Source organism: Perca flavescens, chromosome 15 (assembly GCF_004354835.1).
Source record: "Perca flavescens isolate YP-PL-M2 chromosome 15, PFLA_1.0, whole genome shotgun sequence".
Taxonomy (NCBI): domain Eukaryota; kingdom Metazoa; phylum Chordata; class Actinopteri; order Perciformes; family Percidae; genus Perca; species Perca flavescens.
Genome location: NC_041345.1, coordinates 28334709 through 28406797, shown reverse-complemented (window position 1 = coordinate 28406797; position 72089 = coordinate 28334709). Strand labels below are relative to the sequence as shown.

The window sequence follows — 72089 nt, the reverse complement described above, 5'->3', positions numbered from 1 at the left end:
CAAGCCAACAGAGAGTGCCTAGACTGACCCTGGCTGCAAAATAAATTTGCTGCCACTAGATTTCTAGGCTTATCTTAAAAACCTTGCCAAAGCTAAATTGCGAAGCTTTTACACTCGTATCCAATGGTGTGGGCGTGGCCATGTGTCAAATTACCATATAACGCCGAAAAACGGGTAGTCGTTTGTAATTCAAGTGTACATTGTCCAATCTGCCTCAAATTTGTAATGTCTAATTAGAGAAGAGTATACAAGTCAAACATGAGTTATAGTCATAACACCACCTACTGGCAACAGGTAGTAAGCCCTGAGGGAAATAATTGGTTTTTACTGAAATTTACACGATGTGGTTGACAAAAAAATACAGCAACATGACGTATAAATAGTGTGTGTTCTCTAGCGCCACATAGTGGACACAGGAAGTGGTGCACAATTAGTATGTCATTTCCAACGCTATGCACTATATGGAGGGAATTAAGTCTAAATCTTGTGTTCAGCAGTAATGGAAATACACGGCCGGTGTCGACTGGGAGCTGAGGGCACACCCGGAGTGCACGGTGCTTGCAGCTTTAATTTTAGTTTTAGCCTTTAGTCATAGCATAGAAAATGCTTTTGACGTGATGCCTTTTGGGAACGTGTTTGTTCAGTGTTCGTACAGTGTAATATACACAACTAAGTTATAAGCAAAAATGTAAGGAGCCTAGCTAGAAAGGATAGCTATATATTCACTAGTTAGAATGAAGCTCATATACGGTGTTACTTAATAAATAATTTAAGCCTTTTTGATGCTCCTTTCATTCCACTTCGCCCCATATCTATGCACTTATATTTAGCCCAAGACTCCCTATTATCCTGAGCCCATCCCCCTTTCCTGTTTTTTTCTCTCTCCAAATCCCTCCATCAGTTCATTACCCTGCTGGAGCCTCCGGAGCTCCCTCCCAGGCGGAGGTTGTTGTAGGCCAGATGGCTGTAAGGGTTGTAGCCCACAAACCCTGGGGTGGAAGGCATTTGCTGATGGAAGACAAATGAGACAAAACACGAATGAGAAATGGCTTACAAACAAGAGGAGGAAGAGGGATAAACATAAATAAGTGAAAAGGGGGAAAACATGGAAATATATGTGTCTTTTGCTTGTTTGTTTTCCATGATGTCATCATGCAAGGAAAAAAAAAGAAAAAAAGGCAATTGACCAACAGGCTAGCATTCAAAATGAATCCACAACATGTGAATGTTGCATGTAAATAAGGAATAACAAGCTCAGGCCACCCTCTATTAAATCGCAAGATGCATTTAATTAAAATTGAGTTGAATTAGCCATGTGACCATTTCAACTTTAAAACAGCACCGTGCCCACTGAATGTAAGGTAATGAAAAGCATCAAAACAAGCATGTTGGCTCTTTAACATGTGCTTAACTCTGACCTTTGATGCCAAAAAAGGTTAAGATCTTAAAGCAGATTTACTTCGTAAAAGAGGCACATTGACCCATTCTGAGCAAGACCTTAAATAAGTGGTGGTATGACAGGATAGAACAGAAGTGAGAGTGAGAGCGATGATGGAGAGCTGAACAACTTTGTGGCAACTCTGCGTGTTCCCGCAGAGAGAAAAAAAGAAAATTAAATGAAAGCAATATAAAAAAAATGTGGAGGGAGGGGGGAGTAAGACAGCAAGAAAGAAAGAAAAGGAAACCAAAAGAGTGGACAGAGCTAACATGGCCCTTTGGTCATTAAACAGTAAATGCTGAGACTGGAACTGAGACTTGGACACTTACTGTTGTCGGGGCAGGGGGAGGGGGAGGGGCGTAGGATGGTCGTTCTGTGCAAGAAAAAAAAAAATGTTAGTCAGCTGTTACCACAACCTGTGCAAAACAATGAGCAAATAATTTTTATTGGGTGGCTATGGTTTATTTACATTAGTCTAAATTATATTTATTTCATTTATAATACTGCTATACAGTGAACACTAAACTTAAAATTCAAATCATCTGTCAATGAGCCCCGACTCTAATTTTTCGACTCCCTTATTTTGTTTATGCCGCATCATTATTCACGGAACACAGGAAAACACAATGGCATTGTTGGTATTGTTGTTTCAAAAGGACCTAACTCCATTAGAAATATAGAGGGGCAATTGCAAAACTCTGGAGCAGGTTATGTTGGACATTAGAGATCAACCAGTGTTAAAGCACCGCCTACTGACCAATCAATACTCGACTGATAACGGCGTCACCGTTAACATTCTCTGATGGGTATTTTTTATGAAAGATATAGATTTTCCACGCAGGGAATTACGTGCTTCTTGAGCTGTGTGTTGCCAAGGCACACATTGGTTTGAATTATGTTTTTTTAATTAATTAATATATATATTTATTTTTTATTATTATTTGCTCTCACAAACACTTCCCACTGCCAGGGTTGCAACGACAGTTTAAGGAAAGCACAAGTGTAATTATGGTCAGATCTAGTGCCTGACTGATGGGGAAGTGAAATTGACAAGCGTTGTGATTTACGCATTGACAGCGTTGGCTATTTATTTTGCCAGCTCTCCTTCCTGTTTCAGGAAGCAGCGACTGTATTGCATTTTACCTGTTAAACCGTGTCTGTGTTCTTCATATTTATGTAGAATTATAGTGTGCTATTCTTAAGTAAAATAAGCGGCTCTAGTTTGCGATTGGTCGTGCTGCGCAACTCCCGCCTCTTTTACGTGAACGTGCGCGCCGCCGGATTTGGAAACCCTGGGTTGATTGAACTAGTTAACCACCGTCGTGACACAGGTTATGCGGGACCGCGGTTGTTAGGTTAGGTGAAGCCGGGTAACTGAAAGAAATCCAGGGCAGGTTGATCTTGATTTGTAGTACAGGACTCAAGGCCCGTATTTATCAAGATTCTCAAAGTGCCATTTCAGTCCTAAGTGCTGAGAATTCATGAAATTTACTCAAACTTTTCAAACTTTAGGGCGTTTTCACACATACCTCGTTTGGTCCGGACTTTCGGACTTTTTAGTTTGATCCGAACCAAAATTACAGGTGTGACCGCGGTCCAGATCAAAAGACCAAATTTTGGTCCGATAAAAAGAGGTGGTCTCGGTCCGGACCAAACTGAACCATGGTCCGGTTCATTTATAGTGTGAAAGCATTTTTTGGATGGTTCGGACTTTTGGACCAAATACAAGAAGCTCTGGCAGGCTCTCCTTGTGTTACAAGACCGGGGAAGCTCCTTTAAGGTGCTTAGTGAGAGAGCGTGACGGTGAATGCGTTCAGAGAAGATGTCGGCTATCAGAGCAGAGAATACATCAGCAGTTTATTTGTTAAGTGGTAAATGTACAGCGTAGGTTTCAGTTTGTCTCTGAATAAATGCTCCAGAAAGAAAGTTCCCGTGTCTTGCTTCTCAACATCACAACAAAACAAAAAGGGCCGCGGCAGTAGGGGGAGAGCAGCAAGCAGTAGGGGGAGAGCAGCAAGCAGTTGGGGGAGAGCAGCAGTCAGTAGGGGGAGAGCAGCAGTCAGTTGGAAAAACTCCGACACAGAGAGAGGATATGAGAGGATGAGGAAGCCCTTCAACAAACCAATCAGTTAGAAGTATCTGGAGACGTAGCTCACGTATGTGATGACGGCAGGACGTAGGTTTGTCACGTATAGATCTTTAGTGCGCTTGCAAAACTGCAGGTTGAAACCACAACTTACCGGATCAAATGTATACAATGTAACAAAAACATGAACCTTGGTCCGGACCTTGGTTTGGACTTTCATGTGTGAAAACGCCCTAAGTTGAAAAGCCAGTTATCAAATGTCTTAAAGCTAAGAATCACAGTTACTCTCCCAGTTATTTAAGACAGCTCGAGAGCTCTCTTGTGTGGTTAGGAGTTGCCACTAGGGGCCTGCGATGGCACGGAGGAGACAGAGCGCAGTGCGCAAATCTTTCAGGAGATGAAGAATGTTTTGGAAATGTTTGACGACGAGCAGTTAATCAAACTGTATCATTTGGACAGAGCAGGCATAAAATATATATAAATAATACTATTTAGGCAGGTCAGTTAACAGCACGCCGGTGTAAAATTTGTAATTAAGACATGAAGGAAAATGTTTTTCTTTCATTTCCAATGTGTGTATCATAATGTATTCTCTTGTAAATTCTTTACTGTCAAATGTGTGTCGAATGTAAACTCCTCTTAGGAGTTTCCCCATTAAAATGGGAATTTATCTGAGAATATTCCTAAATAAGGAAATATATTCAGTGATTGGTCCATGCCTACGCCGTCATCCAAAATCCCGTTTCCGGCACAGAAAAGTGTTGTGAATCAAACAACAATTCACTTAAATTACGACTGAGATGCTTGAAAACCAACTTTTAAGTGCAGCTTTGAGCCAAGAATATTTTTTTTATTCTTAAATCAATTCTATGCAGTGTTCTTGTGAGTAATTCTCAGAGGCTTGATAAACACAGGCCCAGAGTTTGCTGCTCTGATGCTTTCAGCGTCAGAGCTGCACCCTAGCGAAGTCAGCTACACCACATGTGACCTAGACACTGGCATACTTCCTCTACTGCCACCCAGTGCGATCGTCACTTCAGCCGATAGAGCTCCGCAGTTCGCCAAGACCTTACATATTTTTGACTGTCTTCACAATACAGGTAAGGGGTAAAACAAGACCATTGCTATAGGTTATTTTAAGAATTCAGACTGGAGCAGCTTCTATGCTGATTATTTATCAAAAATCTTGTTGTGTGCATATTTTGTGAAAGCACCAATAGTCAACCCTACAACATCGCCACAACATCGATATATTTGGTCAAAAACATTGTTATATTTGATTTTTCTCCATATCACCCACCTCTAGTAAGTCATGCTTAATATTGTACATCTTATAATTCTACATGAAAACAATACTGTTGTTTTTATATTTAAAATAATTATAGAGATACATAACCAAATAAACCTGATAAAATATTGAAATAAATTTAGATTTTGATGATACCTTCATAAATTGTGACATTTGTTTTTTGTAGAATCGTGTTAATTTTACACTACTGGCTCCCACCTAGGGTAAGGGCTATGATAGAAACCAAAGGGAATGTGTTTACTATTCACTGATGGTTACTTACACATCTATTATATATACTCACGCTCTGACTGAATAGGAACACCACCAATGAAGTGAACTTTGGTTTGTACTATTAACGTTAATAACATGCATACTTACTTGACATCGTGGCTGGATTGTTGGCTAAGTAGAGGAGGCTATTTCCATATTGGTTAACCTGGATAAGAAAAAACAAACTATTAGATGAACTACAACAACTAACGTTACGCTTTTGCAATTAGTCGTTTGGTAAACAAAGTTACCGGCTAAAGACAACAACAATGAATTATAACAATGGCTGACGGGACTTAAACAGCTAGCTAGCTAGGGTCGGCCTTCTAGCAAACCCGCTAACACAAAGAGACCATTTGCTTCATGATAATGTTGAGAATGGAATCCAATTAAATGGATTTCAAAGCAATTTGGACCCAAAACATCCGAATCACACGTCCGTGCTTACCGGTTGAACCTTCAGACGTGTGCAACCCTTGCTAAATGTTTGAACAAGCCTTGCCGTTGAAGCTAGCTAGGCTAACGAACAATATACACTCCCGCTAACGCTAGCTACATGGGGATAATTACCTACCAATTTTAGCTAAGGTTTCTAACGGTAAAACAAATATATCTTTAGTCGTTCTTACACTTAAGTTTCTAAATGCTAAAAATGTAAACATTTCAAGTAATTATATTGAAAACAACGTAAACATACTCACTCAATCGTCCTTTGTTCCCTCCGTTGGGCCGCTTGTTCCGCCTTTCACACACAAACCGGAAGTGTTGATTTTGTTCTGGTTGGGAAAGGATGTTTTCAGAATAAAAGTGGAGTTACTTCAATACACAGTATAAATAAGATGTTCTCAAACTTTTTTCAGTACCCCCTTTGAATTGTGTTTTTAAGCCATGTACCCCGTGACCAGGGCAAAAAAAAAATTACATTTACATTGCACAACATTTACATCTAGATATAAAGAGGAATAAATACAGTGTCGGCAACAACAACCTTTAAATGCTACATTTCAAATGTTCAGAATACATCACTTCATTCATTATTATAGTATAATTATTTTAGGGATTATGCATGACACATTTTTAAATGAGCATTTTGCAAATAGGTCACTCCAAAGTGCCCCCAGGGGTACACGTACCCCCATTTGAGAAACACTGCTATAAATCAATACCTCAATAAAATAATATTAGGTTATGAAATCAGCAATACTCTAGCAATAAGTGAAATAAGTACAATTGTCGCACAAAATCGGACTTCCAGTTCCAGTTTTCTTATTTGCTCTCACACGAAGCGGTACATTCTGTTCCTTTTTCACTTGTTATTATTACTCAATGTCCTTTGCTCGAGACTTATGGCCTTTAATAGTTTTGGTTAAGCTTAACCTTCTGTGCGTCAGAGTTTCCTTTGTTTGGGGAATGCATCGTTTCTGTTTGCAGCACGTTTGTGTATTTGGTTGTGTTGTGTGTATTTGCAACGCGTTTGCTAAATGCTGCGCATGTGTTGTCAAATTTATGAAGATCTTTTCTTAATTTGCTTGTGTTTTGTCTATTTGCATTTGTTTCATTAAGTTGCAGTGCGTTTGCCCCTGTCGGCCACCGTACATCAGACACTTTCTGCCTTTTTAGCAGAAGGTAAAATTAGTCATTCTCAACATTTGTTGTTTTCTGGTTTTAGAATGATGAAGAAGAACATTTAAATACAAAATAGGATGTAGGCTCTACAGGATGATACTTTTCTTTGGCAACTACTTTGTTTTATCTCATATAGCGTGAATAGCTTTTTGTGGAAATTCCTAATCTCATCATTACAGACTCCAAGATCCTGGACTCAGACTCTAGTCAAACTCAAAGTCTTTGTTCTATGGAGTCGTGACTCGACTCGGACTCGCACACAGATGACTTGGACTTATGATGGATTTATGATATCAGACCCTCTTACGTCTACTTTATGTGTAATAGCTCATCAAAATTTGATATAACATACTGATATATATTTAGTCTGTAACTGATGCAGGGGCATGGGACTCGACTCAGATTCAAACTCAGGTAATGGTGACTTGATTGGGACTCGACTACAACACTGCCATGTATGCAAAGTTTGGGAAGGAGATGTCAGAATCCATAACATAGAAACAAAAAGAATCTTTTGGTTGATAACGGCGTCACCGTTAACATTCTCTGATGGGTATTTTTATGAAAGATATAGATTTTCAGCCCAGGGAATTACGTAGCCAAAGGCTATTTTTCGGCTTCTTGAGCAGTGTGTTGCCAATGCACACATTGGATTGAATTATGTTTTTAGTTATTTTGTTATTTGCGCTCATGATCACTTCCCACTGCCAGGGTTGCAACTGGAATAATAGGCTAAAGCAACGACAGTTTATGGAAAGCACAAATGTAATTATGGTCAGATCTAGTGCCTGACTGATGGGGAAGTGAAATTGACGAGCGTTGTGATTTGCGCATTGACAGCGTCGGCTATTTATTTTGCCAGCTCTCCTTCCTGTTTTAGGAAACAGCGACTGTATTGCGTTTTACCTGTTAAACCGTGTCTGTGTTTTTCATATTTATGTGGAATTATAATTTGCTCTTCTTAAAGGAACACGCCGATTTATTGGGAATTTAGCTTACTCACCGTAACCCCCAGAGTAAGACAAGTCGATACATACCCTTCTCATCTCAGTGCGTGCTGTAAGGCTGTCTGACGGCTCCAGCGGCATCAGGCCAGCACAGAACATGCAGGTGAATGGTTCCAGTAATCCTACTGCTTAGAATAAGTGACAAAATAACGCCAACATGTTCCTACAAATCACAACATGTAAATAGGAACATGTTGGCGTTATTTTGTCACTTTTGTCACAATTCGGAGCAGTAGGCTAGTTGGAACCAGTTACCTGCAGGATCTGTGCTAGGCTAAGCTAATGCTGGAACCATCGGACAGCGTTACAGCACGCACGGAGATGAGAAGGGTATGTATGGACTTGTCTTACTCTGGGGGTTACGGCGAATAAGCTAAATTCCCAATAAGTCGGCGTGTTCCTTTAAGTAAAATATGCGGCTCAGGTAGATGTTTGCGATTGGTAGTGCTGCGCAAACCCCGCCTCTTTTATGTGAACGCACGCGCCGCCAGATTTGGAAACCCTGGGTTGATTGAACTAGTTAACCACCGTCACACAGGTTATGCGGGATTGCGGTTGTTAGGTTATGTGAAAGAAATCCAGGGCATGTTTCTCTTGATTTGTAGTACAGGACTTCGGGCACACAGATGATTTGGACTTATGATGGATTTATGATATCAGACCCTCTTACATCTACTTTATGTGTAATAGCTCATCAAAATTTGATATCAAATACTGATATACATTTAATCTGTAACTGTTTGATGTAGGGGCATGAGATTTAAACTCAGGTAATGATGACTCATTTTGGACTCGATTCCGACTCTTCTTTGAGGAGTCGGACTTGGACTCGGACACTGGGGACTCGACTACAACACTGCCATGTATGCAAAGTTTGGAAGGAGATGTCAGAATCCATAACATAGAAACAAAAAGAATCTTTAAAAAATTTAAACAATTCATCTGTAGACATTACAAATACGAAAACAAAGTTTTGGTTTCTTTATAATTAATTATTAATTAACTTTAGATTGGTTTTTAAAACTAAAATCATAACACAGGCAGGTGTTCATGTGGAGATTTTAGATCAAAGTGATCGAGGAGGCTGATTTTAGCCATTTTGAACTTGATCCCGGCACCCCAAAAATATAATTGTAAAAAAAGTCTGTTTGACGAGCTCCAGCGAGATCAGTTTTTGAGCCATGGCGAAACCGCGCATCCAGAAGAAGCATAGACAATTAAAGAAATGGACCAAGTGATCCCACAGATTTCAACAGTGACCAGTGAAGTAAATTAAAAGCACTTTTCCGGTGAGGGCTGAGCGTTACTGCGAAGCCTCCAACTGATCTTGAAGACGTAGATGTGACGTCTGAAAGTTGGAAGTCTTCTGGTAGCTGTTAAGGGTGGGGGAAAAAATCGATACAGCATAGTATCGCGATATTTTTCGTGGCAATACTGTATCGATACACAGATGCCAAGTATCGATCTTTTATGATATATGTGTTGGTCAGTTTGTCTGCTTGACAATCACATTTTGCACCAATAAAACTGAAGTGAGATGAACAAAGAGAGAAATGTATCTTTTTAGATACAACAGATGTTGACAAAATTGTCCTTTCGGGACATCATTTGAAATTGGGAAAAATCTGAAGTTGGAAAAAAGGTAATACTTTGCAATATATCGCAGAATATTGCAATATGTTTAAAATCGCAATAATATCGTATCGTGACGTAAGTATCGGGATGATATCGTATCGTGAGACCTCTGGTGATTCCCACCCCTAGTAGCTGTGCCAAGAGAAATCTCAATCACTCCCAATCTTGCAGAGAAGGAGAGCGTAGGTATTCACCTTATTTTTAACGGAAATACGGACGCAGCCAGTTGACGGAGTTTTGTGCGAGACTTCCGGCCAAGCACTTCCGCTCACTGGCTAGCTAGCTAAACTCACTTTTCACCGTAGCGGTTAATCCTTCGTTACAATTAAGTTAAGAAATCGTTATGGTTCTAGGAAGACCGGGATTGTTTGTGCAGTTAGAGGGTGACACAGACACAGACACACACACAGTAACACACACACACACACACACACACACACACACACACACACACACACACACACACACACACACACACACACACACACACTCAGCTCATTTCACTGTAATACTCGCTCCTCTTGACTCGAGCTCGACTCATCTGAGCTGCTGCTATTTAACACTGTGGAGACAGACAGATAGGTGGCCAGATGGGGGGATGGGGGGGGGGGGTCATGAATACGAGCTGCAGTAGCAGATAGATAGCAGATTACCACCGGTTACTCCCCATTCTCCACACTCGTTGCCTTTATTTTTCCCTCTCCTCCACAAAAGTTTATCTGGTCTCCCTAAATCCCTCCCTCCACCTTCTCCTTTATTTTGCATCTGCTGACTGCATCCAAAAGCAGAAAACTTTTAGGAACTCAAATGAAGGGTTTGTTTTGTGTCTGTCTGTCTGTCTGAACAGGTCGTCTTGTTGCACACTGCACAGCCATCATGTCCAATGAAAGCCTTACATGGCGTCAGTGTTCCATTAACATTACAAATGAATGCTCTACCTACGACTTCGGCAGTCCCTGGTAAAATTTTTTTTTTTGGGTGTTTCATTGAAATACATTTTTCATAAAAACATGCAATTTATTAATATTCTTTTGCCACTGTTTCTAGTGTATACATGGAGAGTAGTGTCGACGATAACCTGTATTTTAATTTGTATGCAGTGGGAATCTTAGATGAGTAATAAGGATATTTATCGACTGATGTACTATAACTCAAACAGCAACTTTGTCAGAGGTAAGGCAAGTGGTCCCAGTCTCACTCACACGGATGGTCACGTCACCATCATGGCAACAATGTCAAACTCATACCAGCCAGGACAGTGAATAGTCGGGATTTGGTTGAGTGATTAGTTCTCCCTCGCTGTGAGGGGGCAGCAAGCAGTTTGGCTGATGCAGAGCGAAGTGGGCGGGTTGGGGTGTATGGTTTGACCATATCCTGGATGTAAGCTGGGGCTGATCCGTTCGTGGCCCTGTATGTACTGTAAGTACTAGTGTCTCGAAGCGGATGCGGGCAGCCACTGGTAACCAGTGAAGAGAGCGGAGGAGCGGTGTAGTGTGAGAGAACTTGGGGAGGTTGCAGACAAGTCGAGCTGCTGCGTTCTGAATGAGCTGCAGGGGTCGGATGGCACATGCAGGCAGGCCAATCAGGAGGGAGTTGCAGTAGTCTAGACGTGAGATGACTAGAGCCTGAACCAGAACCTGAGCCGCCTTCTGCGTTAGAAGGGGACGTATCCTTCTGGTGTTATGCAGCATGTATCTACACGATCGGGTAGTTGCAGCGATGTTGGCAGTGAAGGAGAGTTGGTCGTCAAGTGTCACACCCAGGTTTCTAGCAGTCTGGGTGGGGACTACCACAGAGTTGTCGATTCTTATAGTCAGGTCCTGGGTAGGAGAGCCCTTCCCTGGAAGGAAAAGGAACTCAGTCTTGTCGAGGTTGAGTTTCAGATGGTTAGTGGACATCCAAGAAGAGATGTCAGTCAGACAGGCCGAGATACGTGCTGCTACTTGAGTGTCAGACTCAGGAAAGGAGAGAATTAGTCGGATGTCATCTGCGTAGCTGTGATAAGATGTAGAAATCCGAAAACTACGGCAGAAATACATGGAGCTTGCCTCCATTACAATCGAGTGGAGTTGCTACGCTGACTGCGGAAGCCGCGCTGCTTATCTCTATTTTTACAGAGAAAGGAGAAACAGAGCGACGGATGGGTCTGTCAGAGGTCCATGTGATAGTGCCTGACCAAGTAAACAAGCCTGAACACGATGAGAAGACAGGGCATTGGGCAACGTGCAACTCTTGAGGCAGGCTTTATGCTGCCCACACAATCAGAGAATGGTATTTTTTGTGCTTTTTTTTCCCATTGGCTGAACACATTTTTTTAATTAGTTTTTTGATTGAGTGGGCAAGACACATGTTTGGGTGGGCTGAGCCCATTTTTGAGATTCTTCAGGTTGAGCTTTCACATATCAAGCATTGATGCATGCCTTTAACCCGCTTTTGAAGTCAATTGTATAAATAAATAGTAAATGTAATGTAAAATGTAATAAGGCAAAGGCGAGACCCCTCTGAAGGCCAAGCAGGTCAGCGGCGAAGGTGAATCCTCTCTGAAGGCCTTCTGCGAAGGCAAATCCCCTCTGGCGGCCTGGTGGCGAAGGCAGAATCCTTCTGGTGGCCGAACAGGACAGGGAAGGTGGAGACCCTCTGGAGGTCTCACAGGACGGCGGAGATAGAGCCCCTCAGGCGGCCAAGCAGGACGTTGAGGACTCAGAGGCGGCCGACGGCGAAGGCGGAACCCCTCTGAAGGCCGACGGCGAAGGCGAATCCCCTCTGAAGGACGTCGGCAAGGGTGATATCCTTCTGGAGGCCGTCGGCGAAGGAGATATCCCTCTGGAGGCCAAACAGGACGGCTCAGGATGAACCCCTCAGGAGACCTGGCAGGCCGGTGAAGGCTAAAACCCTCTGAGGGCCGGGCAGGCGACAGGTCAGCTGGGCTGGAGCTGGGCAACGGGTCAGCTGGGCTGTGACCAGACAGCGGGTCAGCTGGGCTGGAGCCGGGCAACGGGTCAGCTGGGCTGGAGCCGGGCAACGGGTCAGCTGGGCTGTGACCAGACAGCGGGTCAGCTGGGCTGGAGTCTGCCAAACCGGCAACGGGAACAGAGGTCGACAGGGGCGCCAACAGGACACGAGGGGCAGGAGTCGGTCTGACCAACAAAGGCAAAGTCTCTGGAGAACAGGACAAGGGCATAGTCACAGGAGCGCCGAAGACCGACGATGTCTCAGGGGCAGTCTCTGGGGCGCCAGAGACCGGCAAAGTCCCGGGGGCGCAGAAAACCAACAAATTCACTGGTTCGCCTGTAAGCGAACACTCTGGGAGAGCGGTCGACGAGGACTCTGGGAGAGCTCAAGACTCTGAAGATTTAATTTTGTGTTTTTTTTTATTGGGGGGGGGAGGGCTCGAAGGGGGTCTCGCCCTGGGTGTAATTCAATGTAGAACTGCCACTGGTGGACTGACCACTGCCGCTGGAGCTGGGCAGTTGAACCTGTTGTAGAAGTGATTCAACTGGTTCGCCCTGTCCAGATCTCCCTCCACAGAGCTGCTACTCTTCCTCAGGCCAGTGATATTCTTCATTCCGTCCCAGACCAACTTCACGTTGTTTTCCTGAAATTTCCCTTCCACCTTTTTTCTGTATTCCTTCATAGAATCTTTCAGCTTGACTTTGAGTTCCCCCTGGATGCGCTTCAGCTCTGCCTGGTCCCCCTCTCTGAACGCCATCTTTTTCCTATTGAGAAGGGTCTTGACATTGCTGGTTATCCAAGGCTTGTTGTTTGTTGTAAAAGTAGTAGTAAAAGTAGAATGGGAACCAGAGTCTTTATCCATCAGTGCCCGGCTACGCCCTGCAACAGAACCATAAATCAGAGTGAATTATGATAATCAATGGTTCTGCGGAGAAGGGGCTCTTATCTAGAAGGAGTGGCCTAAACAATAATACAACCCACAGCTGTTCCCTTTACCTTTATAAGGAGTAGACCTAAAATCCTGACAGACTGAGCCTGCAGCCGTCCTTCAGAAGCATTCATTCAAGGTAAGCATAGCTTCATTAATGGAGATAAATATTGAGATAAATATTACCCTGTAAATTTCTTATGTACCAGAGTTTCTCTGGAACATGAACATTTTTTGCATCCAATAGCAGAAACTTTTATCAACACAGGGGCAGCGGTGGCCTAAAGGTTAGAGAAGCGAGCTTGTGACCGGGAGGTCGCCAATTCAATCCCCAGACCGACAGGATAAAATCTGGGTGGGGAAAGTGAAAGAGCAGAGCTTATCCCACCCTCATCACCACCACTGAGGTGCCCTTGAGCAAGGCCCTTAACCCCGAACCGCTCCAGTGGAGCTGCTCAGTGGCCAGCAGATCAGACTGTGGTTGTACTGGGCAGCTTCCAGGTATGAATGTGTAACTGTGTGAATGTGACAGGTCGTCGTTCCAAATGAGAATTTGTTCTCAATCGACTTACCTGGATAAATAAAGGTTAAATTAAAAAAACTGAAGGATTTGTTTTGTGTCTTTCTGTCTGAACAGGTCGTCTTGTTGCACACTGCACAGCCATCATGTCTGATTCAGAAGAGACTGCAGCCCATGTGGAGACAGCCTCTACTGATACTGATGCAGTGATTTCAGTTGACGATGACACCATTGGAAGAAGTACCTGGCGTCAGTGTTATATTAACGTTACAAATAAATGCTCTGAAGACATTCTCTGTAACCCCTGGTAAATGCAATTTACTTTTTTATTTTTTGGCCGTTTCATTTAAATGTGCTTTAAATAAATACACACAATTCTTAAATATTTATTCTGCTGTTCATAGTCAGTACACGCAGAGTGGTCTCTGCACTCATGCTCCGACACCGCAGATTGGCCCGCAGTCATCTGGCACTGCACTGTTCACCAAGACTCCCTACACTGCTCGAGGATCTGTTGGCGTCATGACTTATGACCTCCAGCACTCCACTTACAAAATAGCTGTCATGTTCTCTGTGCCCTACGACTATCACCTGTTCTCTAACGTGTATGCAGTGGGAATCTTTGACAAGAGCCAAGAGTGTAATTATGATCTTTATTATAAGATGTACTACGACCCACCAACCACCTTTGTCAGAGGTGAAGCTAAGGGCCCCAAACTCACTTATAACGGGGATCGAGTCACCATCGTGGCAACAATGGCAGACCTTTATGAAACTGTCATAAACGTGGAAGTGAGACACAACTTAAATAAGAGAGTCAGGAAGAAAGTAGATTCACCTGCAGCCTATTCGGCTTTGTATTTTTTGCTGAATGTATAATTAATTCTGTGCCAATGGTTAATACATAGTTAATGGTAATGTACGGTAACTTTTCTTAATTACTTTCCCAAGCATTAAGAATTAGAAATACATGTTTAAGATCTTAATATGTAATAACTGTAGTAGAGCAGATGATACATTTGATGGATTACTTACGTGTGTTGTGATTTCACCTGTAACGTTTATTGACTTTTTGGCTTTATAAGATTATGTAAATTTATACATGTCTTATACACGGCTTTCAACATCACTTCAGATTCAAATCTCAAACATTTAATAAATCTTCAAAACCAGTCTTTGTCACAGTGTGGCTGTATGTCTTCTGAAATGTGTTGAGACTGGGCTGTGTTGCTTCCTTAAATACATTTTAGTTATCAAAGGTCTGGTTTTGGGGTTTTGTCTTTGCTGGGTTTTTCTTGTTTCATGTTAATGGGTCTTTGTAACCAGCCAGTTTTTTGGACTCTTGTCTGTAAGTTATTTACAGACTGGTACTTGATGGGGGGGGTTATCAGTAATATATCAGCTCAGGAGCACTTGTGAGACTTAATTTCCCCTTTTATTTCAAATACAACGTAAATGGAAAACTTTTAAGGAGGTTCAATTAATTACTGTACTTAGTATTAAGGCCATTAAAATTTCAAATTTACAATGTCAAAGTAAATATTAAAGGCTTTTGCACCATATTTTAGTGGGGCCAGGAAACATCAGCTCATATGCTTGTCAGTTAATGTTCCCTGTTTGACATAATGCTTTGAATAGTTTTTCAATCCACTTCTTAAAGATTTAAGTTAGAGCAGTGAGGTGTATTTGTCAAAGCACTTGATTCACATTTGAGGGGAACAACCTGCTGAGTGTGCTGATAATCTCTGGGTTAATGCTCTAGCTGGCTTCAGAGAAAACTTTCAAATGCAATTTCATTGCCGGTGTTGTTTAGCCAGCAAAGGGGACATAGATTCCAGTCATTTTGGGTTGAGAACTGTTGAACAACACAACTATTACTGAGTCAAAGTGTACCTGATGTTTAACCAGATCACGTTTTTCTACAATCCCAAAATCCCAAAAGACTGCAGCTAACTTTGACCTATCAGAAGATCAGGCAGTAACTAAAATACACAAATGCAAACACTAGAGGTCAGAATTCATCCATTCAACAAGCTGTAAGTTTTTGGGTCAACATGAATTCATCAAACAAACACTCAACTATCTCTTTCAGGTCCACCAAGATCTCCCGAGAGAGGCTTCATTCTGTGGCACAAGATTAGCAATCATTAATCAGTAATCGCAGCAAAACCCAATGCTCATCATGCCCATTCCCACCTATTGTTGCTTTCTAAAATAATCTTTTAGGGGCCTGTTCACTCTGTATTGGAATTTACTAATTTGACTGTTCAGGGTATCAAGTCATAAGTATCTCTTTGAGATCAGCAAATGGATAACTCAAATGGGATAATTCCTTCAAATACTGTACGTCATGAAGAAGATCCGACGAAGAACCCAGTTATAGGATGAAAGTATGCCGGACACATTCGCTTTAATCTGTGCATGTGAACAATCTGAAGAATTTTCTACAATTTTAACTATTTTAGTATTATTGCAAAGGATACTAAAGACGAGAGTGCTTTTCAATACGTAGTTGGTTAGACAAAATAATATGAATGAAGTGTGTGCCATTTGGTGCAAAAAGTTTGATTTTGATAATGCTATATGTAGTTTTGGTTGCAGTGCCTCATACAGTGTGAGGTATTTTGCAGTTTGGGTGTGTGGTTTGTTGTATTGTGTTAAGTATTTTGATAAAACCAGCTTAGTTTGCAAAATTGTATTTTACCAATTGGAAAAAACAGTAAAAGATGCCATTGGGCGCCATTTAGATAACGTTATAGCTGTAGCTTCGTAGCCTAAATGGCAGAGTACATAGATATGAAGACACAAAGATATTGAACAACATTGCTGATTCGTGACAATCACATACCGACAGTAATCATAATTAGCAAGGAACCATGTTTCACTTACTTCTCAAACATACAAGAACTTTCCTCCTGCTCATCTGCCGGCTCGGTTTGTCAACAACACGCTCACTTCCGTTGGCATTCACTTCCATTGTCGCTTATGTATTTGTGTTGTAGCTTATGTATTTGTGTTGTAGCTTATGTATTTGTGTTGTGGCTTTTGTGTTTGTGTTGTAGCTTATGTATTTGTGTTAATGATCAATGGTTCTGTGGAGAAGGAGCTCTTATCTGGAAATAATGGCCTACACGATAATGCTGCCCACAGCTATTCCCTTCGCCTGTCATGATTTTAGATGACCTAAAATCCTGACAGACTGAGCCTGCAGCCGTTCCTTCAGAAGCATTCATTCAAGGATAGCTTCATTAATTGAGATAAATATTGAGAAGACTTCTTACTCTGTCAATTTCTTATGTACCAGAGTTTACCTGGAACATGACTTTTTTTGCATCTGCTGACTGCATCCAAAAGCAGAAAACTTTTATGAACATAAATGAAAGGTTTGTTTTGTGTCTGTCTGTCTAAACAGGTCGTCTTGTTGCACACTGCACAGCCATCATGGGCAGTAAATGTCATCAGTGTTCCATTAACATTATGAATGGATGCTCTACCTACGACTTCGGCAGTCCCTGGTAACTGCAATTTTTTGGGTGTTTCATTGAAATACATTTTCCATAAATACACACAATTTGTTAATATTTTCCCACTGTTTCTAGTGTATACATGGAGAGTGGTGGCTTCACAGACCCTCTGCCACCGCTGATGGACTCAAATTCAACTGGTAGTGCACTGTTCACCAAGACTCCCCACGCTGCTACAGGAGCTGTGGGTGTCTTCACTTATGATCTCATCAATAAATCTACAAAAAACACCACTGGGAAAATTGCTGTCTTGCTGTCTGTGCCCTATGTCAACATATGGCAACAATGTCAAACTCATACCAGCCTGTCATAAAGGTGGTAGTGAAAGACAACTGAAATCCTGCAGCACATTCTGCTTTTATAGCTAATTCTGTGCCAATGGCTAATACATAGTTCATATATAGTCATTTTGCTTAATTTTGTTCTGAGCAAAAATAATTAGGAATACATGCTTAAGATGATTTCATTGCTTTACAATATTACTCCACTGTTGTGTGTAATATGTAGAAACTGTAGTAGAGCTGTTGATTGTCCTTCAAAAGAAAAGAAAAAGATGATGCATTTGATGGATTAGTTACATGTCAGAGTAACAAGTAAATATGTCATACCAAACAGTTTAGTAAAGCTTTCAAAAGTATTGAAATGTTGTGGACAGTCCGTTTTCTTTTAAAGATACAACACACGTTTGCAAAGAGAATAAATAAGCACATTGAACAGAAACCCAAACAATGCATTTATAAAAATGATTTAATACATTTCAAACTTAAATGCTTTGGACCCTGCATCAGTAGGTGGACTGTACATTTTGGGGTATAAGTAGGCTGGACATCAGGAGACTTACTGTATATTAATAAAAAAATATACATCAGGTGTAAATTTCAACTGATATAGGAAACACTATACATAAAAAGGTTCACAAGAGCATTGAAAAGTTCAAAAGTACAAAAATAAGAAGAAACATGTATAAGTAGGCTAGTTAACCTCTAACCATACACAGACACTAAGAGAATCAGAGAATAAAAAGACAGTTATTGTGTACTTAAAGGTCCCATGGCATGAAAATGTCACTTTGAGGTTTTTTAACATTAATATGCCATATAAACGCATCCAAAAAGCAGCATGTCATAGGACCTTTAAAATGGTTCAATGGGTTTTCCACTGAATTTCGTAATTAATCTATAATATATATATTATATATAATAGCATAATACACGCAGCCTAGTAATAGAAAGTATTCCGAAACTGTAAATCTGGATGACTTCATTAATGCAATTTACAAAATAACATGGCTCATTATTTGAATTGTTTTGTTGCACAATGCAAATAATACTCTTATGACTAAATAAATGTTTTAATAAAATAATATGTTCATTAACGGTTTTGCTTCTGGGGCTCTTTCCCCAAATGTTTTCCAAATAGACCCAAATCTTTTTTTTTTTTTTTTTTATAATTTAAACTTTTTGTCATTTCCCTATAGTCTCTCTGACTGGACCTGCAAATCAATGGAGCAAAAGTTCTATACCCGGGGAAATATCACCATTCATTCGCTATTCATACCCTGTCTTTTCTGATTATGAACTTTTGCCATCAGGGAGAAGATTCTGTGTGCCGAGATATAAAACAAGCAGACATAAATTATCGTTTATCCCAACCTCTATCAAGCTGCTAATCTCCAATAGTAAATCTTAGCACAACAGAGCAAAGTGCTATACATACACCAGCACTTTTTTGCACTTTGCAATTATGAACTTATTATTAATTGTAAACTTATAATTAATTGTTAGTACAGTCATATGTGTCCTTCCTTCATGTCCTAAGATGTTTTGTCAATCTTATGTTTTTTTATGTTGATTTTGTGTGGATTTTAGAATGGTTTGTGTTGTGAAGCAACAGATTGTAGCACAAAGACAAATTTCCCCTTGGAGACAATAAAGTGTATTCTATTCTATTCTATTCAATTCAATTGTATTCTGTGAACACTACTAAAAATAGGTTTAAAAATTAGTAATGCTGTTTACACCAAATACCTACCCTACCCTTTGTTATGTGACTTAAAATAGATACATAGAATAAAAGAATAGAATAAATCTTTGATGTCCACCAAGGTGGACATTTTTCTTTGGCTCACCAGACATACAAGACAGATAAACATACAGACAACATCTCAGACATAATAAGTGTAAAAAAAATTAAATGAAAAAAAAAAAAGGATACTGATGGCATTTGGAATAAAGGATTTTTTTAAATACACTATTTGCCAGAGGCACTCTGAAGCGCCTCCCAGACTTCAGGAGCTCCAACTGGCTGGAAAGAAGGTGTGTACTATGTAGAAACTGTAGTAGAGCTGTTGATTGTCCTTCAAAAGAAAAGAAAAAGATGATGCATTTGATGGATTAGTTACATGTCAGAGTAACAAGTAAATAAGTGATTTTCCTAGCTTTCTTCCTCATTCTGTCAGTGTATATTTGGGTCAGGTGTTTTGGGGGTTTTCCCAATATTTTGCTAACCATTGACACTACCCTGTGAAGCTTGTTTTTGAGTTTGCAGCTTAAATGGGCAAACCAAGCAGAGAGGTGAAAGGTTAAAACATTTTCAATGTGTGTAGTGTATACTAGCTCAGTAATCTGAGCACTGACGCCCAGACAGCTCAGTCTTCTGAGGAGACTGAGTCGTTGTGAGCATTTCTTATAAATATATTCTATGTTATCTAAAAAACTCAGATGGTTGTCAAGAACTGTACCTAGGTACTTACAGTAAAAAAGGGCCAATTAAAAAAGGGACTCTTTGTACTTCTGTCCAACTTCTGACTTTTTGGCTATTTTGGAGCTGGATATGTATCATTTGTTGTGTGTAAATATGAATGGGGATACGGTTAGTAATGAGATGCTTGATACAGTGGCAGAATCTCTGATTCTCTGCTTTGTTTTAATGCCGCTTGGCTCTCTTCAGTAGCTAAATCTCTACCTCACGCGTCCACATACCGTTACTATGCCCGTGGGCGCTCATTAAACCTAACACTGCCATTTCGACCAGCTGTGGTGTATTTATTATTAATCTTAAGATAAAAAAAAGAAGCTAAAATAATAACACAGGTAGGGATATGTTTGCAGACTACTGTTTTGAAGCCTCGAATTTGGCGAAATGGGCGTCCCCATCTTGGTGTTTTGAAACCGGATGTGACGATCTTTGACCAGAGGGTGGCGCTGGGAAGGATGACGCTGCCAAGCCAGCAGTTACAATGGCGCTGCACTACGCTAAACGTTATAGAGGGAAAGTCGCTGATTTTCAACCCTTCTGAAGCGAGTCATCCAGCGGAGATATACCTGCGGGTAAACACGGACCTCGGCCTACAGCCGCTATTTATCTGCATGTACGGCATTACAGAAAATCTTTAATCTAAACATTTAAAAATTGCAGAAAAGAAACAAACTTGTAATTTCAGCCTTCTTGAACATCTGCTATTGCCAGCACTGTCAAATGTCCGATCACATTTTAAACATTTATCTTCACAGCCAGACACACAGTCAGCACTAAACAGAGTTTTTTTTATGATGACCACCATATGGCTCTGGACACAACTGAGGATTACTGCTGGATTGACGGAGGGAAAGAGAAACAGAGAAACAGTTCATTTTGAGGTCATAGGCCAGCTCTCAAGATGATAACTGCTGAACTGGAGTACATGTTTTTTTTTTATGTAACTTTATTTTCATTTTTGTTAGTAGACAACATATAACAAACATACAGATAGCACATAGCTACATATTGAACAACAATCACATGTATGGCAATTGTAGTTATTCAATAGAAAAAAAACCTATAATTATGATGTTACTATCACAGCAAGCAAGAGGAGTAAAAAAATTATAAAGAATATGGAGGAGGAATGGATCCTATCATATGTGGAGATTTTACATCACAGTGATCGACAGGAGCATCCCTAAAAAGTTGCCCCCATGAGGAATTCTAAGTAATGACAACAAAACTGTCGGTGCGTCCACATGACACAAGCCTTCTGTGATCACGCACGCCCCCCCCTCCTTCACGCAGTTGCTAATAGCCAAGGAGGACACGAAGGATTAAAAAAAAAAACATGGAGTCTTCAGAAGAGGTCATTATCTTCACTCGAGCATTCAAGTAAGTTTTCTCAGAATTGTTAGTGTCTTTCTAGTTACATAATGCAGTGTTTCCCCTACCATGATGGTCCAGAATGACGTTAAAACGCATAGTTAGCACAGTAAAATAACATGTAAAAGTAATTATGTAAAAGGGTGCAAGGCACCCCAAAGCACTACTCCTAGAAGCCCCCTGGTGATCGATAAGCTCAGGTGTAAAACCAAATTGTGTTGTGTGGGAGACAAAACAGACCCAAACGCCAGGCTCAGCAAAAACAGGGTTATTAGAATTAGAAAAAGGGAGAGGGAAAGAGGAGTGGGGAGGCAGACGCCAAGGACAGAAGTGAGAGCTCTGGGACTGGGATAGGATGGTGAGGGAGCTCACTGGGAAAGGATGGCGAGGGACTAACGGGGCTAGGATGGCAAGGGGACTCACTGGGATAGGATGGCAAGGGGACTCACTGGGATAGGAGGGCAAGGGGACTCACTGGGATAGGATGGCAAGGGGACTCACTGGGATAGGATGGCAAGGGGACTCCCTGGGATAGGAGGGCAAGGGGACTCACTGGGATAGGAGGGCAAGGGGACTCACTGGGATAGGAGGGCAAGGGGACTCACTGGGATAGGAGGGCAAGGGGACTCACTGGGATAGGATGGCAAGAGGACTCCCTGGGATAGGAGGGCAAGGGGACTCACTGGGATAGGAGGGCAAGGGGACTCACTGGGATAGGAGGGCAAGGGGACTCACTGGGATAGGAGGGCAAGGGGACTCACTGGGATAGGATGGCAAGTGGACTCACTGGGATAGGATGGCAAGGGGACTCACTGGGATAGGAGGGCAAGGGGACTCACTGGGATAGGATGGCAAGGGGACTCACTGGGATAGGATGGCAAGGGGACTCACTGGGATAGGAGGGCAAGGGGACTCCCTGGGATAGGATGGCAAGGGGACTCACTGGGACTCACTGGGATAGGAGGGCAAGGGGACTCACTGGGAAAGGAGGGCAAGGGGACTCAGTGGGATAGGACGGCAAGGGGACTCACTGGGATAGGACGGCAAGGGGACTCACTGGGATAGGAGGGCAAGGGGACTCACTGGGATAGGACGGCAAGGGGACTCACTGGGATAGGACGGCAAGGGGACTCACTGGGATAGGAGGGCAAGGGGACTCACTGGGATAGGACGGCAAGGGGACTCACTGGGATAGGACGGCAAGGGACTCACTGGGATAGGATGACGAGGGAGCGCGGGGAAACCGGGGCCGAGGGAGCCGAGGAGGAGGCCCTGGAGTCCGGGGAACAGGTGAGTCGAAGAGGGGATGGCTGGAAGCAGGAGCAGAGGCAGGACGGAGCAGAAGCGGAGGCAGGGTGGAGCAGGGGAGCCACGAGGAGGGGACCCAATGGTGAAGCCAGCTGACTGGAGGTAACTGAGAGGTATGGAGGAGATGGCTGCAGGGGAGAAACACAAAGAAGGTCAGCAACAGACAGGGACAGGTAAGTATGTGAATTTTCAGAGAGCTTGTATTGCGTGTCACCAAGGTAGCTGAAGCAATGATCAAGCGAAGATGATGAGTGGATCCGGGGCTCAAATATTGGGCTTGATTGTAGATGGCTGGCAGGTGTGTTCAGAAGCCAAGAAGTCATCTGGCACTGCACTGTTCACCAAGACTCCCTTCACTGCTCGAGGATCTGTTGGCGTCTTGACTTATGACCTGCAGAACTTCTCTGACAAAATAGCTGTCATGTTCCAGGTGCCCTACGACTATCACCTGTTCTCGTGTATGGAGTGGGAATCTTTGACAAGAGCCAAGAGTGTAACTATGATCTTTATTATAAGATGTTCTACAAGCCACCAACCACCTTTGTCAGAGGTGAAGCTAATAAGGGTCTCACTTATAAGGGGGATCGAGTCACCATCGTGGCAACAATGACAGACTCTTCTGATGCTTTCATAAACGTGGAAGTGAAAGACCACTGAAATAAGAGAGTCGGGAAGAAAGTAGATTCTCCTGCAGCCTATTCTGCTTTGTTTTTTGCTGGATTTATAAGTCATTCTGTGCCAATGGCTAATACATAGTTAACGTTAATGTACAGTATGGTAACTTTGCTTAATTTCTTTCCCAAGCATTAAGAATTAGAAATACATGCTTAAGATGTCTATATTGCTGTACAATATAACACAATCCACTGATTTGGTGTCATAGAAACTGTAATATGTAATAACTGTAATAGAGCAGATGATACATTTGATGGATTACTTACGTGTGTTGTGATTTCACCTGTAACGTTTATTGACTTTTTGGCTTTATAAGATTATGTACTGTCTCATGCACGGCTTTCAACATCACTTCAGGTTCAAATCTCAAGCATTTAATAAATCTGCCAAATCAAAATTTGTCACAGTGTGGCTGTATGTCTTCTGAAATGTGTTGAGACTGGGCTGTGTTGCTTCCTTAAATGCATTTTAGTTCTCAAAGGTCTGGTTTTGGGGTTTTCTGTTTGCTGGGTTTTTCTTGTTTCATGTTAATGGTTTTTGGATAGACTTTCGCCCAGGAGGCCGGGGATCGCGTCACGCGTGTGGCGTTTTGACGTTTTTCTCCCATCTCTGAATGCTGTGTGGGCTAGCCAGACCCTGGTCCACAGCGTTGTGGAGACTAAGACTCCTATAACCAGCTTTTGAAGCCAGCAAACGCACCATTATAGCGGCACTTACATGTTAAATGATATCGTTAGCATAGTGGTGAACAAGGTCAACACAAGAGCTGGTAAACATTAGCATTAGCTCTATAGCTGCACTAACATGTTCTGACATAATATGTGACATGACTTACCGAGAGATATAGGGAGAGATAGGGAATAAGCTAATACTTAAAAAGTAGAGCAACTGAAAGAGAAGCTGAATAAGGGGGTCAAGATGGTGGTGCATTATTTTGACTTATTTTCTTCTTCATTGTGCTACAACTTATTTATTTATTTGCATTTTTTTGCATTTTTATGGTATTTGTGAGGAATAAAGACTGACATAGGAAGTGTCTCTGACTGATGTTCATTGATGTTGCAAAAGGTTCAGTTCCTCCGTTTCCTCTATGGTGTAAAAAAAAGAAGGAAGCAGTTAATTAAAGAAATGAAAAAGAAAGGAAAGAGGGTTTCATACTGAGAACTGAGAGTCTGCCGACTACATGTGACGATTATACAGTAATAGTGAAACAAAGAGGAAGATGAGATTAGATTGACAGCACTTTTATGCACAGAAGTAAAGAAACCAATTATAAACCACTTTTTCCATGCCTTGTTTTAATGATTTAGCCGAGAAATAAAATAATGGCTTTTTAAACTCAGTGTCCTTGAACCCTTAAAAAACACTTTTGTTTGATGTTGACAAAGTTTTTGACATGTTGTCAAAAACTTACAGCTTGTTGAATGGATGAATTCTGACCTCTAGTGTTTGCATTTGTGTATTTTAGTTACTGCCCAAAGTTACCTGTAGTTTCCCATTGCCAGACACTCCTCCACAGCGCAGCGGAGGAGGGTCTGGCTACTCCACACAACATTTTGGGATGGTAGAAAAATGTGCTCTGGTTAATTGCCATTTTTTTTTTACCAATTACAATCGTCTTGGGCGGGGCTAAGTGCCGGACGGAGCAATGGTGCCTCTGGAAAATATCCTCGGGAAGGAACTTGTTTTGGTGGAACGTGTACGTTCAAAAGTTGTTTTATGCTACGTTTACACGTGGCTGGCTATTTTCATAAACGGACATTTCAACCTCTCCGTTTTCGGAAAAGTGTTCGTTTACATGTACCCGTGTATATATTCGGTCAATGCCGTCAAGAGCACGCCAGACCTGTAGGTGGCGGTGCAACGAGAAGCTCAAGCCCACGTTAGCCAATCAGAATCCCGACAATAGCAACAACAGCAACCAATCCCGTCCTCCTTCTCTCTCTCCTCCGTTTGTCTCAGTTTACATGCAAACGTGCAAACGAAGATTTCCAAAATCTCCACTCTGGCCGAAGTAATTAGAAAGACTCGGTTTCAGAGGCGAATTCTCCGTTTGTGTGTAAACGACAGACATGGGGGACTCGAGTCACATGACTTGACTCGAGTTAGACGAGTCGCAAATTTTAGGACTTGAGACTTGCTTGATTAACATTCATAAAAGACTCGACTTGACTTTGACTTAATATTCATGACTTGAGACTTGACTTAGACTTGAGTCAAATGACTTGAAATGACTTGATTTTCTGTTTAATAAATATATTTTTCCCTTCTGATATTGAGGAGGAGTTAATTTTACGATTTTAGTGCTATTGCATGCGCAGGAACCGTTGATATGATGACGCGGCGCGCGGCTGCAGACCGTCAGTAAACAACACTGGCTATGGCTAGTAGGCTAACTTAACGTCATGGATCCCTCTCATGGGCGCCAATACCGTGGGTGCTCGAGCTCCGGAGCACCCACGGAAAATACTGACCGCCCATGAGTGCCAGACTGCCAGTTCATTTTTACGTGAATCTAAAATTAAACACTGAGCGTCTGTCATAGTGTGATTGGTTATGTCGGTGGCATTGATTCTTATTTTCCCACGAAGCTGATCGCGGTTATGTGCCAGTTAAACTTTTCATCTCCAATCCTATCTGTATTTGTGAGAAGTGGCGCTGTCCTGGCTTTATTATGGCGTGTGTGTTCGTGTCGGCCGCTGTCCGTTTCCTAGGGTTCTGAAATGCAAACACTTTTTTTGTAAAAGGTGTGCGCGTGTGAGCACCCACGGAGGAAAACATAAATCGACGCCTATGTCCCTCTGCACAGAAAATAATAAAGTTTGGCTATACGGATTACACATCTGACCAGGCAAAGAGAAAACGAACGGCAGTTTGCAAGGTCTGCAGTACTTATATTTCATCAGACACTTCAAATCGGGAGAGATTCGGGTTCCAGTCCCCATATTCAGCTGAACCACTATTTGGACGTTCTCTCTCTCATAAACACACACACACATGCAGACGTAAGTATGTGAATAAAGCTAGGCACACATACAACGCACTCTGCACTCTCACACACACGCACATTCACTCAACAATATTAATAACTTTTCACTCTCCCTTTCTCAAACACGCACACATTCACTCACAAATACACTGTCAAATATCAACATATACTTTCCATTCCATGTGATAAGCAAAGGTGGTGGGATTCAGCTACTCCTAAAGAATATGTTTTGTTCTTTAAGAGAAGGAAAGGTCAAAGGATGTGTTTCTGTCTCAAAAAAGTGAGGCATGTTTGAAGAATATTAATTGACTTAGGAACCATTATACTTTAATTGTTTGAAGGAATTTCATGATTTAATGTCATATTTGAGGCATATTGAACACTGTTGATTTATTGTTGGCCTAATATCAGTTTTAAGCTGTGATTTTTTTATCTGTGTTAATTTAAACTCTTCAGATGTATGTGTAAGCAATGTCTTTTGAGTAAAAAATGCAAATAAAACTCCAGCAGTTCATAATCACTGTCTTTAGCTTGTTTAAAAATGGAAACTTTTGTATGACTTGACTTGTGACTTGCTTGACCTAAGCTATGACTTGACTTGACTTGCTTGATTGTCACAAAAAATGACTTGGACTTGCTTGAGACTTGAAGGTTAAGACTTGAGACTTGCTTGCGACTTGCCCATGTGTGACTTACTCCCATCTCTGGTAAACGAAGGGAAATTTCTCCGTTTGTAAAAATAAACAAGTATGTGTAAACAGGGTCTTAGTCGTGCAACAGAGAACTCATATTGGACAGATAGTCTAGCTAGCTGTCTGGATTTACCCTGCAGAGATCTGAGGAGCAGTTAACCATAGTCCTCAGTAATCCACCGGAGGTTAGAACGCCAACACAAAGAAAGAGGAAGGTGACAGAATTGCGGCCAAAAGAAGGACTTACGGCGGCTTTTTACTGTAATATAAAACTTACTGTAATATAAAATATAGAAGGAACAGTGTGTGTGACAAAAGCAGATCATTATGAATAAAAACAAGTTCGGTTAAACTGAATGTAAAGGGGGAGGAGGGTAATATTCCGAGAAAAAACATTAAAGTCACAAATTTGCGAGAAAAACCTTGGAAGAATGTTTTTGCGTTTTGCAAAGTGAACCAAATCACTTCACTTGGATCAACGTCATCACACCGATGTAAATGTGCAACTTTAATCTTGGAATTTCTAAGTTTTCTTTCTCATCCCTCCTCCGGCTTTGTAATCTTTTTTTTTTGTTTTTGTTTTACCCATCAATGGTCCTCTTATGTCGTCGTAGAACTCAGATACTAACTCGGTGAGAACAATGTTATTTATATAGAGACATGATGGAGAACAGTACAATAGTAAGAGTTAGAATAAACCAGAATTATTCTTTAAGTCGTGTCATTCGGTACAGCAGTGTTATAAAAAACCAGAAGTCATCCACATGATCAGACAAAACTCACACACACACACACACACACACACACACACACACACACACACACACACACACACACAGTTCACGGGCCATTTCGCTGAGCTTGACTCATCTGAGCTGCTGCTATTTAACACTGTGGAGACAGACAGATAGGTGGCCAAAAGTATGCAGACGGCTGACCATATGTAACTGTGTAACATGTTCATTCATGTGCTCTAACAGCATCCATTGTGCTGGTTTCAGGATTTAAACCAGATGTTGAACCTGCTGCATTCAGACAGCAGAGCATCTGTGAGGTCCAACACTGATGTTGGTGATCCGGTGTGGCTCACAGTCGGTGGTCCGGTCTCAAATGGGGTTGGATAGGGCTGAGATGTCAAAGAAACAGACAGGCAGAGACAAGCAGACAGACAGAGATCCATCTTAAACTGTTCTCCAGATCTTTCAGAGGACATCAGTTTAATTTCTGAGTGTCCAGAACATAGACAGATCCAGCAGGTGATGAACACAACACAGGTGTAGTCTGAAATGCAGCACTAACAGCTGCGTAGCATATCAGCTGATTACTGGTTCAGCTGTCATCATCATTTTAACAGGAGGGAAACACTATTCCACTGGGGAACAGACTTTGACACAATACCGGACAAAACATCAGCTACATCAGCAACAAATTTGAAACGATACATCGAGTAGAAGCATCTGACCGGCCTTCGAGCATGCTTATTTAAAAAAAGAAGAGGAAATGAACATGAACTAGTTGTTTTTTGGGTAATGAAACTTAGTCCAAACTTCTAAATTTGAACTGTGAATGTGAACGTGTTGATTTTAATCTGTGTGAACTGAACACTGAGCTGCTCTTGTTAAGTGTGAACTTGCTCAACAAATGAATGCTCTACCTATGACTTTGGCAACCCCTGGTAACTGCAATTTTTTCAGTGTTTGATTGAAATACATTTTCTATAAATACATGCAATTTATTAATATTTTCCCACTGTTACTAGTGTAAACATGGAGAGTGGTGTCGACGATAACCGGTACTTTAACTTGTATGCAGTGGGAATCTTAGATGAGAGCCAAGCGTGTAATTATGATCTTTATCAACTGATGTACTATAACTCAAACAGCAACTTTGTCAGAGGTAAAGCAAGTGGTCCCAGTCTCACTCATACGGATGGTCATATCACCATCATGGCAACAATGTCAAACTCATACCAGCCTGTCATGAAGGTGGTAATGAAAGAAAACTGAAATAAGAGAATTGTGAAGTGCTAAAATGTGGATTATCCTGCAGCACATTCTGCTTTTATTGCTAATTCTGTGCCAATGGCTAATACATAGTTCATGTATAGTCATTTGCTTGATTTTGTTCTGAGCAAAAATAATTAGGAATACATGCTTAAGATGTTTTCATTAAAGTGTTACTCCACTGTTGGGTGTAATATGTAAAAACTGTAGTAGAGCTGTTGAGTGTGGAGGGTGGGGGTGTGGCCTTGACCAACTGCCACGCTTCGCTTGTTTGCAAGCCATGATATCACTCTCTCTCTTATGGGCAGGCCAAATTCTCTGGGTGGGCAAAGCAGAGAAAGAGGAGGTAACCTTGCTCCTTATGACCTCGTAAGGAGAAGATTCCAGATCGGCCCATCTGAGCTTTCATTTTCTCAAAGGCAGAGCAGGATACCCAGGGCTCGGTTTACACCTATCACCATTTCTAGCCACTGGGGGACCATAGGCAGGCTAGGGGAACTCATATTAATGTTAATAAACCTCATAAAGTGAAAATGTCATGCCATGGGACCTTTAAGTACACAATTACTGTCTTTTTATACTCTGATTCGCTTAGTGTCTGTGTATGGTTAGAGGTTAACTAGCCTACTTATACATGTTTCTTCTTATTTTTGTACTTTTGAACTATTCAGTGCTCTTGTGAACCTTTTTATGTATAGTGTTTCCTATATCAGTTGAAATTTACACCTAATAATTATTTTTTAATTAATATATAGTAAGTCTCCTGATGTCCAGCCTACTTATACCCCAGAATGTACAGTCCAACTACTGATGCAGGGTCCAAAGCATTTAAGCTTGAAATGTATTAAATCATTTTCATAAATGCATCGTTTTCCAAATAGTCCCAATTCATTTTTTTTTTTTTTTTTATAATTTAAACGTTTTGTCATTACTCTACTCTGTGTCTGACTGAACTGGCCAATAAATGGACAAAACATAACCTGTTAAAAGACCAAGGAAAGCAAAGTTTTAGACTACAACCAAGGCACATGTTCTCAAACTTGTGGGATGGTACTGTAGCTACTCTTCTCGACAATTTTGATCCCTTAATCAGGGCTCGACATTAAGGCTTGTCCGCTTGTCTGGGACAAGTGGATTTTTTTGTAGGGCAAGTGGAAGAGAAATTTACTTGCCCCACTGGACAAGTTAAAACTCAAACAAAATAAAATGCCATGTTACGTCTATGTTAGCATCTATGGCAGCGGACCCAGCGGTAGTCGGTCAGCGGGCCGCTAACGTTAGACCCAGCCCGCTGTTCAGCTCATTCTCTGTAAACGATGCAGCATGAAAGCACGGCGAACCTGCCGGTGTTAGTTAGCTAACGTTAGCTTGCTAACTCCGCCTTAATGTTACCTCCTCGCCACATCGTTGACAGAAAACGAGAGACCTAGGTTATCTACCGGACCGAATTGCAACGCAGATTTCGGTGCCACTGAAATGCCTGCGCTTCTCTCTGATGCTCCGAAAACGGACGAGGGAACCTAAACATCGCCGCATGTCACGCTAGTAAACACTACACTTGGCAGCAGGTAACGTTAGCATACCGTTAACTAGCAGCTAAAGTAAACACGGTTAAAATGCTGACAGCTACACGGTGTAAAAGTGTGTCCGTCTGTATTTCACTGGAGAGGAACGTATGACGTTGTAGCTGCTGTTGTCGGAAAAACACAGATGTTGCGTTCACTTGAAATTTGCCTCGCCATACTCGTGCTGCATTCAAATTTGTTGTAAAATACCCTTTTCCCATCCAGTGGTCGTTTTTACCGTTCTATAGCCTAATGTCGTTTTTTTGTGCTCCTTTTTGAAACAAATAAATACCATGCAGATTAAATATCAGGTAATAATCAACTGTAAAGTAGCTACAGCTTTTAAAGGATCTCTAAATCAACCTCTGCTGGGTAGAAATTAGTGAAATTGTATAAAACAAAATTGTTAATACCAACATTTAGTGGCAAAATCCATTGTTATGTCTACTAAATTAGTTTAGATATAGTTTAAGTCACCACTACGTCTGGTCAAAATACTGACTTAGTATCTCAGAATATAAGAATCTCAAAGTAATGAGAAAATGTAAAATATTGCTTTAGAATCTCAATATATTGACTTAGTATCTCAATATATTGACTTATCTCAAAATATTGACTTAGTATCTTAATACGCTGACTTAGTAACTCAGAATATTGACTAAGAATCTCAAACCAATGAGAACATTTAAAATATTGACTTACAATCTCAATAAATTGACTCAACATCTCAAAGTATCGACTTAGTATCTCAATATATTGACTTAGTAACTTAGAATATTGACTAGGAATCTGAAAGTAATGACAAACTTTAAAATACTGACTTAGAATCTCAATATATTAACTTCTGCACCCTGGAATGCAACATATTACTTTGTACTATGGAGTCTGGAGATCCTTTTTTCTTGTTGAATGGGAAATCTATTGTTGGGACACGTTTGTTTCTACCGGTTCAACTGAATTTTATTAATGCTGATAGTGTTTGGATGCTTTCAATGGTTTGTTCGAATTCTGCATGAGCAAAACAATTTTTTTTTTTTTTTAAATTATGACTCTTTACCCGGACAAGTGACTTTTGTGCATGGACAAGTGAAACGTAAATGTACTTGTCCGAAGGACAAGTGCCTCAAAATGTTAATGCAAGCCCTGCCTTAATACATTTGTACTGGTGCATACACAGACCCATGTAGTTATTGATCCATTAGCTCCCTCCAGTAGTAAGCACGAAGCATTGTCATGGTTAAAATTCTGGGTTTATTTCATTCAGACCAACAGACCTAACACTATAATAGGCAGCATATTCATTTTAAACATCTGTTTACCGTAACCATAACCACACACACACACACACACACACACACACACACACACACACACACACACACACACACACACACACAGCATGTGTATGTATCTGAACAATTTGATCTATTTTGGTACTATTGCTATGCATACTAAAGATGAGAGTACTTTTCATTACGCCCAACAGTGTGTAGTTGGTTAGACAAAAATCTGGTAATATGAATAAAGTGTTTGCCATTTGGTGCAAAACTTTGATTTTGATAATGCTATATGTAGTTTTGGTTGCAGTGCTTCATACAGTATGAGGTATTTTACAGTTTGGGTGTGTGGTTTTTTGTATTGTGTTAAGTATTTTGATAAAACCAGCCTAGTTTGCAAAATTGTATTTTAGCAATTGGAAAAAACAGTAAAAGACGCCATTGGGCGCCATTTAGATAACGTTATAGCTGTAGCTTCGTAGCCTAAATGGCAGAGTACATAGATATGAAGACACAAAGATATTGAACAACATTGCTGATTCGTGACAATCACATAGCGACAGTAATCCTAACTAGCAAGGAACCATGTTTCACTTACTTCTCAAACATACAAGAACTTTCCTCCTGGGGCCTGTTGCACAAAAGTAGAATGAAGATATCCAGGATAACTGAAAAAGCGCAGCTTGACATAGTGTGATCCACTCATTGCGGCTTAATTGGTTGCATGTTTGCTGAGCCAGGATAAGTAGGTGAAGCTATGTCAAGCAAGGAGTAGATAGCTGGGATAAGTGCACGTTCACGGCTTTCTTAAATAGACCACGGTATCGATCACAGATTTACTGATGCAGAAATGGAAAAGACGCATGCAGCATATGTTTCACCCGCTGAACAGTAGCTTCTAATGGAAAATTACAAGGAGGTGAAACATATAATATGCAAAAAGGGAAATAAGGATGTTGTTATCAAACGGAGAGAAAAAGCCCGACAGACAATAGTGGACCGACTGAATACGTATGGATTTAAAAAAATCTACTTAGTCACTACACGTTTTTACAAAGTTGTACATTCTGTTTTAATTGCTTTTAATATGCTTGTTTTATGTGTTGGTTTTATTGCTGTATCTGTTTTTATGTGCTAAATGTGCTGGTTTTACACTAAAGTGTCTTTGAGTATCCTAGCCTATAAAGCACTATATAAATAAAATGTATTTTTATTTAGCCTACTATGCTTTAAAAGTGAGCAGAGGGAATTCTTGTTCCTCGGGAAATTTACCCTAAGGACTAGGCTTAATTTCAAACCCTTATTCATAATGCGAGAATATGTTTTACAACCATATGCACAAATCTCCATAAGCTGTGTCTAATTCTAAATATCTAAATTCTAAACACATCCAGTCCGCTGCACGGTGTGGGAGGATCCCCCTGCCTCCCCCCGCCTCTCTGCGTTGCACGGGGCACATTTCACGGGGACAGCAGCGGAGGAAAACCCCATTTCCTCCGTATCGTCCCACTTTATCTCAGGGTGCCAGTGCAGCCATTTCTTATCATCTAAACAACTGCAATAGTAGGATTTAAATCAAACTCGTGACAGGAATAGTGACAAGTAATGCATGTTAATAAAAATAAAGTGGAATACATTCAGAAGACAATGGAATAACTGTTAAACACGTTTATTTCGGATCAGAGCGGCATCTGATTTAACACATAAAACTCCTGGATTAATCTTAGCCTAGCTGTTAGCCTGCTCTGGAGCAGATTAGCTGCAAAGAAGAAATCTCCATGGTTACTTGGCTGGGTTTAATTCAACCTGCTTTTGTGCAACCAAGTCAAAGCTAAATTCATCCAGGATATCCCGGCTTAATCCCTTATCCTGGTTTTGTGCAACAGGCCCCTAGTGATCAATAAACTCAAGTGTTGTTGTTGTCAATTGTGCCAGTTTTGCTTGGACAATTTCCTTTTTGCTAAAAGGCTGAAACATTAAATACATGCTGAATGGCTGAATGTTTTTTTCACTTTCATTTTTACTGTCATAAGACTAAGAAGGAGTTTTTCTCTGGAAGGAGGGACCTACACAATAAGGTGGAGCCCACAGCTGTTCCCTTGACCTTTATAAGGAAAAGACCTAAAAGCCTGACAGACGGAGCCTGCAGCCGTCCTTCATTCAAGGTAAGCATAGCTTTATAAATTGAGATAAATATTGACATGACTTCTTACTCTGTCAATTTCTCATTTTTTGCATCCAATAGCAGAAACTTTTATGAACACAAATGAAGGGTTTGTTTTGTGTCTTTCTGTCTGAACAGGTCGTCTTGTTGCACACTGCACAGCCATCATGTCTGATTCAGAAGAGACTGCAGCCCATGTGGAGACAGCCTCTACTGATACTGATGCAGTGATTTCAGTTGACGATGACACCATTGGAAGAAGTACCTGGCGTCAGAGTTATATTACCGTTATAAATTACAGCTCTCTATCCACCCTCTTTAACCCCTGGTAAATGCAATTTACTTTTTTATTCTTTGGCCATTTGATTTAAATACATTTTCAATAAATACACACAATTCTTTAATATTTATTCTGTTGTTTCTATAGTCTGTACACGCAGAGTGGTCGCTGCACTCAAACTCCGCCCCAGCATATTGGCGTGCAGTCATCTGGCACTGCACTGTTCACCAAGACTGCCTACACTGCTCGAGGATCTGTTGGCGTCATGACTTATGACCTCCAGCACTCCACTTACAAAATAGCTGTCATGTTCTCTGTGCCCTACAACTATAACCAGTTCTCTAACGTGTATACAGTGGGAATCTTTGACAAGAGCCAAGAGTGTAATTATGATCTTTATTATAAGATGTACTACGACCAACCAACCACCTTTGTCCGAGGTGAAGCTAAGGGCCCCAGTCTCACTTATAAGAGGGATCGAGTCACCGTCGTGGCAACAATGACAGACTTTTCTGAAGCTGTCATAAACGTGGGCGTGAAAGACAACTGAAATTAGTGCGTCGGGAAGAAAGTAGATTCTCCTGCATCCTATTCTGCTTTGTTTTTTGGACGAATTTATAAGTCATTCTGTGCCAATGGCTAATACATAGTTAATGTTAATGTATGGTTATTTCTTTCCCAAGCATTAAGAATTAGAAATACAAGCTTAAGATGTCTATGTTGCTTTACAATAAAACACAATACACTGCTTTGGTGTTATAGAGACTGTAATATGTAATAACTGTAGTAGAGCAGATGATACATTTTGATACATGTGTTGTGATTTCACCTGTAACGTTTATTGACTTTTTGGCTTTATAAGATTATGTAAACTGTCTTATGCACGGCTTTCAACAGCACTTCAGGTTGAAATCTCAAGCATTTAATAAATCTGCAAAAGTGTGAAATCTCAGTGTGGCTGTATGTCTTCTGAAATGTGTTGAGACTGGGCTGTGTTACTTCCTTAAATGCATTTTAGTTATCAAAGGTCTGGTTTTGGGGTTTTCTGTTTGCTGGGTTTTTCTTGTTTCATGTTAATGGGTTTTGGATAGACGTTTGTTACTAGCCTGTTTTTTGTGCAATTTTATTGCCGGTTTTGCTTAGCCAGCAAAGGGGACATAGATTCCAGCCATTTTGGGTTGAGAACTGCTGTACAACACAACTACTGTAGCCGAGTTATGAGAGACTGAGTCAATGTTTAAAGCGCATGTGTCCGGCTTACTTTCATCCTATAACTGGGTTCTTCTTCATGACGTATTTGAAGGAATTATCCCATGCGAGTTATCCATTTGCTAATATTAAAGAGATACTTATGACCTGATACCCTGAACAGTCAAATTAGTAACTTCCAATACAGAGTGAATAGGCCCCTAAAAAATTCTCAGTCCAGCTTTTAGAAAGCAACAATAGGTGGGAATGGGCATGATGAGCATTGGGTTTTGCTGTGATTACTGATTAATGATTGCTAATCTTGTGCCACAAAATGAAGCCTTGTAGTACATTAACATCCTATTTCATTCTGAACATTCTATAACTTGTACTTAAGCTTTTGGTAACAAAGAAATTCAAATGAACTATACCACACGTTCACAGGAAATGGCCACAGGAAACATCAGTGTGCCTCATCCCCCAAAACAGAGAGGTCTTTGTTGGACAAAAGCCAGACGACTTGTAGCCAATGGTTAAAGTATTGCTCCCAACCCCCACCTTATGTTAAACAAAGCATAGGACATATATACCATGTTTTAACAGCAGAACTTCAGAGTGACCATATTGAAAATTGGGTGCTGTCGCTCTCCGCGCTCTGCAGAAGCTTGTAAATTGATGATGAATTCTTTGATGTAAATAAACTTTTATAATCAAGAACAGTGTCAGCGGATTCCTCTTCATACAACATCACAGCATCGCTACTAAAGACACAACAGCCTCTCTTGGGAGATCTTGGTGAACCTGAAAGAGATAGTTGAGTTGGTTGTATCAGCATAAGCGTATAAGATGGCAGACTTATGCCCGCTTATTAAACCATCATTCCCTAAGTGATCCAAGCCTCTTTTCACCTTTCACAAAGTCATGCAAGAATTCGTGATGATTAATAAACCCTTATTATAAAGAGTTACCAATATTTTTCTACTCTAGTGTGTACATGCAGAGTGGTGTCTGCGAGAAAGCAGATTGACCCATCTTCATCTGGAAATGCACTGTTCAGCAAGGTTCCTTTCGCTGCTACAGGAGCTGTTGGCGACTTTGCTTATGATCTCCTCCACAAATGTACAAAGGACTTCACTGAGAATATATAGCATATATGTCATAATTTAAACAAGTCTCCCGAAGAGAAACGGGTATCTCTCTGTCCCCCCTCTGCCTGCTGCGCTGTGGACGTGTGTGTGTGTGTGTGTGTGTGTGTGTGTGTGTGTGTGGCCCGGTCAGCGAGGTTGTCAAGCCCGCAGGACACACTTGTGGAGTTTAACTCTGAAAAGACAGTTAACCACAGGTTCCCGTTAATCTTATGACGGACATGTGTTGTGATATTTAAACAAACATGCTGTGAACGGCGAAATAAAAGCCTCTTATTTACGAGAGCGTTCTGAGAGACCTCCAGCTTACAGCGGGGTCTCTGAGCATGACTGTACGAGCGATGAGCTAGCAGCCGGGGCTGCCTCACTTCATGGAGGTTTTCAACTCCGAAAACTTTGAAGCAAATTGTCAATTCGTCATCAATTTTCGCAAGACTGCCTATATTGGAAATCTAAACAGTTCATTTCTCACCTAAAACGTTGTCAGAAGTGCATTTAGTGATGAATAAAATGTTAAAATTGTCCCGTTGTTGGTCTGTCTGTCTCTACCATTATTGTTCTAGGAATTTTATGTTCTAGGAACTGCACAAATCCCTCTGGTCGGAAAGCGGTTATTGATGTTGCAAAAGGTTCAGTTCCTCTGTGAAACTTCCCTGTATAGTGTAAAAAAGGGAAGCAGTTAATTAAAGAAATGAAAAAGAAGGGAAAGTGGGTTTCAGACTGAAAACGGAGTCTGCTGACTACATGTGAGGATTATAAGAGTGAAACAAAGAGGAAGATGAGATTAGATTGACAGCACTTTCATGCACAAAGTAAAGAAACCTATTACAAACCACTTTTTCCATGCTTTGTTTTAATGATTTAGCCGAGAAATGAAATAAAGGCTTTTTAAACTGTCCCCTCCTGAGTGCCTCAGTGTCATTGAACCCTTAAAAAACACTTTAGTTTGATGAATTCATGTTGACCAAAAAACTTAGTGTTTGCATTTGTGTATTTTAGCTACTGCCCTATCCTCTGATAGGTCAACGTTACCTGCAGTCTCCCATTGCCAGACACTCCTCCACAGCACCACGGAGGAGGGTCTAGCTAGTCCACACAACATTTTGGGATGGTAGAAAAACGTGCTCTGGTTTAGTGGCATTTCTTTAAACCAATCACAATCGTCTTGGGCGGGGCTAAGCGCCGGATGGAGCCCCGGTGTTGCTGCAAAATAGCCTCGGGAAGGAACTTGTTTTGGTGGAACGTGTAGGTTCAAAAGTAGTTTTAGTCGTGCGAGAGAAAGCTCAGATTGGACAGATAGTCTAGCTAGCTGGCTGGATTTACCCTGCAGAGATCTGAGGAGCAGTTAACCATGGTCCTCAGAAATCCACCGGAGTTTAAAATTACAACACAAAGAAAGGCGGAAAAGTAACGGAATTGTGGCCTAAAAGAATGACTTAGAATGGAATTTCTGGCGGCAACAATTCCGTTACCTTTCCACCTTTCTTTGTGTTGTAATTTTCCGGAAGTGGAAAGTCGTATATAGACTCTAGGTGACATAACTTGCATTCTCACTGCAGGTAAAGAGGGCGTGACAAGAGTCTGAATGCAGGCTATAAAAAGTCCACCATTTATTTTACGCATAAAAACCTAAAAGTCTGACAGGTTAAGCTTGCAGCTGTTTTGAAGTGTTCATTCCCGTTGATCATACCAGCATTACAGCCATCACTCCAGCTCAAAAGTCTATGTCTGTAGAATATGTCACAGACATGAAGCAAATATACATGTTGATTTTTATCTCAACCTTCTATTCCATTTTAAAAGCAGAAACTTTCAAACAATGAATGTAGGCCTGTTTGTTTCCTTTAGAATACGCCTGGGTAGAAGCACTCAAACAAAACTTAAGAGTCTAAAGATTTATTTCTTTTGGCACATTTATTTTTTCTTTCTCGTTTAGACTGTTATGCTTTTCTTTGTTTCCACAAACAAATAATGAACTTTTCTTACCTGATGGCGTACAAGGGTTGATATCAGATTAGAAAAGCAAAATATGTTTAAAAAAAAAATGTACAGTCACGTAGCAGTAAGCTACTCATCGGGAAAAGAAAACATTATACGTGTGGCTACTAAGCAAAGAAAAAAGACTGAATGACTGATTTTAGTGATTTGAGTTTAGCTCTTACATACCAGCCGATACAAAAATGATTGTTAAATGGGTGTGACTATACTCCATGTACCAAGAACGATTAACAATAGAACCCCAATATTTTATAATAAGTCTAGCTCAACCTTCAACCTTGAACACATCACAGTCGGCTTACAAAAGAAGAAGTTGAGCAATGCATACTACATTAGCATAACCCTGGTTGGTCCGAATCTGTTTCTCTCTTTTCCTACTTTGTCTTTTTTTCCTGTACATCTGGAATCAGCTGCTAAGTCATCTTTTGCTTCTTCTGATTGGTCTGTTTTTTGAAGTGGCTCTTCAGGGCTAGAAGGTCAATGTAGAGGATCTGATCGAGGACGGCCGAGGCGCAGAGCAGGCCGCCATGCAGCGCCCCAGCCATGCCGTTACAGAATACGTCCTGCCCTGCACACACACACACACACGCACACGCATACATACACACACACACAGAAACATTAATGGTGCAGTAGGTAAGACTTATAAAACTAACTTTCTGTCATATTTGCTGAAACTGACCCTATGTTCCAGTAGAACTACATGAAGCAGGTAATAAAAAAAGAAAAGAAACGGCTCCTCTGGCACCACCTACAGCCTGTAGTGCGATTTGCAAAAATCCACCGCTCCCTGTTCAGATGGACCAATCAGGGCATGAATGATCTCCCACTGGTCTGTAGAGGAGCTTCTGTGTCTATGTATGCGGATGATGTAACACTTTATATGCCGGCATCAGCTTTAGAAAACATTTCTGCAGCTCTCAACAATTAGTTGCAGATGGTATCTAATTGGGTAATTGATAATAAACTTGTCGTAAATATAGGCAAGACTAAAAGTATTTTATTTGGAACTAAATGTTCACTAAAAATAAGGCCCATGTTGGATTTAGTACTAAATAATGTTGCTGTTGAGCAGGTACATGAAATAAAGCTTCTTGGGGTAACATTAGACTGTACTTTGTCGTGGTCAAGACATATAGATGAAGTGGTGAAAAAAATGGGGAGAAATATATCTGTAGTTAAAAGCTGTTATTCGTTTTTAAATTCTTATTTAATTAAACCTGTTTTGCAGACACTAGTGTTATCACACTTAGATTACTGCTCTGTGGTTTGGTCAGGAACTACAAAGAAGAATTTAGGGAAACTACAGAGGGTCCAGAATAGAGCTGCATGTTTAGCCCTTTGCTGTACGACAAGGGCTAATGTTAACAAAATGCACAGCAAACTATACTAGTTACCGGTTGATGAGAGGTTAAAAACATCACTCCTTGGCTTTATAAATAAAATTAATTTATGGAAAACTCCAGAATGTCTGTATAGGCAACTTACTTTGATCTCTAATGTACATACATATCTCACGAGGCATGCCATAATTGGTAAATATATTATTCCAAACTCTAGAACAAATTCAAAACAACGTACAGTGTTGTATAGAGCTATGGTTAAATGGAACTCTCTTCCAGGTCATATTGCTAAAATTCAAAATATTATGAGTTTTAAAAAACAAATAAAAGAATTTTTTTATGTTAACTTAAATTGGTAGATAGAGTATATTGTATGTGTATGTAGAGGTATATGTGTGTGTGTATGTTCATATGTGAGTGTGTATATATGTATATTTGTATTTTATGAGAATTTGCTGTTTCGGTGTAGGATTGTTTGTTTATTCATGTTATGTGTTATGTGTGGACCCCAGGAAGAGTAGCGGATGCATTTGTTGCATCAGCTAACGGGGATCCTAAAAAAAGAAAGAAAGAAAGTGCCAGGGGGGGTGTCTAACTGTGTGTCAATCACTGCTCATGCACACGCATTAATTCTCCCTTGTGGGGGGAGGGGCTTAGGAGACAGTTTTGGGCTTTAGCGGAAAGGGGAGGAGGGACTGAGAAGTTGTTGATGTTCAAATGTTTTGGCTAAGTCCTGGATCTTCGCAATCCTACCTACGGCCCCTTTAAGCAGGTGTGTCACTGTGGAATCTAGACCAAAAGAGACCGTCCGTCAGTCAGGTCACCTGTTAGGTAGAGTCCGTTGATCGGTGTCTGTGGTCGTGTCCTAGCAACCGTGTCTGGGGTGAAGCGCTCCAAGTTGTGTTCAGCTCCGTACATCTCACCTCTCGGAGCGCCCAAATAGTGGACATTAGTTAGAGGAGTGGCAGCATCCACCATCACCACCTGAACAGGAACACACATGCTGTTAGTAGTTATAGTAGATATACAGTACATAGAATAGTTGCCAATTCAACGTCTTTGCAAAATCTTTTGGAGACAGCAATATTTTGGACTGACAGTGTGCAAATACAATGCAGACTTAGATTATAGTCAGGGATGAAACAAATAAACAGTAATATTTGTATTAGAAATGTGATGAAATACTTATATAACCAAATCCTGATGCCTTCTGCAGTAAATGAAATGGTGACACCCATAAAAATAAAATGGATAGAAAGGCCATTCCAATTCAAATCAATGTAGAAGAATGGTCAGAGCGGCAGCCATTCTTATGTGTACCTTGGCCATGGTAATGGTCTAACTTCTGTATAAACCGACATGCAGCAAGTCGGGAGGTGAGGCCAAATGAGACGTGGATGTGGAGTCGTAAGCTGTTCAAGGAAGCCATATTTGTTATTTTAATGCTAAATCCGCACAAATCCCTTTGCTATCACCAGATGAATAAAAACTTTGTTTGGCACGTCTTCTGTGACCGGTGTGGCGTGGGGGGCATGGTTGAGTTAGCAAGCTAGCTAAGTAGCCAGTTGTCCGCTGGCTTGCTGGTTCCCCTGTGCTTTCATGCTGCATTGGTTACAGAAAATGAGCCGAACAGCGAGCTTGGTCAAATGCTGTTTTTTGAGTTGACCTTGAGTTTGGAATATATTACCTTGTCTCGCAGTTGAGGGAAGATTTTAGTGCCCAGTCCAGCATCTCTTGGGCCATGCTATTTTTCAAATCCAGGTAGTCCTGTCCCCTCTTGCCAAGCTTTGTCTCCTCCCACTCCTCAAACCACTCATAGCGAGCCATGGTTAGCAACGTCATACAGGACTTACCTACAGAAAGATAACAAGGGGGATATACAGGGTACGATTTGTAAAAAAAAAGCAAAGATGTTTTTTGATCATGCACGACAAAACAAAACATGGAAGAATTAAATCCCCCTTTCAATACCACAGATGGTGCCACTCGGCCAGCCATGCCAAAACACTTATTTATGAACTTCAATATCCAATGGGAAATAATCTCTAAATGAAATAACACGATGTGGTGTCAACATAAAACATTTTGCGACGAAAACTAAATACTTTCACCCAGGAAACGCTTGTTCGTTGCTCGGGAGTGTTTTAACCCACGATCTTTTCCTAAATGTAACGAGTTGTTTTGGTGCCTAAACTTAACTGTTATCACCGCACAACACGCTCACTTTTTCTGGCTAATCTCCACCACCACGGCCCCTGAAAGCACCATCATCTGGCGGTGCCTGTAGCCGGTTCACAGTCACCTATTGGCGGCTAAACAACTGCCGCTGGTAGCCGGCGTCCCGGAGCTCTGGAGCGGCTAAATACAACCGGCAACTGCTGTTGCTATTCGGATTTTATTGTTCTATGACATGTTCAAGTTACTGCTCAAAAAATGTATCCACTGATATACAGACATCTCTTTCGCCATGTAGGCCTGTGGTAAAAGTATTTTTGGAGTTGCAATTCCACCGTTTGGCCGTTATGTTCAATTTGCTTCATAGCCCAGGGGGCCCGAAAGAGTGATACAAATTTTTCACTTCATTTAATTTTTCATCTTCTTGAATGAATGAAAAGTAGGTGATTGTTGGTACAGCAAACTTTGCACCGTACGGTAACACACTGCATTACATACCAGGTGAAATATGCCTGGGACATCCAGCTTTATTCTTACACTTTCAGTATTACCGTAAAACTTCAAATAATATCCGGGTCCCAAATAGACGCCTGTCTCTTTTAAATGCCTGGTGTGACAACAGATTTGGGTAAATAAAGGCCGGTCTCAAATAGAGGCCTGGTCTGTTTTTTTTTTGTTTTTTTTCGTGTCGGGTTGTATTTGATCTTTTAAAACCCGTCAGATCGTTTGTTCTATGTTTTGATTTGATTTCACGTGACAGACACAACCGTTCATAAACGACTCATCACTATGGCAACATAACAAACAGGTTAACAAACTTTCTTTTAGTCTTCAGTTTTTCTTAATTCTCTCAATACCACCATGGAGACAAAAAGAAAAAAGTATGATTTGACATTTAAGCTGACAGTTGTCAAATTTGCCGAACAAAATTCGGGAGAAGCAGCGGCAAGACATTTCTCGATTGATCCTAAGAGAGTGCGAGAATGGCGTAAACATAAAGCAGAACTGCAACGTCTGGCCGAGGAAGACGACAAAAGGGCCAGACTTTGGAGGGAGGAAGAAGGTCAGTGAAGAGCTGGAGGTGAGCGTGTGTGAGTGGATCCACAGCTTTTTTTTTTTTTATTATAAATATTAATTAAATACGAATAATACGAATTAGAAAAAATTAATATAATGTGGTAACCTCCTATTGTCAATTAAAGGCCTGTCTCTTATAGACGCCTGTCTCAAATACAAGCCGGTGCATTTCGGCGATTTGGGTAAATAGAAGCCCGGGCTATTATTTGAAGTTTTACGGTATATAATGTATGTAGCCATCATGTGTATATTTAAGACCCCTTTTCAGGGTTCTTTTAAAGCTCCCATATTATGCTCATTTTCAGGTTCATAATTGTATTTTAAGGTTGTACCAGAATAGGTTTACTAGCATGCTAACAGTTGCGGTTAGCCAGCTCGTTTCGGCTAAAGCCGTGCAGATTTTGACCAGCTCACCCGGAGACTGAAGGCAGGACACATTAAGAAACCCGTATATCACTCAAAACAGCATGGAACTTTTTTTTTTGCACCAGAGACACAAAATAACATCCCAAATCCCAGAAAAAGGGATTTTTTCATAATATGGGCACTTTAAATAAGTTGGACGGTTGCCAGCTAGGAATGAAATTGTGTGAGTTTAAAGACCCAACGATTAAGAAAAGACTGAATTTCAAGTGGTAAATCTGCCAAAGCTACCATTGTGAACTGTACATATGCCGTAGCAGATGGCAGGAAATCATGTTTAACAAATATAACATCCCACCCAACAACTTGGAATTCACTGTTAGCGAACACATGATTGGATTACTGCCAAAAAAAAGGACATAGGGTTGAGGAGGCGAAGACAGACATCAAAAGAAATGGAAGGCGGTGTCATATTTAATGGCCAACTAACAAGCAAGTACACATTTGTGCACAAGTGAATGTGTGTTACCTGGTTGTCTGATGTTGGATGTAGGATCTTTAGCGGATGGGAAGGTGATGAACATCATGGGAATGTTTCCCAATACCTGATCTCTGCTCAGAGAAGAGTAACGCTTCATACTACACACACACACACACACACACACACACACACACACACACACACACACACACACACACACACACACACACACACACACACGACAGGAATGGGTTGACAAAAATGGGATTTGTTAACTAAAATATAAGCACAATATTTTTATATAAAAAGATATAAAAACCTACAGTGAGTCCAAGTCATTGTCTTTATACATCCAGAAGTTGGTGGAAACAATGCCCAGCTCCTCTTTGGTTCCATCCAGACCAACAAAGACCAAGAAGGAACCCATACCGTGACGCACCAAACCCAACAGTGACTGGATCTCTACACACACATCACAGGAAATATGCAGTGCAAAAGATAGCAAATGAGAAACAAATGCAACGTACAATTTAGTGGCTACAGTCAAGTGATCAAGTCTGCATACTGTGTTACCTGGTTTGTCCTGTATCGGCTGAGGCAGAAACTTCTGGAAGGTGTTGAAGATTCCAGCGTTGGAAATGACAACAGGGGCATGGACCTCAAACTCTTCTTGTCCTTTAAGCACTGTCACGCCTGACACACACACACACATACACACACACACACAGCTTAATGGTAGTTGATTCCCCTAGACTTAGTCTGAATCAACAGAAGTGCATTTCCAGGATAATTGCCTGATATCCGGCACATGTCCCTCACCTTCTGCTCTCTCTGTGTTGGCATTCTCAAACTCTGTTTACTTCGGGAAACAACCGTTGAGCTAGCAAGCTACACGCAGATAATGGCCAGTTTTGAAGAACATTCGGATGGTGCAACAAGGCAGGCCTGTTTGGTTCTTTTGGGGAATGACTGTACAGATTTACGAAGAATAGGTTTACGCCATTTACTCTCTAACTGGGACGGATTGGTGGGGATTGCTGTGGACAAAGCACACACGGCGATACACTGGTAAGATTAAATTACGTTTAACCATGTATCCAGCTAATTTAAATAGCTCACGTTACTGTGTTGTGTGAACAGTTAACTTCATGTTCCACCAAAACAAGTTCCTTCCCGAGACTATTTTGCAGAGTCACCGTCGTTTTTAGAGATCTTGAAGTCATGCAACTGTCTTGCAATGTGCTTATGAAGGCTTCTGACTTGGACCCCAAAAGACTCAAGGAATAGCTCTGTTTAAAAAGCTAGATAGCTCCATGAACAGAGCGAGCTGTGGACACTTTCATGAAAAAAGGCCACAGTAACAGAATCTGTCTCCCCTCTCCCTTTCTCACCATAGGCCTTCCCTTGCTGGTTGAGCAGGATGCGTTGTACAGGAGCCCTGACCAGCACAGCACCGCCAGACTGCTGAATGACAGGGATGATGTGAAAGGCAAACTCACTGGCGCCCCCCCGTGGGTAGTACGCACCACGCTTGTAGTGGTGAAGAAGGAGAGCGTTGATGAGAAAGCTAGACTCTTTAGGAGGGACACCTAAAGTGATGTAAAACACAACATTTAGAGGGATTTACAGCATGTGTGTGATCTGTGATGCATGTGAGTGTGTAGGTCCATCACCATAGAAGAGGTAGGCAGACAGCGCCTGCAGGTCCTTGTTCTGTGTGAGGCCGGACATTATTTCGGAATGGCTGGCTGCTGCTAGGCGGAAAACTGAAGATATGCGATCTAATAGGCCGGTTCGAGCCAGGAAGTTCGCCAGCCAATAAGGCATGATCTTCAAGATGGCAATAAGTGGAGTCCGCCGTGAGGCTAACTGTGAAGGGAAGACATACAAGCCCATTAATCAATCAGAATCAACAATACACTCAATGTGAGAAATGCAGTTTAAGTGTAAGACAGAAAAGTAGCGGACTCAAGCCTGAGCCTTGTGGCACACCAAATGTTCATTGTGTCAAAGAAAGGTTTCCAACAAATAATCTTGTTTACACAAACTCTGCCTACTTCCTCCTTTCATCCCTTCTTGACTTTCTCATCCATCATTCCATCATGATCGCCATTACCACCCTACCTTCATCAATCTCATGAACTCATCAATGGCCCCCTCCTCTCCTGGGAACTGCTGCTTCAGGCTATCTGCCATCTCAGTCTTCCCGGCATGGATATGGTACTCCCTGAGAAAGACATAAAAAGTTAGGTAGGGCGGGCCAGAGACGGCTGGAAATGTTTTGATTAGTTCGAAGCAGGGTAGGATTCATAGGCCCGTGTAGATACTCTCAAAAATGTGGAAATATAAAAAAACATTTAAACATGAAAGACATAGGAGCCTTGAGAAATAATAAAAAATATAATTCATGTCATGGTCAGATTTTGTTTGTTGTAGTTGATTACTCCTGGTAAAGAGAGCAAATTAAGACACCCATTGAAAGAACGACATAATTTAACTGTACAAGAATCATGTCATTATGCAGCAGCCTACCTGCGCTGGTCAGGCTGACCTAGGACCAGTGTGTCAAAGTGCTGCTCCAGCCGTGTGAACTGCAACTGTCCCTCTGTAATCTGATCCAGAGCAACCCTCAGCAGGCTGTTCTCGTGAAGCTGGCCCAGGTAATGGATACCTGGCGGTGGCAGTGATGGGGTTAAATCCACTTCATTTATACAAGGCTTTAGAATAGATAGTTTTCTTACACGGTCTTCATTCAGTCATTGCAAAATTAATCGAGTATTTAAAGTGAAGCTAAATCAGTCCTTTAGTATTGAGATAATCACATTGTATTATAGTTTGTAATGTCTCATATGGCAGTAATCTTACAGTATATTTAAGTAATATTAAATCCTTTGTTGTCCATTTTTACTAACATCCCTATATAGTTTTAGCAGAAATATAAGAATTTTAGAAATAGAACAAAAAAAAATGTTTTACACCAAAGAAAACAGCACAGCTGGGTAACATAAATAGTGCTGAATAGCACTTCAGATAACAAATGAAGCAGAACTCCATATACTTACTAGATATGGTGCTATAATAAATTAAAAAAGTACTGATAGAACAAGGTGCTTATACTGTACAGTATATCTGAGGTAGGTGGATATAACAGTATATCCACTGTATATTTGACAGATATTTACATGTTTAAATTATGTGTTAATATATAATTAACGTGAAAGGTAGATGCTTGTTAGCAGTGTTGAGTAATAACTTTAATACAAGCTAATAAAAGTGCAAAATAGTGATGACCAGTGTAATAATCAAAGTGAGCCACTTGGATATAATGCAATGTTGTTAGTAGTCATGTATGCAAGATTGCATAAATAGTTTGCTTACTAAACAATGCATCTTTGACATGTCTCTAACATGTGAAATATCATCATCTTGTGTTCATTTGTGTAGACAAATTATGTACTTTAAGAGCACAAATTCGTAATTTGTCTGATATGTTATCTGATACGTATGTATTAATGTAGATCAATGAATTGTATACATATCCACACCCAATCAACTCAAAGCTCTGCTCATGTTTCAACAAACGCAGCTGTGTGTTGCTGTTGCAGTTCAGTGGGATTTGGTTCAGACAGGAACAGGGCGGCTCTGTTTGACAGCATTAGTTTTGGCATTACAAATAGATGAAAGAACATGAAATCACAGGACATGATTATAGCGGGAGCACATTTGTGGCATGATCTTTGTATTAACAACGGTGCTGTGGTCCATTATGCTCGGCTATAACTCACCACAATGATGTATGTGTTCAAGTCCAGTTTCTCTTAGTTAATTATGCTTAAAGGAAATATGCATAAATGCAAACGTATTAGAATGACAAGATTATACCATATACTGTATGTAAGTAAATCTGTATGTAAGTAAATCATCAATCAATTTATTTAGCTGTATTCTTTTCCAATACAAAGCCACAGGTGCAGAGAAAAATTCTGTGCTGGTGTGTGTGTGTGTGTGTGTGTGGCGAGAATTTATCACAATGCTGTAGTGTATTGATATAAAACATCTCTTTCTTAGAAGGTCATTTCTCTCTGTTTCTTTCTCCATACACAAAGTACTTGACAGTCTTACCCACGTCAAACTCAAATCCCTTATTCTGAAAGGTGTGTGTGCAGCCTCCAGCCTGATCATGTTGCTCCAGAACTACAACCCTCTTCCCGGCTTTAGACAAAAGCGCTGCTGCTGTCAAACCTCCGATCCCGCTGCCTATCACCACCGCATCCAGAGCAGGGGGAACACGGTCCGCAAGAAACCCTGCAGGGGGAGCACAGATTGTATTTTAAAAATCAGCCGGGGGAAAAATGTTGTTAGGCGGGTCCCGAGAACTTTCTTGACATCTTGAACATCGAGGTTTTGCATCACAACTTTCATAGACTGCATCTGCAGTAAAATGTATTCAGTAGATCATTTGTGGATACAAATGAGTCCAGGTCCATATCATCCTGTAAATCTGTATTCTGAAGGGCAAAGAGATGTAGAAGGCCCAGCTCCTACTCAGCAGCACGACTTTCCCCAAAAACACAATTTTTATCAACTCCTGAACTAAAGTCTTTTTCTGTGCAGCTGTGTTATGGGAAAACTCAGGATCACCAAAGTAAATTCAATTCATCCTCTTTGATGACATGAATGTCTGAACTTAATTTCACAAACAATCCACTCAATAGTTGTTGAAATATAGTGCTAGAGGAAATGTCAGGGGATTGCCAAAGTCGTTTGAATACATCATCTGGGGACCATGAATGTTTTGTGCCAATCCATCTGCGTAGATTTCAAGTTATTTAACGGAAATAGTGAAAACTTTGAGAGGAAAAGGATGAGCTAGGTCCTCGGAATGGTTCCTCTGAGGACCATAAATATCTCAAACAGAAATTATGACATTCCATTTAATGAGAGTTGAACGAAAAACGATTCAACTTTCATGTGGGACACATAGTAGAGATGTTTTAGTCAAGCCGAAAGTGATGCCAACATCCCTGAAGCACTGAGAGATGTACTGAAGCTTGATTTTCATATTTGATCTCTCTCCAAGCTTCTCTGCTCCCTTCTTTCCAACACTTCCAAAGGATCTCTCTCACCAGCTGTGCCAACAATATACTTGCATGTTGTGTGCAATTGGGAAAATGGTTGTCGATCTCCCAGTGATTATTTTGTCTTAATTATTGGGATGTTGAAGGATAAAGCATGATTTTGCGGAGGCTCTACGCAGTGCTTTTTCCGTATCCTACGTAAGCGGCCTGAAGTTTATACTTGAGCATTGGTGTGTGCGTCGATGTCTTTAAGAGAATAATAGGGCTGGCATGAGTGTGTGCATGGGCAGTGTGTGGTAGAGCGAGTGAGAGAGTGACGGGGATTAGCTTCGGAGTGAGTACCGACTCTAGAGTCATAGTGAGAGTGCTTTTATGACCACGGTGGATAATCTGTAGCTGGGAAAGTTAACCTTCTCCTTGATATCATGTTGTTTATGGAGATGGAGAACCAAGAAATGAGGAGGGGGGGGAAGTGCAACGCTACCAAGCGACGGCCGAGCGGTGTGCGTCGCCGCGGCTTGTAGTTACATTTTTCGAGAGGTGCACGTCAGGCTATGGCGTAGGGTCTGTCTCTCCACGTACCTACGTACGTAGCCACGGCGTAGATTTAACGCAGAGGCATAAATCACGCTTAATACAAAGCTCTGGTAGACAGGACAGTACAGTGTCTGCCAATGATCAAGATTCAAGACTCAAGAAAGAAGCTTTTTTTACCTCTCTTCAGCCTGTGGTCCCTCTGCTTGCTGTCGGTGACCAAGGGTCCTGGAGGCCTCACGCACTTCTCGCTGAACACCTTGTAGCGTTTCCCGGTGGTCAGGAAGAAGATGGCGACCGCCGCCAGCACGCAGCTCAAAAAACCAAGCAGCCACCACCACATAGCAGAGGAGAGCTCGGGGCCCACTGTACAGACCTGCGCAGGATGGAGAAGAGGGGAACAAGGAAAACAGCAAACTAAAGAAAATACTGAGGTAGATTGAGAGAATAATCCAAAATGAGAGAGAGAGAGAGAGAGATGAGGTAGGAGTGAAGGATGGTGGAGAAAAGTTTGGAAGAAAAGGCTTTCCACTCAAAGAGAGCACTAAACTGCAGAGGAGGAGCTGGTTAAAGTGAGGGGTGGAGTCATAATTGGGCATAATTGGGGTAAAAAAAAAAAAAAATCAGCCCACAGCCCACCACCCACCACTCGTCCTTGCATTCTCCTTCGAAACATTTACATACCAGCCCCTAATACTGCCACCTAGCTGAGTAATTAAGATAATTAAGGTTATTAACATACCGTAGTATGATAGTGTACTCACAGAGTCAAAAAAGGTTGACTGGCTCTTCATGGCAAGATGGCTAAAGGTTGAGCATGGGTGTCACCAAGATCCCTTGAATAGGCATGTTAAACAATAGGGCTGGGACAATATGCTTTCGTCTTGATTGGATTGTTTCATGATACATGGGTGCCGATTTGATTGGATTGCGATTTCGATAGTATTGAGTATTGCAATTTTCTTTTCCTTCAAAACAAAAGTTGAATAATACTATTACTATACTTCTAGAGACAATATATCATGAGCCATTTCTAAAAAATTAATTGTTTTCTAAAAAGAATGCACACCACTGTCACATACCAGTCAGTCAGTCTGATACTTAGATTTCTTAAGAAGAACATAAGATGGATTTTCTGCATTTTCTGGTTTCAGTCTGTTTTGCTGGAAACGGATATGATGCAGCTGCCGTCTGCGGTAGCCTACTGCATAAACAGAAAAATATAGGTACCGGTAAATTAATTAAATAAAAGAAAAAGTATTGATTATGGGAATAAGAATCAATTTTAAAAAACCCTAACCCCCCGATTCCATAAGTGAATCGATTTTTCCCCCCACCGCTAGTAAACAAGTAATACGTTTGTAAGTTAAGCTAAATCTGCATTTTGTGCACAGTATGCAACTTGTGTTAAGTGGAATGTAAATAAGAAAAGCTATAGTATTATGTTTGCAAGTGCCTTAGCTTGCTAACACATAACTAACATAAGCTTACTAACAGCGAGATGTGGAATAGTAAGACGTGCTTACATGTCATGTTTTTAGCTATCTACAGGTTTGTTGCCTTTTCAGGAACAAGTTAGCTGGTATTAGAGCTAAACTGGGGTTAAAAAAAAAAATCTTCCCTAGACTTTTGAGACCCAGACCAGCCATTTAACCCATGTACATACCAGCCCCTTATAATGCCCCTTAGCTGAGTGGTAATTAAGATAGTAGAGATAGTGTACTCTCAGAGACAAAAAGGCTGCCTGGCTCTTGATGGCAAGATGGCTAAAGGTTGAGGGTGGAGCATGGGTGTCATCAAGATGCCTTGCATTGTGAACTAGTTACACGTCTGTAAGTGAAGCTAAAGCTGCATTTTGTAGACAACATTTGTCATTGTGGAATGTGGATAAATCAGAAAGCTTTATGTTTGCAAGTGCCTTAGCTTGCGGACACATAACTTACATTAGTTTACTTAAATCTTGCTTAAAAAAAACTTTGTTGGTGTTTCAGAGGACAAGCTAGCTGTTAGCAGAGCTAGACCAGGGTAAAAAAATATATAAAAATCAGACGTGGCCCGCCCTTTCATTCACCTTCAACACAGGTGTCATCAAGATGTCTTGTGTTATAGACCAGTTACAAGTCTGTTAGTTAAGCTAAAGCTTGTGTTTGCATGTGCCTTAGCTTTCTAACACATAACTAACATAAGCTTGCTAACAGCGAGCTGCTGAATAATCCTTGGACTTGCTAATGTTTTTAGCTAGCTACAGGCACTTTGATGGCGTTTCAGCCTGCACACATAACATAAGGCATGTAGTTAGGGGTGCCACGTCATTTCTCCGACACGCCATTGTTCCGACCTCTCATTAACCCGAAAAATTCCCTTTGGTCCTACAGCCCACTAGTCCGGCGTCCACCAGCGATATTACGAATCCCACTATGGCCACGCCAAGACCCGCCCTTCAATAGCATTTATTGGCCAGGCGTCCATGCTTACGCAAGGTAACATAACCCCATTTGTACAGGTCCTATCCCCTGACCTGAATCGGCTATCCCAACCTTAACCACTCAAGGTCAAATGACTAACTCCAACCTGTCATGGTTTTGGGTTTGAGTTTCTGTTGGTTTTGAGGTTCTGTTCTTGCCCTTACCTTACTCCAGAACCTGACACAACCAATCGAGCTGCTTCGTAGGGCGGGTCTTGGTTTGGCCATAGTGGGAATCGTAATTTTGGGCAGGCCCCGTAGTTAGATCAGTGTCAGGATTGCACTGTCTTCCCATTCTTCCACTGTGGAGGACTTGTAACTCATGACATTTTGGAAATTCTGATTCCACAAAGAGCAGAGCAGATAAATTTTCCACGCCATGACATGAGACTGACAGAGAAGAGAGAGCTGCTTGTTCATCACCTCTACAGACTCCCCTCTGACTCATGTACAGCACCCAGCACCAATTTGTTGCTCCTTCCAAATTGCCTTAGGATACTATGTCTAGAAATTGCACTGTATAGCTGAAATCATCGTAATTTCCAATGCATGATTGTGAACAACGATGCTTTCAAAGCTGATATGCTGTGAATGGGATATGTTTGGCCAACTTGGCTTTCTGGGTAATTTGGCTAAGGTTTGTGCAGTGTGCATGGCCTAGTCGTGCTGTGCTAAAAAGGTCAGTCTGCAATAAAGAATAATAATTAGAGTAAGGAAGAGGATTAGGGCCTCATGTGAAATTTTTTTTTGGAGTTCTGACGATGCCACCATTCTACAGGTGATACAGTTTCTCAGGGAAGATCTGCTCACAGAAATAGATGACAATGCCAAAACGCAGTCAAAAGACTTTATAAACTTGAGAGATGAACTGAAATGTGCTATCAACCAGGTTAGCAGCCAAAACCAAGGCCTTGGAGGACCGGGTGGAGGGCCTGCACACAGCTGCCAGCACCCACTCGGACACCAGTACAAACCTGGAGCGCAACGAATTAGGTTGTCCAAGTGCTATTATTCATGACATCGTACTAACTTACCAAATAGATGGAGTGTCCGTATTCCAAGACCCGTTCCTGACGTCAGGCAGGACCCTGTACTCAATTTGTCGAAGCGGAACTTTCCGGTAGTTCAGTCAGACCTTCAGTCTGGGCCCAGGTGTCAATCAGCTGAACAGAATAATTTCTTGGATGATAATAATTTCCAGAATGGAAAGAAAGGTCTAATATGAAGTTCTCTCCAGTTCGTTCAAAGTGCCTTGCCCCATATGCAGTATGGTTAAAAGGACAACAGTTGCTGACGTCATGACAAAAATAAAGGCTTTATCTCTAGGTTACATAATATTAGTCAGAACAATCTTTAGCCCTTCTCTTAACCATCTGAAAAGTGCCTGAATTAAAGACTGAATTAACATGGCGGCCTGCAAGAATACACAAATCATCAATTTGTGTGAGGCATATGCAATACTCCAATTAAAAGTGTTCCATCACATATCTCTGCAGGAGCAGACTCGCCTAGGCTGTACCCTGCCAGAGGTGTCACGGAGCCCCTGCTATGTATTCTTTTACTGTCAGTCAATTGTCCCATTTTGGTGCTCTATATTTGAAACTTTCTCACAGATGTACAGCCAAAACATACCCACAAACCCCATAACTGCTGTGTTTGGAGTAGGCTAGCTCCAGAGGGGGTGAGTGAAGGTAAATACGGTGCAAAATGCAAGTGTTTGTAGACTTGATGTAAGCACTTGTAGAAAACAATGTGAGAGCTTGTAGAACACTAATCTGAACTTCTATGTTGATATTTGCACTCAGAAAATATCCCACCCTTGTGTTCTGAACGTGAAGTCACAGGAAATATATTCACACAAATGGGGGATCTACTAGTTTCAACAGGTTGAAGGAATCTGAGGGACACTCATGAAAAATCCTTTAATATATTCCTAACTTTTAAGGGGAGACACTGCAGGTGAATATGAAAACCATTTTAACTAATAGATATCACCATAAAACTTCCCCAGTTGATTACTTATTACAATATTGCCTTGTATTACAAGTTTTCAGAAATTTTTATGTTTAAATTAGCAAATGAAGCATTATCTTGCTTAATATGCGCTCATTTGCGTTCGATTCCAGAACATAAAGAAAGCCAGGTTAAAAATTCTTGTTTTGTTTGTTGACATATTAGAGGCACAGGTTTTTACAAAGCAAATTTTAGATATCTCTTTTTATCACTCCGTAAACAAATAAAAAAGAAATCCATTTTTTGTCATGTTTTTAGGAATATAATGTCCCATAAATCAGGCTATGAATGACATATGAAGAAAGCCCTCCGTAAAAAATCTTAGGAATCGATATAGATAGGAATGGAAGTGCAAAGTTTGGTGTTTGGAAGTGCTACTGAAGTGGAGGTTTCTGGCTCAGAGTTTTATGAGAAAACAGTTTAAATATGCAAAGGAGGAATTATCTAATGCTAACTTATGGTGAATTTAGGAGTAATCTATAGGCACAAATAGAGTGTAGTAAAATAAACACCTAAATGTGTATTTTAGAATTTTTTTCCCCCAAAAAGACAATGTTATGGAAGCAAAAAAAAGCCCAAAACTGAAAATTTAAAAATGTTTTATGTGCAGTGTCTCCCCTGAAGTCACTAGGCTCGTTCACCAAAGGAAACACACTAAAAATCTACCACTTTTTGCATCCATCTGTCCAATTATTCTTAAAGGAGCATTAACTGATGTTAATACAATACATTTTTTTTTGTCAAATACAGTGAATATCTCCTTAGAGTCATTTAGATTTCTATTTTCTGTGTTTGCCGAAAAATACATGAATGCATGAGCCACAAAACATTATTCCATCTGCTATAGCAGGAAATATTCATGACATCGTACTAACTTACCAAATAGATGGAGTGTCCGCTGTCCAAGACCCATTCCTGACGTCAGGCAGGACCCTGTACTCAATTTGTCGAAGCGGAACTTTCCGGTAGTTCAGTCAGACCTTCAGTCTGGGCCCAGGTGTCAATCAGCTGAACAGAATAATTTCTTCAGAAAAAACTACAGTCGATGGTGTGATCAAGCAGGTTTCTGCATGCAGAATGGAAAGAAAGGTCTAAGTTCTCTCCAGTTTCTTCAGAGTGCCCTACCTTATATACAGTATGGTCAAAAGGACAACAGTTGCTGATGTCATGACAAGGACTAGGTTCTGCTAAATAATCTTTTGTAATCTCATCTCTAACGGTTTACAGCATACAGTACCCTACACTGTCTTCAGACCAAAGGTCAAGGTAATGTGGCTAGACAATAGCCCTTTGAGCCTAAAGCCCACAGGAGAAATGGCCCTGTGGTTTTTGGTCTCACTGTTGACTAGCAGCACTCTCATCTGACAACCTCAGACAGAAATAAATACATTCATTAACATCTAAAATGTTCATTTCCCACACCTCGACCCTTATCAGGTAGGCTTTATCTCTAGGTTACATAATATTAGTCAGAACAATCTTTAGCCCCTCTCTTAATCATCTGAAAAGTGCCTGGGAAGAAGACGGAATTAACATGGCAGCCTGCAAGAATACACAAATCATCAATTTGTGTGAGACATATGCAATACTCCAATTAAAAGTGTTCCATCGCATATCTCTGCAGGAGGCTGTACCCTGCCAGAGGTGTCACGGAGCCCCTGCTATGTATTCTTTTACTGTCAGTCAATTGTCCCATTTTGGTGCTCTATATTTGAAACTTTCTCACAGATGTACAGCCAAAACATACCCACAAACCCCATAACTGCTGTGTTTGGAGTAGGCTAGCTCCAGAGGGGGTGAATGAAGGTAAATACGGTGCAAAATGCAAGTGTTTGTAGACTTGATGTAAGCAAATGTGAGATAAAACAATGTGAGAGCTTGTAGAACACTAATCTGAACTTCTATGTTGATATTTGCACTCAGAAAATATCCCACCCTTGTGTTCTGAACGTGAAGTCACAGGAAATATATTCACACAAATGGGGGATCTACTAGTTTCAACAGGTTGAAGGAATCTGAGGGACACTCATGAAAAATCCTTTAATATATTCCTAACTTTTAAGGGGAGACACTGCAGGTGAATATGAAAACCATTTTAACTAATAGATATCACCATAAAACTTCCCCAGTTGATTACTTACAAGTTTTCTGAAATTGTTATGTTTAAATTAGCAAGTGAAGCATTATCTTGCTTAATATGCGCTCATTTGCGTTTGATTCCAGAACAGAAAGAAAGCCAGTTTCAAAATTCTTCTTTTGTTTGTTGAAATATTAGAGGCACAGGTTTTTACAAAGGGAATTTTAAATATCTTTTTTTATCACTCCGTAAACAGATAAAAAAGAAATCAATTTTTTGCCATGTTTTTCGGAATAAAATGTCCCATAAATCAGGCTATGAATGACATATGAAGAAAGCCCTCCTTAAAAAATCTTAAGAATCGATATAGATAGGAAAGGAAGTGCAAAGTTTGGTGTTTGGCAGTGCTACTGAAGTGGAGGTTTCTGGCACAGAGTCTGAGAAAAACTTATTTTATGAGAAAACAGCTGGATTGTAAAATATTGCAGGACAAGTTGAAAATGGCAAAACATTTTAACTAAGAGATAACATGAAACTTCCGCAGTTGATTACTTACATTAAGACAATTATTTTTATATTACAATTTTTCTGAAACGTTTGTTTGAATATGCAAATGAGGCATTATCTAATGCTAACGTATGGTGAATTTAGGAGTAATCTACAGGCACAAATAGAGAAAGTGTAGTAAAATAAACATCTAAAAGTGTATTTTGGATGTTTTTCCCCCAAGAAGACATTTACGGAAGCAAAAAAAGCCCACAAAACTAAAAATTTAAAAATGATGTTTTGCGTGCAGTGTCTCCCCTGAAGTCATTAGGCTTCAATGCTACGTTTACAGGTGGCCGGCGACATTTATGAAAACCTCTCTGTTTTCAAAAATAACATTGTGCACAGCTGTCAGTTTTCAAAAAAGTGTTTACACGTACCTGTGTATTGTGGAACGATGTGACAGTTATCTAGTCATGGTATCACTTTTTCTTTTAAAGCCAACTCCCGTTCTCCCTCTAGATAACCCTCGCCCTCTAAGCCCTCTTCTGCCGTACAGCCGTTACAGATACTGTCAGCGGGGGGATGGTTAAGCCTATATTAAAGGAGTTATTTCAGATACTTCCCTATATTTAATACTGTAGGTACTAAAACATTATAGGTTCAAATATTATAAAAATTGTATTATAAATATTAATAGGTTCAGATGAATTAATTGAAATACTTCCCTATGGTTTAGATAAATTTTAGAGAGACACACACACCCCGCACTTCATGGTTCTACTTCTACAGTGGAAACCCGATGACGAGACAAGAGGCTTTTGATTGACAACCTAGATGTCCCCCGTATGTGAAATACACAGCACACAGAAGATCTTTATAACCAAAAGCAAAGGTCTGCTTGTCAGGTCGGTCCCCGGGGTTGCTGCAAACCGCACGGTTAAAGAGGAGGCCAGCACTTCCCCTTTCGGGGGGGTCCCCGCTCACGCGGGCAAGTGGCGAAAAAGAAGAAAAAAGGAAAGAAAGTCTTCTAAAAGAGCAAAAAAAGACTCACAAGGTTTTTTGGGTCACCTTGCTCAAGACAAACACAGGTGGTTTTATTATTTTTTTTAAAAAAAGCTAAAAGTTAACATGCAAACAAAATAAATGGAAAAATGAACAGAGTTCAATCACTCAAAAAATGCTCTAAGACACAGGAGGTCCCTACTCGTAGGGTATTGGTCAAAAGAGCAGAAAACGAGCCCAAGGGAGAGAGAGCGCTTTTTGGCAAAGCACCCATTTTAATATGTACATTTCTTGGGGTTCAACCCCCCATCACAGCGAGGTGTGTTTTATCGCATTTGTTTCACCTTACATGGTAATACAGTCTTAAAGCAAGCATCAGGTTGGATATACGTAGAAACCATCTCATATGACGATATTTCCTTTATACATATGCATGTTGCTATCTAACATAGAATCTAACGGTTCAGTTCGACTGCATTGATCAATAGGTCAGAGCAGTAACCTTTTACACTCCTGTATGCACCCAGAGCCTACCCCCCCAAGTGCATGGATACAAGGCCCCAACAGCACTTCCTCTTTCCAGCTGTGCAGGTTCAGACAGACAGTTACACAAAGCAACTTATGCATCTGAAGCCTCTTGCAGACACTTCCTCTTTCCGACTGCAGGGTCAAATAGGCAGCTTCACACCGCAACTCACACTAAAATGTCTCTAAGCATGTTTATAGTAATATCAGTAACACAAAAACTTAGCATGATTATATTTCTAAAGGCACATTAGCACTCATAAACCAAAATCAAAGGCAGTATTATAGTCTCAAGGGCAGAAATATATTTTAGCTGTTTTTGGGTTAACTCATGTCAAAAGCAGAAGCACAGTCTCCACTGTTCTTGAGCTGATACATTTCAAAAGCAGAAGTATAGTTTTAGCTGTCTTTTGGATTAATACAAATACATTTCAAAAAGCAAAAATATTTCAAAAAGCAGGAATATAATTTTTAATTGTTTTTTGGATTTTCACATACTGTTGTTCAACAGTATATATGCGGTCAATGACGTCAAGAGCACGCCAAACCTGTAGGTGGCAGTGGAACGAGAAGCTCAAGCCCATGTTAGCCAATCAGAATCCCGAAAAATAGCAACAACAACAACGAATCATTTCCTCTCTCTTCTCTTCCTCACTTCCTTGGCTGCTTAAACCTCCGTTTGTCTCAGTTTACGTGCAAACGTGCAAACAAAGTTTTCCCAAATCTCCACTGTGGCCTGTTTTAGAAAGACTCGTCTTCAGAGGCGAATTCTCCGTTTGCGTGTAAACGAAGGGCACAAACGAAGGGAAATGTCTCTGTTTTTCAAAATGACCATGTACGTGTAAACAGGGCCCAAGTCAGACAGTTTCCAGCCGTTTCAGCCTTCAGTCTAAACAGGAAGTCAGAGAAACAATCAAATCCTGTTAGGTCTGATTCCGATTTGAAACCCTCTTTCATGTCTCTCCCAGAGAGATGGGGAATGACACGCAGCAAAGGGCAGCAGGTCTGATTATTTTTGTGCTGTTATTATTATTGATTATTATGATATTATTGATGTATATATTACTTTGTTTATATGTCTTTGTATCTCTGCGTACTCATTCGCCTTGAGCTGTCTGTCCAGTTTACGTGGAAAATCAAAAGAAAAAACAGCTGTGTAGCAAAAGGGTTGGCTTGACTCTCGGCACTGACCTTGTTAGAGACACAACTTCACTGGACATCAAACTCCCAACGAGAAGCAACACGTCTTTGAACTAAAGCCACAGGCTCTGACAACCTATCAAAAAGGGGAAACAAATCTCAGAAATACCTGAGCCAAGTATCACAGCAATCCTTGATAAAAAAAATAATAAAAAAATTCCCCACTTCCTGAGGGCTAATGATGGAAGTGGAAACAGCAGGTGGATAGGGAGGTCAGGTGACTGCGGCAGGTGGGGAAGTCTAAGGGCATCTGGTGGACAGAAAGAGAATGGCAATGTACGGCTTTGGGGAATTGGGAATGTGGCTGGAGTGTATGGAATGCCTAACTAAGTACATTTAATCAAGTACTGTACTTAAGTAAACATTTTGAGGTACTCACACTTTTTATTTTATTGTTTTTATCTATTTTTTGAGGTACTTTATTGGAGTCTTTTCTTTTCATGCACTTTCTATTTCTACTCCGCTACAATTCAGAGAGAAATATTGTACTTTTTACACATTCATCTGACAGTTTCAGTTACTAGTTACTGTAGAAATTAAGATTACATACACAAAACACATAGTAGTTTATAAAATATTATGTTTTATTATAGATAAAACTACCCAACAATATAACGGCCTACAAGTGTAGCTGAAATGATTAGACCATTAAACACTTAGTTGATTTTTTGGGGATTTTTCTGCAGAGTACTTTTACTTTTAATACTTTTAAGTACATTTTCCTAATGATACTTTTACTTAAGCAAACACTTTCAATGCAGGACTTTTACTTGTAACAGAGTATTTTTACAGTGTTGTATTTGTACTTTTACTTGAAAGTGCAGTAAGTGATTCTGCCCAAAGATTATTTGAACTCAACTGCCAAACAAATACTACCCCCCCCCCCCCCCCCCCTTTCAGAAGCTCCGTCCCCCCAGATTCACAGACAGATAACTACTGGCTGGCACATTCAAATGCCGCCTCCCTCCCCTCCCGCCCCTACCATCAACTGACACTGCCTGTTGCTGATCTATGTTGCTGATTGGCTGGAATAGTGTTTTGTGGCTGGTGCACTCCTTTCTGTTCTGTGTATTAACACTGGATGTTTATTCCAGCGCAAACAGAAAATATAGAGCTAGGTGACCGTGACGAGAAATTCTCACAATTTGACAAAAAGTGTATTGGATTAACATCACTTGCTATACCTTTAAAGATGCAGTAGGTAAAACTAACTTTCTGTCATATTTGCTGAAACTGACCCTATGTTCCAGTAGAACTACATGAAAAGATGATGATTTGCAAAAATCCACCACTTCCTGTTCAGATGCACCAAACAGGGCCAGGGGCTGTCTAACTGTGTGTCAATCACTGCTCATGCACACACACACTCATTCTCCCTTGTGGGGGGAGGGGCTTAGGAGACCATTTTGGGGCTTTAGCAGAAAGAGGGGGAGGGACTTGGATCCTGGATCTTCCCAATCCTACCTACAGCACCTCTAAGTAAAGGATCTGAATGCTTTTCCACCTTTGTTCTGCCAGTCGGGCCATTTTGTTGTTTTGTAACGTGTATAATAACTTCTTATATTGCATAGTGTCTGAAAATGAGAAAAGAAAGACACAATTGCGAATCGATCAGAATCAATTATTTATTCAGTATAGACAGAAGCATGAACAATCATCAGTCCGACAACAAAATGACAAGGTTCAAGCTCGATTCACTGTCCGTTTTTAGAGCCGTGTGTGTAAGGATTTTATTTGAAATGCAGACTATTGAACTTAAAGGAGCACTCCACTGATTTACACATCAACATCATGGGGAGTATTACTTGGCCTGTCAAATGTGTATGTAGTTTTTGCTCTGAGAGAAATTTCGAAAACCTAAAAAAATAGCTTGACCCATAATAAAAGTCAGGATATCTCCGCTTCTGCTGCTTCAATTTTGACCATTCCTTTTTTTAATCTGGCTCTTATGAGTTCCCCAACTTCATGGAATCGCAAAACTAAATCACTGCAGCATCCCTTTAAGGTCCCTTTTTTAATCTTGAATACTCTTGATATGTAGAATTTTGGAATGAACCCCTTCAAAAGTACATTTGGCACATATACAGTACAGTCTACACGTGCACAGTAAACCTATACTTTAAGCCACTTCATATTTCATTTATTCAAACAGATAATTATCAGCGAGCCATGTTTTTAAGAAAATGAATAAAATTGGTAAACCCAAATGACTTACGGCTGTACTTAAATGTGTACATTTAATGAAGATGTATCATTCAAGCTATCGTGTGTAGTTTCTGTCGCATTCTAAGTAATGGCAACAACATTGTCGGCGCATCCACATGATACAAGCCGCTGGTGATCACGCCGAATTGCCGGACTACACCATTTTGTAAACACAGCCATACTGAGAAATACAGAGAGTTGTGTGGAGCTGAGAGTCTTTATTAGCTTTGTAGCAACTCGTTTGGCAACGGCTTGAATGTAACGGACGTTCGTTAATATAAAATCGTCGCGCACTATAGCTTTAAGTAAAGATACCATAACAAAAATGGTTTTATTGCGTTCGTGAGATTTCATAGAAAAAGGACAGTGAGGTTTTGGAACGTCTTTGAGAGAGCAACAAACAAATGTGTTTCTCGACACCAAACGCTCCAGAGATCCAAATATAGCTGCCAGACAAATATCTGCTATTTTTCAAGCCACTTTTAAAAACTAGAGCATAAATATAAATGTCATTCGAGTCATTTTACAAAGAACGAGCCACTCAAAATGTCTCCTAATACGGCTGAAAACAACTGGTCTGAGGGTTGCTTTTGTGTCAGTATTTGTACTTGACACATTTTTTCATCTCACTTGTGCATCAAAAATATTCAGTAGCTGCCACAATAAAAGATCTGTGTACAAACAAGCTGCTCTTGTTCTGCAGTTGGCACCATGGACAGTGTTACATGTACAGTGGCCCACGAGTTCACAACACATTTGAAAAGCTTAAAAAGGTCCCATGGCATGACAATTTCACTTTATGAGGTTTTTTAACATTAATATGAGTTCCCCCAGCCTGCCTATGGTCCCCCAGTGGCTAGAAATGGTGATAGGTGCAAACCAAGGCCTGGATATCCTGCTCTGCCTTTGAGAAAATGAAAGCTCAGATGGGCCGATCTGGAATCTTCCCTTTATGAGGTCATAAGGGGAAAGGTTACCTCCCCTTTCTCTGCTTTGCCCACCCAGAGAATTTGGCCCGCCCATTAGAAAGAGACAGGCATCATGGCTTGTAAACGAATCATGGCAGTTGATCAAGGCCACATCCCCAGCCTCCTCTTTCCCCCTCCCCTCTCCTACTCAATAGCATTTAAAGCTACAGAGACAGAAATGGCACATTCTAAGGAAAGCTCATTGTGGGACTGGCTCTAGCAGCTGTAATTCTGCACCAAGGCTGAATTTCAGGAAAGAAACTTCAGATATAGTATTAGGGGACTACTAAGGCCTGTTTAAAAGCATCCAAAAAGCAGCATATCATAGGACCTTTAAGAAAAAAAAAACATTTGTTGAAATTTAAATTGTCTTCACACTACACACTTTTATTTTGAAGTGCTTCAGTTTTGTACGGGTTCTGCCATTTTGTTGTGTTGTTCACTCGTAGGCAACTGTATACATGTCTTTACTGATGACATTCTGAAAGTTTTCACTAAAGTGTCACATACTGTAAATGCTAAGCAGGAATCTTACACCTACTAAATAAGTATCTATATATACACACTACCGGTCAAAAGTTTGGGGTCACTTAGAAATGTCCATTCCACTCCATTACAGACAGAATACCAGCTGAGATCGGTTGGATTGTTTTTATTTAACCAGGGCAGCAGTTTTCAGATATAATTGCAAAAGGGTTTTCTTTTCAATGTTTTCTCAGTTAGCCTTTATAATTATATCAGATTAGTAAACAGAATGTGCCTTTGGAACATTTGATGAATGGTTGCTGATAATGGGCAATGTTGATATTGCATAAAGACCAGCCACTTCTTTCTACAATTATGTAAGCACATAATGTAATCTGAAAACTGCTGCCCTGATTAAAAAAAAACAATGCAACTGATCTCAGCTGGTATTCTGTCTGTAATGGAGTGGAATGGACATTTCTAAGTGAACCCAAACTTTTGACTGGTAGTGTATCTTTGTGTCTCTACATGCTATCTACAAACTCACTCAAAAAGTCAACCAATAGGTTTTATTTAAAATTATAAATTAAACATACTACAAAAATAAAAAAAAGAGCAAATTAGGAATGATAGAATGTATGGAACGCCAAATGTAAAAATTTAGATACAATTTTATAGCTGTTATATTTCGGTTATTTAACTCACTTTCCTCAAATTTAGCTAATTTTTCTTCATTTAAGACAGAAATTTGTGTAAAACATGTTCTTTGCAATTGTCAACAATATGTTCATAAAAGTAAAATAAAAAGTTAAATATTAAATGTAAATCTTAATGTTAAATCTAAATATTAAATGTAAATCTTAATGTTAAATCTAAATCTAAATCTTAAACCTAAATGTAAAATCTAAATCCAAATGTTAAATGTAAAGCTAAATGTTTAGAAAATATGCAAATAGACCACGCCCTTTGCAGTGTCCCCGCCCACACCGCTGACTGTGGATCAGCCAAGGGATCAGCAGGTGAAACAAAGAATAGGCTATTCCCATATATTCTAAACTTTTAACTTTTGTTAGATTTAACATTTAGATTTACATTTAGATTTGCATTTACATGTTATTTTACTTTTATAAACATATTGTTGACAATTGCATAAAACATGTGTAACACAAATTTCTTTCTCAAATGTGAGAAAATTTAACTAAGTAATCAAAATATATCAGCTATAAAATGTATCTGAATTTTACATTTGGTGCCCCATAAGAATGAGTGTTGAATTACCCATTCTTACGAAATACAATGTTGTAGTAAACTGGAGATTTCGATGTGTGTGTGTGTGTGTATTATGTGGGGTTCAAACTATGTAATGCCTTCTCAATCATACTGGGGGTCTTTATATTTTGTGGTTACACTGACTGTGTTCATGATGTGACTGTTTTTGTGTTTAGGTATTCTACAGCTTGTTACGTTGCTACATAACTCAACTGTTTCACATCTGATCTGATCACATCTTTTGTTGTTGTTTATTTCTTCACAATAACCGTGATTGGCTGATTTTTAAGCCATTATGTGGGTTCATTTGCACATCTTTACAAAATATGAATTACTAATTGGTGAACCAGTGAGCTAACCGCTAAGATTCTGTACTGTTCTGTTTCCTCCCATGCTAGGTTGGTCACGATTGTACACCATTTAATTCAATAAAAATGGGAAATAAAGTTGTCAGAGCCAACAAGCTTGCCAAGGGTCAGTTACCAAACTCCTGGTCTACCTTTTTAGCCTTGCTCGGTCGGTAATGGGACAATAAGTTCACAGTTGTTTTTAGCGAGCTAGCTAACAATGCCAGAAATAGACACTAGTTTAAGTGAGATGCAGTAGACCTTGAGCCCTTCCAGTCTTCTGTTAAAGAAAACTGACAATAAGTCTGGCCATAACTCTGCCTGAGTGGACTTTCACATGGACCCATCAGGTCTTCCACTATGACCTAGTTATTACGTGTGATGACAGTACAGTACTTACAAACAATTTTTCTATGGGACCCCCAAGATGATTTTAGATGTGGCTTTTTTCTTTCTCTAACTACTAATTAGATGACAACTGACTTTAATATAGTGATGTGTATTGTAGGCCTTTCTGCCTTTTCATTACCTGTATAGTTGTTTGTGTTCTTAGAGTGGGATGAGTGTTTGTGTGACTACATTAAATAAAGAACAGGATAAGAAATGTGGCCTATGCTCGCACCAAGGATAGAAAATGGATGTACAGTGAGGTTTTTGTTGTAGTTAAACATAATTTGGCCAATATAACATTCTCTAATTAAAACTAATTTGAGATGAGGAAATCTCTGGCTTCTGCATCACTGTGCTTTACACAGCAACTGAGGCGTTGCATGTGTTGGTCTTATGATCACTTTCAACTTATGGCTGAAAAGATAAGTCAAATAAGTGGTCATAAAAATGTGTTTGTTAAAAAAATAATAGAAATCGCTGACCATTTCATGCTGTTGTATATTGAAGACCTTTGGGTTTCTGGACTGTTGAGCAATTTGAAGATATCTTTGTGGTCTGTGGGCGTTAAAACCTGATCAATAGATCAGGTTTAGTTTATAACTTTCACTAGCCCTCGTAGCTTGGAGATTAAGTGTAACCATCAGTAACGATCTCTCCAATCTTAAAATATAAACAATGATAATGTCTGCTGATGATCATCATCAGTAATGGCACAAATCATGTAAAAACATACAAAAAGTATCTAAAAGCCATACACACACACACACACACACACACACACATGCATGCACCCCCACACACACAGCCGATGTGTTTTTTCTTTTTAATTTCTGACATTCACAATTTCTTTTTCGCCTCATTTTTCCTCCTCATTCTTGTGTCTTTTTATTCCCTCATTTCTATCCTCCCTACACAGAAAATGATAATCTTGTTTAAATAACGGACTTTGAAAAAAAGAAATCCTGTTATTTATCTACAAAGCAGTTACCTTATCAAGAAAACAGGTTTCCGATGCTAAGCGCCTGCAATGGTCAGATTTAATCTCTGTTGAAACTTTAGATTAATCATTGTTTTCTTCCTTACAGTATCTTCCCTCCCTCCTCTGCCCTCCACAGCCTCCATCTAGAAAACCCAGGTGACGGGGACCCACTGGGGGTTTTTAGAAACCGTTTCCAGGGCGACCTTGACAGTACGGTAGGTCTCATCCAAGTCGTCGTTGATGATGCTGAGGTCAAAGTAGTGGCCGGAGGCTGCCTGGATCTTAGCGCTCTCATCGCATGTCCTCTGCAGCTCTTCATCCTGAAATGGAAAGACATGTGACTCGGTTTTGCGTGTTCTTATTGGATTGTTATTGTAATCACAGGACCTTTTCTCTGATCTATTTCCTGTTTATATTGAGTGTTGATAGGTAGGGCTGGGCGATATGAATAAAATCAGATATCATGATATTCTTGAACAAATACATCAATGTCGATATTGCAGCGATATTGGAAGGTTGAAAATTGGTGCTTTCACAAAATAAAGATAGACAATAGATAAACAATCATCAATAATTTGGTAAACAGTTTCAAGTGAAATTATATAGAAAAAAAAAAAAAATAATTCCAGCTCTGTAGGATGTTTATACGCGTGCACAAAAATAGTGTGATGTTAAAACAAATCTGCAATTCTTCAAATGATATTCCCTCAAAATGTTTCACAACAGATTTTCTTAGAAAATTGGGTTAGTATGTGCTCTTTATTATCAATTTAGACAATGGATTTGTATATCACAATATCTCGATATAGGATTTCATCACGATATGATTCAATTGAAAGATGATAAATTATCATATTGAATTATTGCCCAGCCCTATTGGCAGGTGTTATATGTGTTATCTCGCTATGAATATTTAATATAAAATATTTAATGATACATATACAGTATCTCACAAAAGTGAGTACACCCCTCACATTTTAGTAAATATTTCATTATATCTTTAAATGGGACAACACTGAAGAAATTACACTTTGCTACAATGTAAAGAATTAAATGTACAGATTGTATAACAGTGTAAATGTGCTGTCCCCTCAAAATAACTCAACACACCGCCATTAATGTCTAAACCGCTGGCAACAAAAGTGAGTACACCCCTATGTTAAATTCCCATAGAGGTAGGCAGATTTTTATTTTTAAAGGCCAGTTATTTCATGGATCCAGGATACTATGCATCCTGATAAAGTTACCTTGGTGTGTTGCTACGCACTTATTGTGCTTTATATGTTAATGTTACTGTTATTTTTGGTTCAAAATAAAAAGAAAGAAAGAAAGACAGACAGACAGAAAGAACATACAACTAGTGTTCCTTACCGTCAGCGTCTTAGGAACCACCCCTGCCTCTGCGGCCGAGTGGTTCATCGCCTTGAGCACCTCAAACTCTGGAGACTGAAGGAATACCACGTAGGGCAAGAACTCCGAGGTCCTCAGCACTTTGAGGGACTGGAATACAACAGGAACACACAAACACATTTGATTTGGAGCAGTGTCTTAGAGAGTTCATACAACTGGAGGTTTCTCAGCTGGTGACACTGAATGACTAACTATGTACTCTCCTACAATGTCAGTTGATGCTTTTGAGCAGACGCATGACCCGTAACTGACAGAATTTTATCTCCATTATTTTTTTTATTTAACCTTTATTTAACAATCGGTCACATTCACACCTGGGAGCTGCCCAGTACAGTCACAGTCTGATCTGCTGGCCACTGAGCAGCTCTACTGGAACAGTGTTTTTATGTGGGGGGTTAAGGGCCTTGCTCAAGGGCACCTCAGTGGTGGCAATGAGGGAGGGACAAGCTCTGCTCTTTCACTTCCCTACCCAGATTTATCCCATCGGTCTGGGATTCAAACAAATAATCTCCCGGTTACAAACTCCATTTCCATAGTATATCTCTGACCCTACAATCCTACAACGATTAGGATTGCGATGTAATGGTATCATGAGTTTACTCGATAATCAAAGAAAACGCAACGCCAAAATTGGTAAAAGAGTTGCCACGTTCTACTCGCCCCCATCAACCCTCACCCCATGACATACAGTATACAAACAGAAATCAGTGTGGACATTATGGAGTAGTAGTAGAAATGCTACTGTGGTAGTGTGTGGTTGTGAGGTAACAGCAGGGGATAGGGATGTTTAGTCCTTCTTGTAATGCATTTTATTATTGTATACGGGGCATTTCCATGCTAAAGTAAAGTGTTAAATTGCTTCTAAATGTGTTTGTGCTGGTACGTATGCATACCTGAGGGTTGATGTCCAGTATGCAGACGCGTCCTGCCTCCACCACCTCATGTATGGAGTCGATCTTGATGCCGTACAGGCTGCCGTCGTACTCTCCATGTTCAAGATAGCGCCCGTTCTTGATGTCGGCCTCCATCTTGCTGCGGCTGGTGAAGGCGTACATCCGACTCTCGCGATCTTCCTTTTTGGGCTTTCTGGAGGTGTCTGGACAGAAACCAAAACCCAGTCTTGTTATGTATGCAACCACAGGAATTTCCCCTCATCTTAAGAAGCTTTTAGTTTGTTAAAATCACACCTAATATGTGTATCAGCTTGTTGCTGCTCTATGATGTTTACCCAGCGATCTTAAGGATTACAACCTTAATGTGCCTAGTAATAGACTACTTTAATATATATTCAACTTCATACATGGAATGGTGGTGCCAAAGAGCAGTGGATCCCTCAGTAGAAGCTTGTTCTTCAGTCTCCGCCGCCCCACACCCTGGGCACCAATCAAAATCAGAGTTTTCCTCTTGAAAGGCGGGACCTTGGCCACCTCCTCGTAGAGCAATATCTCATGCCTGTCGAACTCTGAGACAGGAAGAAAGAGAGGAAGGTTTAAGCGACAGGAAGTAGGGTAGAGGGAAAGACCAATGTGAAAGAAGAGTTGGGAAAAAAAAGAGGGGAAAAAAGAAGTTTCACTGTTTTACAGGGAAACATTAAATAGTCGGACATAATTTACCAACAGGGCCAAACAAATAAATCAACGTTGGCTTTGTTACCTGCATTTTTGGTGGTCACATACATCATTTTCTTCTTCTTTTTCCCTCCGACACCAGTACAAAGATTCCCTGTCACATAAATGGGGCATAGCATTAGTTAACAGAAGTCAGACATTAGCTGATTATCATCATTGATGCCTCCCAATCACTGGCTCATATAGCAGGGATTTGTGCCAAACTATTTCTTGGTCAGAACAATTTGCACGGCAACCAGCGTAGAGGAAGTTACTGGACCTCTCATAACTTTCCCCTTCAAGGGTGGGTGGTTATTATTAGCAGGATGAATTGGAAAAACACGACTCTCACATCTCTGGGGCTTTGCTGTCATCTTCTCTAGCCTACTATCAACTTGATATTCTTTCAAGTCGACAGCTTCTTTAGACATGATATTATTCTTAGACTATACTGCGGATTTTGAAATTTCGATAAACCTTGGGTTTATTAAGGCTGCATTTACACTACCACATTTTGGTTTAAAAACAAATATCTTGTGCTAATTTTACGCCTCGCGTTCACACTACTACGGTGTTTCCGAGCCTCTGAAAAGGAGAAATATGGAAACACTGCTGACCCCAATTTGGTTCGAAAACTCTGAGGTTGCTTTGCAAGCTTAATGGGCACAAACAGAGACCTTTGGAAACGACGATGCTGGTCGGTCAGTCTTATCAGTTAAATAGACTTACATACCTTTCATTAACAGTTCTACCTCCAAGCTAATAAATCCCTGATCTTACTTTTCGCCATTGTTGTTCTTTCTGTATTTTCAACTTATATATCCATGATTTTCAATCACAGAGTTTAGACCGGCACACGCATGCCCAGTGTATGTGAATGGTCATGTGATATGCATTGTCAGTCGTGTTAATATGGACGGAAATTAGTTCTGCTACTGGAGCTAAGACTCTTGTGTGGACAGTGATTGTTTTTGTCTCAAAACGCTGCTTAAAAATGAAAACTTAGTAGTGTAGAAGAGGCCAAAATCTCCCCCGGTCATTGGTGCTTGAATTGTAAATGACATTCATATGTAGACATTTCATTGCACCACCAGATGGCAGTGTAAGACAGCAAAAAACTGGAGATGGGAACAATAACAAAGTACACTTTGTTGATCATCACTATGTTTTTCTTTGTTCTCATTATTCTTCCTTTCCAGTTACCTGCTGGCGCCAGTTCCACGTCTCTCTTGACAAATGCTTTCCTCTTCTCCTCCAGCATCTGACTGGGTATCAGCCCCGTGCTACCACCCTCCACATGACGGCCCTGTATCACACACACACACACACACACACACACACACACACACACACACAGTATATACATTAGTAGAGCCAAGAGAACACAAAAAAGTGAAAATGTGTGCACGTTTCTTGTACTCCACCTGCCACCAATTGACATCATCCTGGTTGACTATCTGCAGGATGTCTCCTGTCTCAAACCTCAAGCCTGCCTCCTTACAGGGAATCAGGTTGTCGTTGGCCGGGTCGTAGTCATAGTGACACTTAAAGAACACCTGGAGAAACAGATACAGACCTATATGTCCTCAAATGTGCATTTGACAACGTATGCTATTTATTTAATCTTATTTCTGGCTCTTTCATAATCCACTGTCGCCAGCCATAGGTTATGGTGTATGGTACTATGACCACGTATGTCCACTCTGTGTGTAGTGTGTTCTGTCACCTTTCTAGGCGGTATGGCCTCATGGTAGCTGGGCAGTATCTTCAGAACTACGCTCACACTCGCTGCTTGCAGCTCCTCCTGCAGCACCCTGGCATCCCGGCCCACCTCTCGTCCATTCACCTACCAACACATTGGATACAAGAAAGTTTCTTAACTGACACATTAATAACCACATTTGCAGCACTTGTAATGGATGGTGACAGGTTACCAAGGAGTTTACAAATATTGCAAATAATAAGAGTTTGGTGAGCCAAAAACAGTAAACTAGAGGATCTAGGACAGAGCCTTGAGGTACTCCACTGTTAGACAAGGATACACATTTACTAATGTTTTACCTTTTGACACAGCCAGGCTATTTACTCCTGTTGTTTCCATTGCTTTTGTGCTAGCCTAAGCTAACCAGCTTTTGGCCGTAGCTTCATATTTAGCGTACGGGCATAAAAGTGTTGTCAATCTCCTCATTTTCTTTAAGAGACACTTTAGTTGGGGACAGCTAAACTTCTTTCACAATGCTGACCAGGGTTGGGCTAGGGATGTCTGATCAGTGTTAAACCCTTCTAGAGCTTCGTTCAGGCCCAAAAAATCAAGCCCGACCCAGCCCGAGCCCGTGCACGTTGTGTCCAAGCCCGGCCCGACACATTAACTGGAATTATGAGTCCGAGCCCGATTTCAACCAGACACTTTTTTAATCCGTGGGCCGTTATAACTGACGTTCTCAACTACAATTCAGAGTTGTTTGAACTGCAAACATTTGTTTAAAATGATCTTAATGAATAATGCAACAGGAGCGAAGCATGTAAACTGTATGTTTTTTTATTCAGAATGGAACGGATCGCAAATGGATCTGAATGAAGAAAAGTAAAAAACAATGTATTTCTCTGTGAGGGCTTGCCCTCTTGCCTCGCCCTCAGGGGGAGCCTATGCTTGGAGAAGTAACAAAAGAGGGACGTTGAAGGCTGACTATCATCTTTTCTGCCTTGGCGAGCCTGCTTCATGTGTCTGTTCATCATCCACGTCCCCGTTTTATTTGCTGTCATAGGCGAAAAGCGGCCGCACTTAACAAAGCCGACACATATGTTGTCACTTACCACGACTTGTTTAAAATGGTTCCATACCTCCGACTTTCCTCCAAACTTGCTCAAAGGTAATTCTCCCGTTTTTCTTTTTTTCTTTACATCCTCAAGCTTGATGTTGCACTTAAGCTCCACAATAC

At 40.6% G+C, this 72089-nt stretch overlaps 4 protein-coding genes across 6 annotated transcripts in view; 1 reads left to right on the top strand and 3 right to left on the bottom strand.

Moving 5' to 3' along the window:
* Positions 1 to 5865, bottom strand: part of LOC114569736 (SWI/SNF-related matrix-associated actin-dependent regulator of chromatin subfamily E member 1) — a 15156-nt gene extending 9291 nt beyond the window's left edge. Inside the window, exons 1-4 of the mRNA XM_028599785.1 lie at positions 5787 to 5865; positions 5194 to 5251; positions 1768 to 1811; positions 910 to 1008 (exon numbers count right to left, since the gene is read on the bottom strand). Of these exons, the coding sequence (XP_028455586.1) occupies positions 910 to 1008; positions 1768 to 1811; positions 5194 to 5200 (150 nt within the window). The 5' untranslated portion in view covers positions 5201 to 5251; positions 5787 to 5865. The remainder of the gene's footprint in view (positions 1 to 909; positions 1009 to 1767; positions 1812 to 5193; positions 5252 to 5786) is intronic.
* A 22594-nt stretch (positions 5866 to 28459) lies between these two features.
* On the top strand, positions 28460 to 35288 carry LOC114570322 (bryoporin-like). 2 transcript variants are annotated; one of them, XM_028600587.1, is made up of 4 exons: positions 28460 to 28595; positions 33948 to 34079; positions 34217 to 34406; positions 34506 to 35288. In XM_028600587.1, the coding sequence occupies exons 3-4, from the start codon at positions 34246 to 34248 to the stop codon at positions 34906 to 34908; spliced, it is 564 nt and encodes a 187-aa protein (XP_028456388.1). In that variant the 5' UTR covers positions 28460 to 28595; positions 33948 to 34079; positions 34217 to 34245; the 3' UTR covers positions 34909 to 35288. The 2 variants fall into 2 exon arrangements, with proteins under 2 accessions (XP_028456388.1, XP_028456389.1); XM_028600588.1 differs by lacking the exon at positions 28460 to 28595 and adding an exon at positions 28668 to 28744.
* A 3317-nt stretch (positions 35289 to 38605) lies between these two features.
* Positions 38606 to 59648, bottom strand: LOC114569782 (all-trans-retinol 13,14-reductase-like). The gene is given in 16 exon segments (XM_028599839.1): positions 38606 to 39257; positions 40857 to 41016; positions 41720 to 41754; positions 41757 to 41885; positions 44177 to 44286; positions 44452 to 44590; positions 44702 to 44821; positions 45520 to 45717; positions 45802 to 45997; positions 46253 to 46355; positions 46661 to 46799; positions 48251 to 48433; positions 49921 to 50116; positions 53239 to 53367; positions 55097 to 55283; positions 59502 to 59648. Coding segments are annotated over 13 exon segments (1830 nt in total). The 5' UTR covers positions 50084 to 50116; positions 53239 to 53367; positions 55097 to 55283; positions 59502 to 59648; the 3' UTR covers positions 38606 to 39102.
* A 4672-nt stretch (positions 59649 to 64320) lies between these two features.
* The window catches only part of mpp2a (MAGUK p55 scaffold protein 2a), a 29061-nt gene continuing 21292 nt past the window's right edge, over positions 64321 to 72089 (bottom strand). For both annotated transcript variants that reach the window (XM_028599768.1, XM_028599769.1), the window contains exons 7-14: positions 70877 to 70996; positions 70575 to 70706; positions 70354 to 70456; positions 69197 to 69265; positions 68844 to 69005; positions 68437 to 68639; positions 67505 to 67633; positions 64321 to 66453 (exon numbers count right to left, since the gene is read on the bottom strand). In XM_028599768.1, the coding sequence (XP_028455569.1) occupies positions 66277 to 66453; positions 67505 to 67633; positions 68437 to 68639; positions 68844 to 69005; positions 69197 to 69265; positions 70354 to 70456; positions 70575 to 70706; positions 70877 to 70996 (1095 nt within the window). In that variant the 3' untranslated portion in view covers positions 64321 to 66276. The remainder of the gene's footprint in view (positions 66454 to 67504; positions 67634 to 68436; positions 68640 to 68843; positions 69006 to 69196; positions 69266 to 70353; positions 70457 to 70574; positions 70707 to 70876; positions 70997 to 72089) is intronic.

Bases quoted from the DNA above. Each gene is read 5' to 3' on its own strand.
- LOC114570322 (XM_028600587.1), top strand. From the start codon at position 34,246: ATGTCTGATTCAGAAGAGACTGCAGCCCATGTGGAGACAGCCTCTACT. The intron at 34,407-34,505 runs GTAAATGCAATT...TTGTTTCTATAG, and splicing joins TCCACCCTCTTTAACCCCTG to TCTGTACACGCAGAGTGGTC.